Source organism: Neovison vison, chromosome 10 (assembly GCF_020171115.1).
Source record: "Neovison vison isolate M4711 chromosome 10, ASM_NN_V1, whole genome shotgun sequence".
Taxonomy (NCBI): Eukaryota; Metazoa; Chordata; class Mammalia; order Carnivora; family Mustelidae; genus Neogale; species Neogale vison.
In genome coordinates this window covers 71868469-71940143 of record NC_058100.1, presented here as the reverse complement: position 1 = coordinate 71940143, position 71675 = coordinate 71868469, and the positions used below count along the sequence as shown (strand labels likewise).

The 71675-nt window shown below is 42.6% G+C and overlaps 3 protein-coding genes across 6 annotated transcripts in view; 2 read left to right on the top strand and 1 right to left on the bottom strand.

The window, feature by feature from the left end:
• The window catches only part of TMEM183A (transmembrane protein 183A), a 14314-nt gene extending 3652 nt beyond the window's left edge, over positions 1-10662 (bottom strand). The window contains exons 1-7 of one of the 4 annotated variants that reach the window (XR_006386683.1): positions 10467-10662; positions 10181-10270; positions 9151-9318; positions 4278-4437; positions 3145-3325; positions 1272-1432; positions 630-710 (exon numbers count right to left, since the gene is read on the bottom strand). Coding sequence is in view for 3 of the 4 variants with exons in the window: in XM_044267632.1 (XP_044123567.1) it covers positions 630-710; positions 3145-3325; positions 4278-4437; positions 9151-9318; positions 10181-10270; positions 10467-10575 (789 nt within the window). In the remaining variant the exon portion in view is untranslated. Of the gene's footprint in view, positions 1-629; positions 711-1271; positions 1433-3144; positions 3326-4277; positions 4438-9150; positions 9319-9516; positions 9557-10180; positions 10271-10466 lie in introns of those variants that run through there. The other 3 variants (XM_044267632.1, XM_044267633.1, XM_044267634.1) reach the window with 3 other exon arrangements.
• A 14847-nt stretch (positions 10663-25509) lies between these two features.
• Positions 25510-31430, top strand: LOC122918184 (alpha-1,6-mannosyl-glycoprotein 4-beta-N-acetylglucosaminyltransferase-like). The gene is made up of 3 exons (XM_044266336.1): positions 25510-25686; positions 27068-27224; positions 30295-31430. The coding sequence occupies exons 1-3, from the start codon at positions 25579-25581 to the stop codon at positions 31428-31430; spliced, it is 1401 nt and encodes a 466-aa protein (XP_044122271.1). The 5' UTR covers positions 25510-25578.
• Positions 31431-66214: 34784 nt separating this feature from the next.
• On the top strand, positions 66215-71364 carry LOC122918805 (NADH-cytochrome b5 reductase 1). Its single transcript, XM_044267631.1, has 9 exons — positions 66215-66270; positions 66581-66730; positions 66853-66925; positions 67384-67490; positions 67731-67860; positions 68565-68648; positions 69562-69647; positions 70104-70203; positions 70544-71364. Exons 1-9 carry the CDS (start codon positions 66256-66258, stop codon positions 70714-70716), a joined length of 918 nt encoding a protein of 305 aa, XP_044123566.1. The 5' UTR covers positions 66215-66255; the 3' UTR covers positions 70717-71364.
• The last annotated feature ends 311 nt before the right edge of the window (positions 71365-71675 follow it).

The window sequence follows — 71675 nt, the reverse complement described above, 5'->3', positions numbered from 1 at the left end:
ATCAATTTTTGTTGTTTGCAAATACATTTGTTTTGAAAAACAAAAAAATTATAAGCAAATAACCTCACTACATTGCTATAACAAGTTTTCCCCTTTTCCCACCTTTAGAAAGTCTTCAACTATACAGAAAGTTAATAAAATAGTAAATAAATTCCTGTATAGCCCCTACCATTAGATATTTTGCCAAATTTGCTTCCTCTCCTCCCACCTTTCATTGTATGTAGAAAACGGTGGAGGGGGGCAAAGTCATCTGAAAGGAGCACTGACGCTCCACCTCTATTCAGCAGGAATAAGGAATAAAGACACATATATAACCACAGTATCGGTATCACACCTAAGGAATTAACAATAATTTCATGTCATCTAACATTTACAGAATACTTAAATCTCTTGAATTGTCCCAAGTATCTTTTATAGCCCTTTGTTCCCTGATCCAGTCCCCACTCATTCAGCTTTTACACTGCTGTGTCTCTTTCATACAGAACAATTCCTTTTACCCTTTCTTTTCCTGGTACTTTTTGTAAATGTCGATGTGTCCTATTGGATTTTAATGAGGCAATGTTATGCCTAATGAAATTTATCAGAATAATATATTACCTGAAAAACAAAGAGAACATATGACTACATACCTGTTTTTTGAACTTAAAGTTGAACTCCCACATTGGTTCCTGTCTGTTCCCAACAATCTTTCTGCACCAGAAAAGTAAGCACTGTAAGAAAATAAAAATAAAATAAGCCAAAGATAAATAAATAAAAGACAGAAAAACTCAAAATAAGGTAATAAAAAATAATCAGTAAAAACCTGTCTGACAGCTCCAAGGCCAGCCACAGCCCCAATGCTGAGATTTCACTTTGGCACAGATAGAGAACCCCCCCAATTTGACACTGGTGCAACATGAAAAGAGACAGTCCCAGGGCTATTCCGTAAAGAGAAGAGGGACCGACATAAGTCAACCTCAGATGCTATTGAGGGCAACCCCCACTGTTCTCATCGTTAAAAAGACAGAATCATGGTCTCTAGAGACTGGGACATTCAGCAAGCCACTCCTCTATATGAAAATATAAGGGCAGCCAGCTGCCACCAGGCAAGATGATAACAAAGCCATAAGGCAGGCAGAGATGGCCGTTCCTGGAACAGGAGCAAGCCACTCAGGACCTTCTGGGAGCAGAGAGCCGGTGTGAAAACAACAGAGCTGGACTGAATTCGGTCTAGAGTAAGCCCCTCCATGAAAGTCAGGCTACAGCTAGGGTTAACACAAGAAGTTAAGTACCTCCCAGGGGATAAGGGGTGGGTCGTCCGCCGTGCCAGCTGTCCTGCCCTTCAGACATGCCCTGTACGTCCTGCTGTTCCATCAAAAATAATGGGCTTGGCTTTAAGGGGCAAATACTTCTGCTGCCATCACAGCGGCTCCAGTGTCCCATACAAGCTATGCTATTGAAAAGAGAGAGAGGGAGAATCAAATACGAAAAGCTGGAGTCCAGGAACCTGGGACAACTTCCTTTAGGCATGCTGCCAACTCCCTGAATGCCATGCGATCGTGGTTATACAAGTGGCAAGGCCATGCATGGGACACCTGTCACTGCAGGTCCCATATCCTCTTCAGAGATCTCTAACAACAAGGCACAAAAGCAGCAACCAGGTGGCCTGGGCTTACTGTCTGGATTACGACCTTAGTTGTTACCACCTTGGCTTTTTATAATCTACTTTAAAAAAAAATTCATATACAGTGACACGAATATGAAGACACAGCTAATTCCGATTTAGGCGGTAGCACTTGCATTGTGCACTGGAGCCGCTAGGATGTGTCAAGCATGAGGAGTTTGCCCAAAGCTGCTCTACTCCCAGCAACTGATTCATACCTGGCATGGTTAGCTTTGGGATGATCCCCACTTCATCATAGTTGGTCTGATACTATCAAATGTTTCTGAGGGAGGGAAACTGCAAATGTGAGATGATACACTGTCCACTCATATTACTAGCAGAAGCAGCTGCTGGGTGAAATTCTACTCGCCCTGCATTCTACTCCTGCCCTAAAGCCACCAGCTAGTGTGATATTAAACTGAGCTCAGCCCATGGCCCTGACCCTCTCAGTTTGCAACCTCTGAAGGAACCCTGATATTATCTTGAGACCAATAGGATCCTACCAATCAATATGTATCAGGTAGAGTATTACCACACTGGAGCCAAACTAGGGGAGAAGAATCATTACAGAACATCCAAAACACAAAAACAAAATAGAAACAAAATACAAGAGCAAAGAAAATGCTATAAAACACCAGATTTGGGGTAGGAACAGAGTAATAAAAATTACTCATTAACTCAAAAGATAGAAAATTCAGACAATGGTATTAGTTGAAGGAGAAACAGGCTGAGACATCAACTTGCCTAAGTAATCGTATCTGTTGTATGGTCTAGCTTGGCAAAGGTGGGTTCATTGGATATTTCATTATGGAGAAAAGGAGAAAGGGCCAAAGGTTAACAGACCGATTTACAATCAAAAGAATGCCAAACACTTGAATACAATGTATGAATACAAACTACTGGGGAAATCCCAAGATATAAGATATAGCCTAAGACACAGGAAGAATTTTAGAGTTAAAGTCTGTGAGTGGGAATACCTTACAGTGTCCAAAATGACTTAGCCCAGAGCTTAGCAATAGTGGGCACTTAGCGTATGCTGAAGTCCATACCACAATCTTTTAAAGAGGTCAACAAGAAAGAAGAATCTCAGATATCAAGTCATAGTAGAAAAAGAAAATTACTAAAGTATTCATACTGCATCTTTGCCTCATGATTTATAGCACCCTGAAAAATTAAGAGTTTACATCTACCATGTGAGTTGTGTTCTTCCTAACCCAGACCATCAAAATCATCTAAAGTACATCCAATGTACAATGCATGAGAATAAATTAAAGAGAATAAAGAATATGCTAAAAGCACAAGAAAGCTTTAAGGTAAAGAGAAGAGAAGCCAGCCCAGCAAAGCAGGAATGTCTTAGAGAAGTGAAACCCTGAAGTTTACATTAGCCCCCTGGCAGCCTGGGACCAACAGCCCTAGCCCTCCCCATCAAGGAAGCCAGAGATAAGCTGTATTAACAGGCCCACCACATCATTAGTTAGGCCCCAACAATAATTCACACTTACTTTGGAATTCTTTAATGTGCTGGGAGTACTTTCTGGAATGGCTGGATTCTTGGAGATTCGAGCAGCAAACGGCTCGTACATATGGTATAGAGATCGGATCACACACGCCCGGAGACAGCGCAGCTTCTCCATTGACTCTGGTCGCAGGCGCAAAGGCAGAGAGGCATCCAGCGTGTAGTGCCTGAAACATGACACATTACTCCTACCAATATGTGACCTGTCTCCCCTGCTCTAGCTCAGTCTCCCAGGACTCCTGGTCTCTGTATGAACTTAATTACAGTATTCTACTGGCCAATAGTTAGCTTGGCCCCAGAGTTCTCTCACACATACACACACACACACACACACAATCACCACCTCCTTCTTTCTCAGCTACTTTTGCTTCTTTGCTATGCAAAACCCAATTCACATACACCTTTTAATCCTTCCCTCCATCCACGTTAAAATTTTAAATCCTATTATACTCTAAAAAATGACAAGTCGCAGACCTGACACCAGTACAATATACTTCAGTTGCTCAAAAGGAATGTGTACTAAGAACCACCAGGTTCTCCACCACAGGTCTTGCCAAGTTCTCTACACATTCCACTTCCACATCCCTTCCTACAACATCCTGACTGACAGTTTATAATCTTCATTACACTTCTACACCCGGTATCAAAAGCTAGCTGTCTGAGTAACCCTATCATTCGCTCCCTCCTCACCACTACGACTATACATTCAGCAGCGTAAGTACAAAAACTCTATGATACTTCAAGATAACTACCCAATAAGAAATAACTACTCTAGTTAGAAAGATAAGTAGATAGGCATCTGCAGCTTTTGGAAATTCTAGCTAAGATAAACTTCTGAAAACAAGTCAAACACAGCTTTTTAAGATTTGAAGCAAGACTTTTTGCTCAAAGTGGATATTGGGTGCGGGAAGGGGACAACCACAGGGAAGACAATTACCTGGACGAATTAATAATATCAAACTTAAATTAGATAAGGGCTCAAGGAGTCCAAAACTAGGCTCGTGCCCAGGCATGGAATAAAGAAAATGAAAAGAGGTCACCATCCAGGGAGCAGCTCCAAATCACAAACAGCAATGAAATCAGCTACACAGATAACAGAGTGAGTCTCTGTGGTCGCACCTTCGGTACAACCTGGTCCAAAAGGCAGCAGTGCAAGTGACAGTCCAGGCATTCTTACAAATCAGGGAAAAATTCACAATGTCCTCAGGACGGATATAGGAGGCCAGCAATAGCCAAATATCCATGGGATACTCTTCTCCTCCAGCCCCGTCCAGGTCTTCTGAAACAGAAAAAAAACAATTATACATTTGACCTTCAATTATGTACACACTAAGGACCCCAATCATCTCAACTCTCCCAGGGCTTGCACAGTTAAGAAAACAGTTTTAAATAGGTCCAACAAAGCCTCTCGGTCTCATGATTTCCTGCATCTTCTAACTGCTGGAAACTTTTGTTTCCTATTGTCCAAGTGACTGGGTCTCATTCTTCAGGCCTTTCTTCAACAATTATTCATACACTATTTTGAAGATTTCAAAGTTTTTCAAAATTTTGCACACATTACTATCATTCCATTCTAACAATTCTTCAACAGAAATAAGGAAAATATTCCTGTGCCCTTTTCACTAGTAAGAATATATAACCTCACCACTAGTTAAGGTAAAAAAAACCCAGGGTTTCTACTCTAAATTCCAGCTTTGCACCATAAACTCTGCCCCGATCTCCCTCCTGGTCCCCTTCCACCAAACACTTTCTTCAGTTCAGTCATTTAACACAACAACTGATTTTAAGATGGTATGAGGAAATGTCAAAGTATAAGCTCAGTAAAACATCCGGTATGTTACGGTATATTTTCATTACTCAATAAATGCCTGTAGACGTTTCTTTCCTTCTAGTTCCTCATTCCATGCCAGTTTGAGCTATGACTCCAGCCACAGGGGTTCAATAATCACAGATGCCCTGTAACATGTATCCCCACCTCCTCCTCTTTCAGACTTTGTTAGGGTTCATTCTCTGGACTCTGAGGTCCACTGGGTGTCTCAGGTTCAAGTTAAAATCTCAAACTCCATAAATACACTTGCATCTGGGCAAATCCTACTTCTAACCTGTAATTCAGACCTAGTTCACAGAACTATCCAAAAACCAGCTTTCTTCTTTCTGTTTCCTGGGCAAAAAGACACTACACTACCTCCCCAAAGCTGCCTCCAGTTTTCAAGCTAATGGCAGCAGTATCACTCAGTCAGGTTATTGCACTGGGTTCTTCATAGTCTAAAACGACATCCTCTTTTCTGGTTCCTAATCTTCCCTGTAATCTCCAGTGACCACTGAAGGCTTGGTCCTACCAGGTTTGAGCCCCATCTTCTCCCACATTAAGTCTCTCTCTGAAAGAGAAGGTAAATGACTATCAGTCTTTCTCCCACTGAGATCCTTCAGGACTTTTACATAGCAGAGTGCTATTAAAAAATGTTCCATCTTTAGTGACATAACTCAATAATTACTGATGAGGAATAATTGTCAGTGTTTTAAGCAACATTATTAAGAAATTTCAAAATTGAGATGCCTGGGCGGCTAAGTCAGTTAAGCGTCTGCCTTTGGCTCAGGTCATGATCCCAGGGTCCTGGGATCGAGTCCCACACTGGGCTCCCCGCTTAGCCGGGAGCCTGCTGCTCTCCCTGCTTGTGCATGCACGCTCTCTCTCTCTCTGACACATAAATAAATAAAATACTTTTTTTAAAAAAAGGAAAAGGAAAGAAATAAATTTCAAAATATAGGAAATGGAATCAGTAAAACTCCACAGAGATAAACCATGAAGGACAGAAAGAACTTTTTGATAGGTACAGGTTAAGAGCAAGAGTATTCCAATTGAAATAAACAGCTAACAGGAAGCCCAGATACTTAGAAAAACAAAATACATGGGATAGCAATAAAGAGACAAGCTTAACAGGATTTTGATGCTATCAAGAAATTACCGTAAACTTTTTTAGACATGACTGACTTTTTTTTTTGTTGCTAAAGAGTATCTGTCTTTTGCAGGGATCTACCAAAACATTTAGAGATAATAATAGAATACCTGGAAACTATTTCAGAATAATATACAGTGGGTGTGTTGGAGTTGGGGAATAGTGTCTGAAACAAAAATGGCCATGAGTCAGCAAGTGTTAATTCTGGGTAAGAGCTAGATGGGACTTCTACTGTATTTGTTTCATTAAAAAGAAGCTAAAAGATGGGGGAAAAAACAACCAGTCTGACTAGAATAAAGGAACCTAATGGGAGTAAAGCAGAGCAAACAACTAATAAATGAATTATAGTTAAAAGTCTGTAAGCCAAAAATCATATATCTGATAAGCAACTAGTATCATGAATATACAAAGAATTCCCACAATTCAGTAACTGAAAGATAACCTGAGTTTTTTTTTTTTTTAAAGATTTTATTTATTTATTTGACAGACAGGGATTACAAAGAGGCAGAGAGGCAGGCAGAGAGAGAGAGGAGGAAGCAGGCTCCCTGCTGAGCAGAGAGCCCTATGTGGGGCTCGATCCCAGGACGCTGGGATCATGACCTGAGCCGAAGGCAGAGGCTTTAACCCACTGAGCCACCCAGGCGCCCCAATAACCTGAGTTTTAAATGGGCAAAGGAGGGCACCTAGGTGGCTCAGTAGGTTAAGCACCTGCCTTCCGCTGAGGTCATGATCTCAGAGTCCTGGGATCGAGTCCCATGTCAGGCTCCCTGGTCGGCAAGGAGTCGGCTTTTCCTTCCCCTCTTCTCCCCCCGCTTGTAACCCCCTCTCTTATAACCAATCTCTCTCTCAAATAAATAAAATCTTTTTTTTAAGATTTTATTTATCCATTTGAGAGAAAGAGAGCACAAGAATGGGGAGAGGCAGAGAGAGAGGAAAAAGCAGACTCTCCACTGAGTGGGGAGCCCGACCTGGGACTCGATCCCAGGACCCGAGATCGTAACCTGAGCTGAAGGCAGACACCTAACCATCTGAGCCACCCAGTCATCCCTCAAATAAATAAAATCTTAAAAAAAAAAAAAATGGGCAAAAGATTTGAATAGACATTTCTTTTTCTCTTAAGAAGACAGACAAATGAGCAACAAGCACACATGAAAAGATGCTCAACATCACTAGCCATCAAAGAAATGCAAATCAAAACCAAGAGATACCACAAAATATCCACTAAAATGGCTATGATTTAAAAAGTCAGACAATAACAAGTGTTGGTGAGAATGTAAAGAAACTTTAACTCTGAGCACATTGCTGGTGGAACGTAAAATGGACACCTCAAAAAACACACCAGCAGGGTGCCTCGGTGACTTAGTCAGTTAGTTAAATGTCTGCCTTTAGCTCAGATCATGACTGCAGGGTCCTGGGATTGACCCCCATGTTGGGCTCCCTGCTCAGCAGGGAGTCTGCTTCTCCCTCTTCCTCTGCCCCTCCCACTGGCTCATGCTCTCTCATGCTCTCTCAAATAAATAAATAAAATCTTTAAAAACACATACACACTGACAATTATTCAAGAAGTTAAACTAGAGTTAACAAGTGATTCAGCAATTTTACCCCAACCCAACAGAAATGAAAATATATATCCACGCAAAAACTTGGCAAGAGTGTTCAAAGCAGCATTATTCAAAATAGCCAACTGAAAAGAAACACTGAAGGACTGATATATCCTACAAAATGAAAGAACTTGAAAACACGCTAAGTGAAAAAAGCTAGACACAAAAGGCCACATATTATGTGATTCTATTTATATGAAATATCCAAGAGACAAATCTATAGAGACAGAAAGTAAATCAGTGGTCAGGGGCATGAGTGAGGGGGAGTGGGAGGGTTGAGAGAGAATAAAGAATAATGCTAATTATATAATTATCTAGAGTAACAGGAATGTTCTAAACTTAAATCACGTTGACAGCTGAACAACCATGTGAACACACTAAAACCACTGAATTGTACACTTCAAAAAAATGAATTTTATATCAATGAAGATGTTTTAAAAGTCTGGCAACTGTTCTATGGAGTGTGCCCAAAACCAAAACAGAGCGAGAAAGTCTCTAATAGCATGTTGATGATGAGTAGGGATTTCAAGCAGGAAATTAAAAAACAAAGAAGTGTGAGGAATGTCAGTATTAATTTTGGCCTTCTGGAAAACAATGGTTTCACTGAAAATAGCTGGCATAATTGCAAAGTGATGACAGTTCATTAATTATCAATTATTTCAATATATTTCAGTAAATACAAATGTCTGTTATCTGACTCTCAAGTACAGGTAAAAATTCTGGTAGATCTGAGACCAAAAATACATACATCACTTACTATATCAGCTTCCCCTAACTCTAGCTGATCACTGGAACCAGATTAGCTTTAAAAATAGCTATTCTGGGTACTAACCCAAGAAAGTCTGATTCATTAAGTCTAGAGCAAACCACTGCATGAAGGTTTGGTACATTATATACTATTAGTTTATTTTTGTTTCCTTTGTGTGAGTTTTATTGCCCTTAGGTATAAAATCACATATTTTTCTATTTCCCACAGTATCTATTAGACATAAAGCAGACACTAATAATTGCAGAGCACTTAAAAGTCCATAGTAATATCTAACTCCAGCTGAAATGAAATGGGTTATATGCAATCCACATACTTGGGAAAACTTTTTTTTTTTTTCACATTTTTTATTTCTTACCTGTTCAGAAATCCAGAAATGTAAAGATTTTTTTGTTTTCATGTTACCATATGGGTTTTCACCCAATAATGACATGTTCTCAAAGAATGGCTATTATATTCGAGTTTAGAGCTCCAGAAATCTGACTCTGACCAACCTCCTTTCTTCTTAAATGTAGACAAAACAGAAAGCCCTGGTATATTAAACCTGTCCCACTACTTAGATCCAAACCCTGGTTCTCCGTTGGTATCACCTCTTAATGCTACTGAAGTGAACAGCTTCAAGCTATCACCACAGACAGGACTAATTCAAAAGCAAACAAGCTCTATACCTTTGTGCCTCTTGCTTTTCTTTTTTCTGGAGACGGTTCTCTCACGGATGCTCTCCTCCTGGGCATCCATCTCATCACTGCTGTCAATGATGTCACAGGGCTCACCAACCCCAGAAAGAGCTTCCACTGCAGGAACCTGGGAGGCTTCCAAGCCACAAAGAGATTTTACTAGAAGAAAATAAGGGGAGAATGAGATGGCAGAGTCCCATCCAGAAATACAAATGACTTAAGACAGGATGAGGACAAGGAAAAAGAGTGGGGGGAAGCAATAGTGTGAGTGAGTCTGCTGTAGTAAGGTTGAGAACTAAAAAGAAAGACATTTTAACATTTAAATACTAAAAACTGGAAAGCAATAAACAAACTGACCCCAAAGTTGCAGAGATTGACTCCTTAAAAGTGTCAACTTCAGACCTGAAGAAAAAGGGAGTGCATTATTCTCCCACTATAAGCCCTGCAGGATAAAAACAAAAAGTGAACACTATTCTCATTTGTGTAAGTTCTGAGGAGCAATGTTTGAGAGAAAATGAAGCCTATCTGGCCCTGTTCCTAAGCTGGAGACTAGATGTCATAAAAGCACAAGTCTCAGGGATCTGTGAGTAAAAGGCTTGAAACTTAAGAGAAACGTTGAGAAAAGGAAAAGCATACCTCAGGGTTATTTCACAAAGAAAGCAAATTGCAGAAGAAGTGGAGAATATATGTGAATGAATCATAGGAAAAAGATGAATAGCCAAGAAAAAAGCAGTTGAAACTACAGAAGAGAACGCAAAGGTTTTTCTTTTTCTTTCTTTTTTTTTTTTTTCCAGGCAAAGACAGAAATGAAGTATTTCTGCTACAGAAACTGCTACTGCTCTTGGCTAATCCTCCCGTTCCCCTCCTCCGAATACACGACAGGCCACTGAAGACTGCAAACACGTTCACGGGAGGATGCCCAAAGGATTTTGCAAGAAAAACACTGAGGCGGAGTTCCAGGAAATAAAACACCTAGTTCTGCCTTCCCGGCCCGAGTCCGAAAGACTCGTCGGCAGCCTACCTTCCTGCTGCACAGCATTGGCGACGGCTTTCTTGACCCGTCCAGACCTCACGACCGCCGGATCCGAGTTGGCATAATCCGCCACGGTCACTGAAATACAGCAACAACCCTCAAAGGAGGAGGCCTTCGCTCCGTCAGCGTCCTCTCCGCCAAGACCTCCGGCTCCTGCAGGTCCCCAGCCCCAGCGCCCTCCCGTTACAGGCAAGCGAGCGCACGCCTCGCCGCTGTCCAACCCCCTCCCTGCCGCCAGCACCCAGCCTTTCAACGCCCCCGCCCCCTCACCCACCTCGTCCAGAGCAGGCGTCGTGGGCCCGGAACTTGAGTCGCTTCCCTCTCTTGGGCATGGCGACCGTGTCGGGGCGAGGCCGGCCTAGCAGGCCGGGACCCCGGGCCATGTCTTGGGCCGGAGAGCCGGCTCCGGGAGCCGCGCGCCAGCTCCGCCCGGCTCAGCGGCCATCCCGCACCGGAGTCCGCGGCTCTCGCGAGGACTTAGGCCCGGGCCCAGTGTAGCGTTGGCAGTCCACGCCCCATTCGGAAACCAATCACCGCCTGGCCTGCGGAGTACGTCATCATCCCGCGCCTACGGATTACCTGCCGTGGGGTTCGGTACGGAATCGACCTGTGTGTGGATTGCGGTTCTTCTGGGTAGTGTGGGCTTTCGCCGCACGTCTTGTGAGGTGATTGGTGTCTCAGACCTGGATCCCACGCCCGGGCTGACTAAAACTGAGTTTACACCCTGGTCCCCAGGATTTTTCAGCTACTGCCTCTGTCCACACACCGGGTTCGCTATAGCACCAAGGTCCGTACGTTGTCGCCTTGGTGTTTGCTATTCCAACATGAGTCTGTAAAGAGCCCTCACTCTTATTTCTTATACAAAAGCCATAAAGTTCTGAGTTCTCAAAATGGAGGGAGGGGTTCTTAAAAGTTTTTCGATGGACCACCGTCCTCCAAACAAAATTCTAGAAGGATCGATGGGAAAAGAAAATTGTCATTCCTTTGTGTTGAGAGAGGAAAAAGTCACAGTGTAGGTTACGGAACTGCAAGGGAGCAGGATCCTGGACGGGTAGCGCTAGTACGAATAAGAAGCTATTTCTTGTTCTGAGTTATGTTCTTTGTCCTTCTCACTTCCTTGCAGTTCTCAAAAGGTGCTGGTCCAGGTCTTGAGAAGCCAGACATCCAACCTGCTGGATCCACCCTAAGATATTTAGGAAACTCGGGTTTTTTTTGTTTTTGTTTTTTAAGATTTTTATTTATTTATTTATTTGACGGAGAGAGAGAGCACAGGTAGGCACAGTGGCAGGCAGTGGGAGAGGGAGAAGCAGGCTCTCCGTAGAGCAGGGAGGCGGTTGTGGGACTCAGTCCCAGGACCCTGGGATCATGACCTGAGCCGATGGCAGACACTTAACCAACTGAGCCACCCAGGCGCCCTAGGAAACTCTTGTTTTTAATGTGATTGCATAATACATAAGAGTTCATTAGGAACAAACCACTATCCTAACATTGTCCTAATAGGCTTGAATTAATTAGGAATTATAATTGGAACTGAATATAATTGATTATAATTGTGAACTATTCAAATTTAATTTACCTAAAGGCATAACATAAAACAAGGATCCAATAGACTGTTAACTAAAAATTGTTGCAAATAATTTTCCATGTATACATAATTCATGTTTGTTGTCAAGTTCAAAATGCAGCTGATAAGCACTGAGAGTCCTCATTTCACAACGTTATCAATAAAAAATTAATAAGGCCAACGTTCATGTAGATTTCTGCTGATGTGGCACTTTGCTGAAAACACTCAGGGATCAGGACTCCGGAGGAAATCAAAGGTGCAAAAGATTTTAAAAAGTCCTATTAAAATGCTGTCACTGTTGCAGACTTAAAGGGTTTAACTGAAATGTTCCCATTTTCAGCGGTGTGCACTACTACTTTAATGCATTGGAATGAAAGAAGTGCTAATCCCAAAACTGTTTATTTCACCTTTCAAATTTTCAAGAATGAGAAATAAGGCCCCTCAGATCGTTAAGTCCTTTGGCCACTTTAGTGGAACAAAATACCTATAGGTCTTTTATTCCACTTTTTATTAAAAAGCAATAACTTTTAATTAGTACCACTGTTAGCTTCCAGATCCAAAACACAGGTTCTTTTTAGAAAGACAAGTTGTAAACATTACTAAAAGAGCTGTTGTATCTAAATGCAGGTAGCATGTAGCTATTAACCTAGTATTAAGAAGGAAGGAGAATGTTCTAAAGTCTTTGACCTCAATAAAGTGGAAAAATTAAGGACAATACATGAATACAGAGAGCATTAGGATGCTATCTTTCTAAGTTATATCCATCCTACTTTGGGGGTATGAAGTCATCCTTTATTTTGGGCTAATAGTGAATGACAGTGGTGGTGGTTAGTTTTTTGAGGTCCTTTCTTGTCAAAACTTAAAAGTGGCAAATCTATGCTATTTATCAGAATCTTCTTTTAAATTTTAATAGCCTATGAAGTCCTAAGCCTAGGAACATTGTTTTGGAGAGACTAGAAGATTATTCCTTCTGATTTGAAGAAATACATAATAGTAGCATTTCCTGTTGGAAGCAGTATAAAGCAATATAAAAAAGTAATAAAGAGTGTGCATTCTGAAGCCAGACTTACTTGGGTTCAGAAAATGTCTCTGCCTTATCCATGTGACCTTGGAAAAGTTATTTAATCTTCCTGGGCCTCAGTTTCCTGTCTATAAACTAAAGATAATGATAACTCCTGCTTCATAGGGTTTTTGGAATAATTGAGTTAATCCATGGAAAGTACTTAAAATAACACATAGTAGTCTCTCAATAAATGTCAGCTGTTGTGGTGGTGATAGTTAAAATTGTAGTGGTGTTTCTATTTAAAGGCACCTTAGATGACGAAGGTCCTTTTTGCTTCTGTATGAAGAGAGAAATTGAAGCAAGACATGCATTCTAGTTGATTAAAATGCTAGAAGACTAGCTGATACTTATTGAGTACTTACCATGCAGTAAGACAGTACAGAATTCAAACTCAGATTATCTGGTTTCAAAGTTCATATGTAAAATCATTGCACCATATTACCACTAAAATGAAGGGAGTCATATGGAAGCTTTGCCTTTAAATGATATTAATAGCCTAAACAGATGTGGAGTCAAACAGTCGCTGACAGGGGGGAAAATATATAGGACAGAAAACAAATGAAAGGGTACTTAATGAATTTCTATGGTGTGCCAAAGTCGTGGACAAGGTACGTGAACAATCTGATTCAAAAAATAAGATTCAGTGCCACTAGAAAAAGTATATTAACTTAAATTTAGAGAAGAGTACTTAGGACTAACTTTTTATATACTTTATTTAAAATATAGTGTGTGGTAAAATAGTTTAAGATGCAGGGTTTTTTTTTTCAGTTAAAAATAATAATAAATAGAGTAGTCTAGTAATGGGGAGCTCAGTTTCTAGAAGCAGATGTCTAGGTTTAAATCCCTGTTCCTCCTCTTAAAAGATAATGACCTTGTAGGTGAGGAAAAAACTTTTCTTCTACCCTCTTAGGTTCTGTTACTGGAGTCTTGCAAATTAAACTGACAAAAGACAGATTAATGGGAGGAAAAGATCAGTTTATTTACATGTGCAACATGCACACACATGAGAGACTCTAGTGATGAGTAACTCAAAGAGATTATTAGGATTTGAGGTTTATATACCATCTTAATAGGTGGTGAGAGGGAGGAGGAGCAAAGCACTTAGAAGAAAACAAATGACTTTTTGGAAGGATAAATGGATTTTCAGAACAAACAGGAAATAAGTTTGTGAAAATGGTTTTCTATCTTGGTGCAAGTGGTCTTTTTGTCTCCTTCAGGACCATAAAACTTCCCTAAATAAAGGATTTAAGGTAGGTTTTATTCTCATTCTTTTTCATTCTCGTTTTCATTCTATTTCATCCTTATCCTTCTTTCTGGGAGTAGATCTGCCCTCAAGAAGAATTTACGGTAGTTTTATTTCCCAGAAGTGGTTTCTTTTAGTCAGGTAAGGGAAGTCTAAAAGGCCTCTTCTTCTGTAGCTGTTGAATCTCAAATACCCTTACCACAAAGAGGCATATTTGGGGGTGGCATATTCTGTACCCTTAACCTTGAACAAATTACTTAATCTCACTAACATTCACTTTTCTTATCTATAAAATGGGCATAATAATGACACCCAGTTAATAGAGTTGTTATGAGGATTAAATAAGATATGGAAAGCTCTTAGCTCAGCACCTGGAATACAATAACAGCTTGATGAAATTAGTTATTATTTGCTACACTTCAACTAGAAATTTACTGGTTTGAATCAGTAATTCTCAACCTTGATTGCACAACAGACTCCCTGGTGGGATTCACGAAGTACCCCTAGCCCCACAACCAAAGTTTCTTTTTCAATAAGTCTAGGGCCTGGGCACCCACTTAAAAAAAAATATCCCCAGATAACTTTAATGTTCAGCCCAAATATTGAGGTTTAGATCAAGAGTGAACAAACTGGGGCACCTGGGTGGCTCAGTGAGTTAAACTTCTGCCTTTGGCTCAGGTCATAATCTCAGGGTCCTGGGATCGAGTCCTGCATCAGGCTCTCTGCTTGGCAGGGAGCCTGCTTCCTCCTCTCTCTCTCTGCCTACCTCTCTGCCTACTTGTGATCTCCCTCTGTCAAATAAATAAATAAAATCTTAAAAAAAAAAAAAAAGAGTGAGCAAGCTAGTGGCTACCAGACAAATCTGTCCCATAATGATTTTTGAAAATAAAGTTTTAGTGGAACATGGTCCCACCTATTTGTTCATGTGTATCTGTGGCTACTTTTACTCAAATCTAAGATATTTACTGCTTACAGCAAGTTTGTCAATTCCTAGTTTAGAATGAAGTTGCTGGGCAGCCTATACCACACGGGGGCAATACAACCTCATTACAGGATCAAGATTTTAGGGACCATTAAACTTGAAAATTGACTGCTAAACTAAACACATCAGGAATTATAAAAATGAGTATATTTTTCGGGGCACCTGGGTGGCTCAGTGGGTTAAAGCTGCTGCCTTCGGCTCAGCTTTAAAATAGGTATACTTTTCCTATCTATAAATTCTTTTCTCTAGTTTCCAATCATGCATAAGTCTATTCTGTATTGAAAACATCTATGCCAGAGGTACCTGGCTGGCTGTCTTTACAGCATATGATTCTTAATTTCTGGGTTGTGACTTCGAGCCTTGTGTTGGGTTTGGAGATAACTTAAAAATAAAATCGTAAAAAAAAAAAAAACTGTGCTAGATACTGACCCCTCCTCTCTCTACCATTTATGCCTAGTAAAAAGAGGTTTTACCCATGGCCTTTCTTTAGCACCTAGTCATTTCTGGTGTCTTTGAACTCTGGCTTCAAAGCTCATTTGTTCATTGAAGGTTATTCTCCAGGATCACCAATGAACTCCTAATTGTATTTTCTGAGTTCTCTTTCTTGTATTTCTATGGAGATGCCATCCTTCTTCAAACTCTCTACTCCATGGCATTTCACATTCTCAGTTCTCTTGCTATCTGGCCACACTCACAGCTAAGAAGCCCTTTGTTCTTCTCCTTTAACCTGTTTTCTCTTAATACACTCAGTTTAGGATGGGTATCAGTCCAAGTAGGTGCACTACTTTGTTTTTGTAAGTTGTTATTATCCCTACAAACTTTGAGAATTGGGTTGCTAACTTGCTAAACCATGGTTTAGTACAAAATGGGACAAAATAAGAATAAATTGATACTAGTTGAAGAGGTTTGATCAGTCATCATGCCCAAACGGCAGACCACATTAGGGGGTGGACACAACCTTCCTTAGCTTCATAAGCCCACACTTAGTGACTCAGTCAACTTTGAGGGCTAGACTCAAGTCTAACCTCAGAGACCTTTATACCATTTCCTCCCTTAGGGAACATCTGCTCTGCTCCTTTCTTCTGAGTAACATAGGAGCCCGGTGAGATGCCAAAAAAAAAGAACAAATGAACTGCATTGCTACCTGTAAACACTGTACTTGCAACTTACTATAATTAGTTCCAAGCTCTGAGGATTACACTCAAAAATTCCGAAGGCCACCTCACCCTATAGCTACTGCCTAACTACTGTTACCATACCAGAAAATATTACTACCAGGCTCCCACTCAGTAATTCTTTCTTTCCACATACTTCTATAGATGGAACACTGTTCCCTGGATACAAAAGTATGAATATGTCATATTTTTGTTATGTTTTATACGTGGCAGGATAAGTAGAGCCAAATAACCGGACCGGTCTTTGTATTTGGTGGCCTCACCCATACAAAAGGCTAACAATGTCATCCACAGATTGGGGACAAAGTAGGGATGGTGGTTATTTATTAAGCCAACTAATTGTTTCTTCCTTCAAATGATAAAATAGAATGGGCCCCTTTTCAGGAACGCTTGTACTAGAGCTAAGACAAATCTATTAAGAACCATGGGTTTAGATTGGGGCTCAGCATGGGTAGATGGGAAATAGAGGTTATAACCACACAGAGCTAAAAACAGCAAGCTGTACCACTCAGTGAATGCTAAGAATAAACAGAACTACCGGGAAGGGCCTTGAGGAACAAGTCTTAGCCATATGGGGAGAGTTGACAGCTCCAACTGTACATGTGGGAGAATGTTGAAATGCCCGCCACATTTCCCCTGGACCTTCAGACTTTGGCTCAAACCGACAACCACATTATTACCTAAAATACCTAACCCTTCTACTTAACCTCACCCCATCAGCTTACATCCTCTGCAAATCAAAAACAACCTCCCCCTATCCTGCCTTGTTATCAGAAGCCTAGATAAATAAATCACATACCAGGGGAGAATGACGTGGAGGGGGAACTCTACCATTAGTTCCTGCTCTACCCATGGCAGAGAAGCCAAAGGCTTTACATCCCTGGGTTCATCTACCTCCCATAACCTGAGCTCATTGAGATTGCCTGGCCTAGGCTCAAAGGCTTGACATATATGCTTTTTAGTAAATAATATTATACCAAACATTTTATTAAACCAAAGCCAAATAAATAGGTAACTAGTAAAGCTGTTTGCTACCTCCTCTTACTCATGTTGAACTAGACTATAGAACAACATGATGGGCAGCACCTGGGTGGCTCAGTGGGTTAAGCCTCGGCCTGCAGCTCAGGTTATGACCTCAGGTTCCTGGGATCAAGCCCCAAATCCCCACATACAGCTCTCTGCTCAGCAGGGAGCCCGCTTCCCCTCCCCTCTCTGACTGCCTCTCCACCTACTTGTGATCTCTCTCTCTATATATATATCAAACAAATAAATAAAATATTTTAAAAAAGAGAGAGAACAACATGATGGTAGAAGAGATTTTGACAGGAGGAGGACTTAGTTGGAATTTTCTAATCTCCTAGCTTGCAGTCAGTAGCCTTTTTGCCAAACTTACTCCCACACCAACAGAAAAGCTAATGAACTGATTTATACAGAAAGGATTTTAAGCAAACCTGCACAAAGACACTGAACATGCCATAAGAAAAGAACACCTTGCTTAATTTGCTTCCAGCACACAGTATACATTCATGGGCGCCCAAGAAACTAGGAACTCCAAAACATAAAGGGTTTTTGCCTTCTCAGCACTAAGAATGAGAAACCACACGATATATAGTATTTTATCCTTAAATAGGTGATCATTCAAAAATCCCAAGATTAAATCCACTAGGTTAGCCTAAATATTAATGTATTAAAAATATTTTTCCGGGCACCTGGGTGGTTCAGTGGGTTAAAGCCTCTGCCTTTGCCTCAGGTCATGATCCCAGGATCCTGGGCTCAAGCCCTGCATCGGGCTCTCTGCTCAGTGAGAGGCTGCTTCCCCCTCTCTCTCTCTCTGCCTGCCTCTCTGCCTACTTGTGATCTCTGTCTGTCAAATAAATAAATAATATTTTAAAATTTTTTTTTCAAAAATAATGCTTTTTTAAGAAGTTTCTCCTAGAAACAGTAGAACTACATCAGAATCAGGAAAAAATATAGTCCTTTTAGCAAAAAGGACTGCAGGGGTTATGGACATTGGAGAGGGTATGTGCTATGGTGAGTGCTGTGAAGTGTGTAAACCTGGCGATTCACAGACCTGTACCACTGGGGCTAAAAACACATGATAGGTTTATTAAATTTTTTTTTTAAAAAAGGACTGCAAACATAAGCCTAGGGGCTGGGCGCCTGGGTGGCTCAGTGGGTTAAGCCGCTGCCTTCGGCTCAGGTCATGATCTCAGGGTCCTGGGATCGAGTCCCGCATCGGGCTCTCTGCTCAGCAGGGGGCCTGCTTCCCTTCCCCTCTCTCTGCCTGCCTCTCTGCCTACTGTGATCTCTCTGTCAAATAAATAAATAAAATCTTTTAAAAAAAAAAAATAAGCCTAGGGGCTGATTTTTACATCTATCTTTCAGGTAAAGCACATCACTTTCAATTGATTCCCACCACCAAAACTATGATTTTCCTAGAATGGTGGGCAGAAAATAGGATCTTCAGAAAACTTAAGAAGGGGCAGCTAGTTTGAGTAACATCTTAGATAAACACTCCCAAACACTCAAAACTACCGCACAGTTGAGCTTCCAGCGCTTGAAAAATTGAAACGCTTGCCCATGGGAAAGAGCTGTGAACACACAAAAGATTCATACAAATCCTGTCTCTGGCATTTGGGAGTGGGGGTTCAGCATGTGTGCTGGGGAAAGGGGCTCCCGGGTAGAATATTCAACCTCAGCTCATTCTGAAGTAGCCTGATTCAGAAGCACCTGGGACAGTTCTCTACTCTGAGAGGTGTTCTAGAATTACAAATACAAGAAGCTAGTTTAGAGGAAACAGCAATCCCTGAAGTCAGGTTTCAGGCCATTAAAAGAAAAACAAAACAAAAGTTGTTTTGTTTTGTTTTTAATTGAGGTATAATTCACACACCATAGAAATCGTCCTTTTAAAGTGTACAGTTGGGTAGGTTGTTTTTTTTTTATCATATTCACAAAGTTGTGCAACCGTCACCAGCATCTAATTCAGAACATTTTAATCACCCCCAAAAGACACAGTTTTAGTTATCAATTTTCTCTATTCTCCCTCTCCCAAATCCCTAGCAACCATTGATATACTTTCTGTCTCTATAGATCTGCTATTCTGGACATTTCATATAAATGAAATCATACAATACGTGGCCTTTTGATTCTGTCTGCTTTCACTTAGCATGACGTTTTTAAGGTTCATGCATGTTGTAACATGTATAAACAAGCACTCCATTCCTTTTTATGGCTGAATAATATTCCATTGCATGAACTATCTTACTTTGTCTGTTATCAATTGATGGACATTTGGATTGCTTCCACTTTAGGCTATTTTGAATAGTGCTGCTTTGAACATTGATGTACAAATTTTTGTGTGGACATATATTTCCATTTCTCTTTGGTATATACATGAAAGTGGAATCACTGTGTCATTTGGTAATTTTTAAAAATATTTTATTTATTTACTTGGCGGGGTGGGGGGCACAAGCAGGGAGAGTGGCAGGCAGAGAGAGAAGCAGACTTCCCACTGAGCAGGGAGCCTGATCATGACCTGAGCTGAAGGCAGATGCTTAACCAACTGAGCCACCCAGCCCATTTGGTAATTTTAACTTTTTGATGCACTGTCACACTGTTTTCCTAAACAATTGTACCAGTTTACATTCCCAGAAGCAGTGTGTGAGGATCCCACCTTCTCCACATCCTCACCAACACTTGTTATTGTCTATCTTTTTTTACTATGGCCATTCTCGTGGGTATGTCATTGTGGTTTTGATTTGCATTCCCCTATTGACTAATGATATTGAGCATATTTCCATGGCTAATAAGCCACTTGTACATCTTCTTTGGTGAAATGTCAATGAGAGTACTCCATTCACGGGCACCTGGGTGGCTCAGTGGGTTAAGCCACTGCCTTCGGCTCAGGTCATGATCCCAGAGTCCTGGGATCGAGTCCCGCATCGGGCTCTCTGCTCAGCAGGGAATCTGCTTCCCCCTCTCTCTGCCTGCCTCTGCCTGCTTGTGATTTCTCTCTCTGTCAAATAAATAAATAAAATCTTTAAAAAAAAAAAAGAATACTCCATTCATAAATGGGTTGTCATTTTATTGCAACAGTTCTTTACATATCAGTTTGGGGAGTATTGTTATGTTAATAACATTAAATCTGGGGTGCCTGGGTGGCTCAGTGGGTTAAGCCGCTGCCTTTGGCTCAGGTCATGATCTCAGGGTCCTGGGATCGAGTCCCACATCGGGCTCTCTGCTCAGCGGGGAGCCTGCTTCCTCCTCTCTCTCTCTCTCTGCCTGCCTCTCTGCCTACTTGTGATCTCTCTCTGTCAAATAAATAAATAAAATCTTTTAAAAAATAACATTAAATCTGCTATTTTCTTTTTGACTCATCAATACTTAACATTAATGAACAGGTACAAATTCATATCTTCCAAGATCTATTTTTCTGTCATTGTTAGCCTAATCCTCTCCCAGCCTACTGAGCTGTAGATGTCCAAAGCAATCCCATTGGCTGGAGGTAAAAGCCAGTGTTGCCGTGCTCTGGATGACAGAAAGATGATTTGCACGAATAGCCACTAAACCATTGGTTATTTCCTGTACCTGACCTCCCTTTCCTGCTCTGTAGTCCAGAAACATTTCTTTGAAAGACAGAAAATCCATAAATGGAAGCATCCTGTCAAATATGCCACCCACCATTTCATCCTTATGGGGTTGTAATGTGAAAGTCACCAGGTTAAATCCAGGAAGCCTCCAGCAGCTGTTCGTTCATATGCTTCTCTACCTAGTAAATATATTTGTTAAAAGTAAGCTATATGGGTCACCTGGGTGGCTCCTGCCATTGGGATTTTGGGTAATTTTTATTCTCTTTTTTTTGTAATTAATCCAAAGTTTTACATTGAACATGCATTGTATTTAAACTTGGGGAAAACACCAATAAAACTATTTTTTTTTTTTTGGAGAAAAATGTGGCCCAGTCCACAGTCCTGGATCTAGGTCAGAATCCCAGGAAGCTGGTATCAGAACTTCCTCACCACTTCCCCAGGACCTTCACCAAGGAGCTGGTGTTTGGTGTGAAGTTGGAGGGTAAACAGGCCCCTTTGAGGAAGAACAATGGTTGTCAGGTGGAGTGTCACCTGAAAGCAGTGACCAACTTTATCTTACCTCAGAGGGTGCAAATTCTGGCCCCAACCCAGCTCCCCTAAACATGGTACTTTCTTCTTCTTGACTTTGGAGAAAGTCCGGAACTCGGAAGAGTTGTGAAGCTGAGTTCCTCTGCACTTCCCAAAAGAAGTCTCAGAACTACAGCTCCAATAAAGGTGAGGACTTTTTCATGTGTTGTGGCTGAAACTTTTATATATATGAATATAGAAATACAAATTAATGTGTGTGTGTGTGTATATATATATATATATATATATATATATATTTAGTAGACCTATAAAGGAGCAGTTTCTATGTTATTGAAGTTAAGTCAGTAGAAATTCAAATTAAAAAGTTGTAAGTTTAGGATGCTAAATGTAATCCCCATGGCAACCACAGAGAAAATAGCTATAAAATACACACAAAAGGAAATGAGAAGATGATTAAAACATTTCGCTACCAAAAAAAAATCAACTAAACACAAAAGTATATGGTAATGCAGGAAATAAGGGACAAAAATACCGTAAGGCGTTTAGAGAACATGTAGTGAAATGTCAGAAGTCACTCTCAGGAGTAATTACTTTAAATTGACTAAACTGTCTAATCAAGACAGATGTTGGCAGAATTGACTTAAAAAACTTATCTGGCACCTGGGTGGCCCCATCAGTTGAGCATCTGACTCTTGATTTTGGCTCAGGTCCTGCTCTCAGAGTACTGGGATTGGGCCATGATCAGACTCCACACTTAAGGCAGCCTGCTGGTCCCTCTCCCCTGCTCCATCCCCTCTCGCTGCTTGTCTCTCTCTTTCTCTGTTTTTCTCTCTGTGTTAAAATAAATAAACAAATAAATAAAATCTTTTAAAATAATCTGATCCAACTGTGCTATGTGAGACTCAGTTTTGTTTTGTTTTTTTATTTTATTTATTTGACAGAGAGAGATCACAAGTAGGCAGAGAGGCAGGCAGAGAGAGAGAGGAGGAAGCAGGCTTCCCGCTGAGCAGAGAGCCCTATGCGGGACTCGATCCCAGGACCCTGAGATCATGACCTGAGCCAAAGGCAGCGGCTTAACCACTGAGCCACCCAGGTGCCCCAAGAGACTCAGTTTTTTTTAAATTTTTTCAAAATTTTAAGTAATCTCTACACCCACTCACAAGGCCAAGATCAAGAGTCACATGCTCCATTGATTAATCCAGCCAGACACCCTGAGAGACTTGCTTTAGACCCAAAGACAAACAGGTTGCAAGTGAAAAGATGGAAAAAAATATTCCATGCATATACTAAGCAAAAGAGAAAGGTGGCTGAATACCAGACAAAACAGACATTAAATAGACATTATAGCAAAAAAGTTTATAAGAGGGCGCCTGGGTGGCTCAGTGGATTAAGCCACTGCCTTCAGCTCAGGTCATGATCTCAGGGTCCTGGGATCGAGTCCCACATCGGGCTCTCTGCTCAGCAGGGAGCCTGCTTCCTCCTCTCTCTCTCTCTCTGCCTGCCTCTCTGCCTACTTGTGATCTCTCGCTGTCAAATAAATAAATAAAATCTTTAAAAAAAAAGTTTATAAGAGACAAAGAAGGGCATTTTAAGAGTTCATTAAAGTGTTCAACACAGCAAGAAGATATAATTATGAACATTTACATACCTAATAACAGGTCGTCAAAATATAAGCAGCAAAAACTGATGGAATTGAAGGGAGATATAGACAGTTATACAGTAATAGTTGAAGAATTCAATATCCCACTGTCAATAATGAACAGAACTAGACATAGAATAAGTAAGGAAATAGAGGACTTAACTGCACAGTAAACTGACTAGATTTAGCAGGTATTTCAGAGCACTTTACCCACCAACCACAGAATATACATTCTTCTCAAGTGCACTGGAACATTTTACAGGATAGATAAGTCAGGCCACAGGTTTAGTCTCAATCCATTTAAAAAGATAGATATCATACAAAGTATCTACTCTTGACAAAATGGGATGAAGTTAGCAATCACTAACAAAAGGAAAACTGGAAATTTCACAAAATTGTGGAAATTAGCACACTTTTAAACAACCAGTAAGTCGCAGAAGAAATCACAAAAAAATTAGAAAATATTTAAACTAATTAAATTAAAAATAAAACGTGCCGAAATTTATGGGACATAGTGAAAGTGGTTCTAAAGGGAAAGTTTATAGCTATAAATGCTTACACAAAAAAAAATAAGAAAAATCTCAAACCAATAACCTAACTTTACAATTCAAGGATCTAAATCTAGCAGAACAAACTAATCCAAAGAAAATGGAAGGAAGTAATAAAGATGAATGCAAAGATCAATGAAATATAGGAGAGAAATCAATGAAACCAAAAGCTGGCTCTTCTAAAAGAGCAACAAAAAAGAGAACACTAAAATTACTAAAATCAGAAATGAAAGTGGGGACTTTACTACCAATTCTACAAAAACAAAAAAGTGTAAGAGAGTACTATGCTGGGCACCTGGGTGGCTCAGTAGGTTAAGTGCTTTTAGCTCAGGTCACAAACCTGGGACCTGGGATTGAGTCCCACATCGGACTCCCTGCTCAGTGGGGAGTTTGCTTCTCCCTCTGCCCCTCCGCCCTGCTCATGCTTGCTCACACTCTCTCTCTGTCAAATAATAATAAGTAAAATATTTTTTAAAAATGAACAAAGACCTTAATAGACATCTAGCTAAAAGAGATATACAAATGACAGATAAGCATATGAAAAGATGTTCCACAACATATGCCATCAAGGAAATGAAAATTAAAACAATAATGAGGGGTGCCTGGGTGGCTCAGTGGGTTGGGCCTCTGCCTTTGGCTCGGGTCATGATCTCAGAGTCCTGGGATCAGGCCCTGCTTCGGGCTCTCTGCTCAGTGAGGAGTCTGCTTTCCCCTCTCTCTCTGCCTGCATGTGATGTCTCTCTCTCTCTCTATCAAATAAATAAAATCTTTAAAAAATTAAAAAAAAAAAAACAATGAGAAATACTATCACTAACCTATTAGAATGGTCAAAATCTAGGACACCCAACAGCACCAAATACTGGTGAGGATGTGCATCAACAGGAACTCTGATATATCATAATGGGGATGTAAAATGGTACAGCAACTTTGGAAGACATTTTGGTGGTTTTCTTTACAAAACTAAACCTACTTTTTTTTTAAGGTTTTACTTATTTATTGGTGAGAGAAAGAGAGAGAACGCAAGCACAAGCAGCGGGAGCTGCACTCCCTGCTGAGCAGGGAGTCCGACACTGGCCTGGATTCTAGGACCCTGGGATCATAACCTGAGCCAAAGGCAGACACTAAACCATCTGAGCCAACCAGGTGTCCCAAAACTAAACCTACTCTTAACATACAATTCAGAAACTGAGTTCCTTAGTATTTACCCAAAGGAGGTGAAAACATGTCTGCACAAAAACCTGCACGGGGATATTTCTAGCAGCTTTTTTCATAATTGCTCAAACTTGGAAGCAACCAAGATGCCCTTTGGTAGGGGAATGGTTAGATAAGTAAACCGTGGTACATCCAGACAACAGAATATTATTCAGTGCTAAAAAGGAATAAGCTATAAAGTCATGAAGAGACATGGAAATACCTTAAACGCATCTTACTAAGTGAAAGAAGGCAGTATGAAAAGGCTACTCCCTATGCGATTCCAAATATAGGATGTTCTGGCAAAGACAAAACCATGGAAAAAGTAAAAAAGATCAGTGGTTTCCAGGGATTAGGAGAGAGGGAGGGATGAATGGGCAGAGCACTGAGGGTTTGTAGGGCAGTGAAAATACCCTGCAAGATACCATAATAATGGGTACCTGTCATTTATACATTTGTCCAAATCCATCAAATACACCATTAAGACTGAACCATTATGTAAACTATGGGCTTCGGGGAACAAAGCTGTGCTAATGTAGGTTCATCAGTTGAACAACACACACTGATGAGTGATGTTGATCACAGGGGAGGCTATGCCTGTGTAGGAGTGGGAGGTATGTGGAAAATCTCTATATCATCTTCTCAATGTAGCTGTGAACCTGAAACTGCTCTTTTAAAAAGTCTTTTTTTTTTAAGAATGCTACTTACATAAGTAAACTGTATACTATAAACTTCCTTGATTCATGAAAAAAAATACTGTCAAATGAAAACTTTTCTTGATACTCTATAAATTGCAGACATCCGAATATACATCCAAGAGTCACAGACTGAAAAACAGCTCTACAAGCTCCCAGCCCCAACACCATGAAAGATTTTCTATGGCTATTCATTGTTATTGCAACAGTAATGGTGTTCCCAATCTGCTTTTTCATTAGAGAAAATCCCTTTGATACTACAAGTTTCCTATCTTTGGTGAGTACCAGAAACTATGGAGGGGCAAAGTTAAAATCCCTTGACTTAAAAAAAAAAAAAAAACAGGGCGCCTGGGTGGCTCAGTGCGTTAAAGCCTCTGCCTTTGGCTCAGGTCATGATCCCAGGGTCCTGGGATCGAGGCCCACATTGGGCTCCCTGCTCAGCTGGGAGCCTGCTTCCTCCTCTCTCTCTCTGCCTGCTTCTCTGCCTACTTGTGATCTCTGTCTGTTAAATAAATAAATAAAAATCTTTTAAAAAATTAAAATTAAAATTAAAAAAACAGATTATCTAATTATCTATTTGTATGAAATTGTCACTAACACTGTAGACACTCAAAGAAGAAAAAAGATAATGAATTTGAGGACTCAGCATATCATTTTTCTTTGATGGAGAAAATAAGGGATGTGGCACTCCAGAACAGAGAATTTAGGGCTGAGGAAAAAATAACGCTTATTTAATACTTCGGCAAAGTTGGCTCTTTTTAAATAGCAATTGATGAGACATAAGATACTCTGACAATTACCACATGATCTCTCTGATATGAGGAATTTGAGAGGCAGGGTGGAAGGTCGTGAGGGGGAGGAAAAAAAATGAAGCAAGATGGGATGGGGAGGGAGATAAACGATAAGAGACTCTTAATCTCAGGAAACAAACCGAGGGCTGCTGGGCAGGGGTGGGGGGAGGGATGGAGTGGCTGGGGGGTGGACAATGGAGAGGGTATGTGCTATGGTGAGTGCCATGAATTGTGTGAGACTGATGATTCACAGTGGTAACCCTGAAGCAAATAATAGATTATATGTTAATTTTTAAAAATATTCTCTTTGTTTAGTAAGTTTCCCATTTTAGAAAATTTCCTTCAGTTTTAAAGTTACATATCTCCTCCGGCCCACTTTATATAGTAGGATGCCGAATTTCAGAAAAGTTAAGTCATTTATCGAAGCCACCCAAATCTCAAGAGTTGAGAAAATTGCTCTAGAAACCAGAAATGACAGGAAAAGGGAGAGTAGTAAATGAATTTGCAAGAGTGAAGTGCCACCTAGAGGAAAGAGTTTAGATTGGGACATTGGGATGGAATTACCTTCTCTCCTGTATCTCTCACACTTAATAGATGTTTTGCCCTTCACGGAACCCATATCAAGCTGTAGTCATAGGGAACCCAGGAAAGCTAGCGAAATTCCAGTTCCCTTCATCCCAAGACCCACAGTTTATAAAGAGCCCCTCGTGTAGAACTTCTTTAGAGAATAAGGAAAAAATTGAAGTCAGCCCTGAGCAACCTGCCCTGTATCCTAGAGATACTTCATTGTGTCATACAAAGAGAATCCACTCAACTATTATTCCCAAAGGGCTTGAATAATAGAGCTGAAACTTACTTTTTTCTCAGGAAGAAAAAGAGATGGTAGCTTGGCAGAAAGCCCAGATGCAGATCAACCCTGGTAGAACAAACCATTTGGAAACCTTCAAAAATATGCAGAAAAAGTTAGAACTGTTCAAAAACATAAACGCCCAAATCTTGATTGGAGCTCCTCCTTTGAAAAAAAGTGAGTGTATGCACAAGGGGTATGGAACATGCTGGGACAGGTCAGACAAGAGTAGAGACAGAAGGCAGTAGGAAGGAAATGGACCTATGACGGCATTTGATACAGTGGATCACTCTTCTTTTAACATTCTTCAATTGCTTACAGAATTCCAAACTCTTCTGGTTTTCTTCCAGCTTCACTAGTAGATCCTCAGTCTCTTTTGCTGGCTTATCTACTCTCTCCATTGCCTAAATGCTGATGTATCCTAGTTCTTGTCTAGACTCACTGTCTTGGTGACCTCATCTAGTCTCACAGCCTTAACTACCATCTGTGTGCTGTATAGCTCCAGTCTAGATCTGACTGCGGTCCTCACCGACTTCTGCAGTAATGGTACCCCTTTTTCCCCTATCGCTGGTAACCGTGCTAGCATCCATTATGAAGTCTATGGCTAGAGACTATGTGGCTTTTATCTGTCAGCTCAACCAGGACTTTGTGATTCTCTTCACTAAACAAGCTTCATTCTGGCATTGTGTACCCTTCTGAGGTCCAGCTATGGCATTCATTTGATCCCCATATGTTGTGATGGTATCTGATAAGAAAAAATAAACCTTGTGACAGAATATCCATGAACTGACTCAGATACTTTAAGAATTCAAAGGACAACACAAAGTTATTTATTGTCAATAAAATAAGATTAAGTTCAAGAGGGCTTAAGCTTGTTGGTCTTAAAAATACAAAGAACTCTCAGCAAGGAAAAACTACATTTTTCTTTAAGTTTAAATGCCTTTTTGAATTGAATGCATTTTGAAATATCTCTCTGAACCCATGATGTGTTTTATCTTATTCTAAAAAAAAATAATTTTAGGGGGCGCCTGGGTGGCTCAGTGGGTTAAGCCTCTGCCTTTGGCTCAGGTCATGATCTCAGGGTTCTGGTATCGAGCCCCGCATCGGGCTCTCTGCTTGGCGGGGAGCCTGCTTCCTCCTCCCTTTCTCTCTGCCTGCCTCTCTGCCTACTTGTGATCTCTGTCTGTCAAATAAAATAAATAAAATCTTTTAAAAAAATTTTTTAATAAATAAGAAAATAAAAAGAAAAATTGGGGCACCTGGGTGGCTCAGTGGGTTAAGCCTCTGCCTTTGGCTTGGGTCATGATCTCAGGGTCCTGGGATCAAGCCCCGCATTGGGCTCTCTGCTCAGCAGGGAGCCTGCTTCCCCCTCTCTCTGCCTGCCTCTCTGCCTACTTGGTGATTTCTCTCTCTGTCAAATAAATAAATAAAATCTTTTAAGAAAAGAAAAATTACTAAACTTGTATTAAATGGGCTCAGGACCCAACTTCAAGAGACTACTTGCCTAAGATAGGACAATTTAAACATCTATAAAATTTCTGTGGTTTGAATCATAAAATTCATGAGTTCATATGGATACCAAAACAAACAAACAAACAAAAAACCAACCAAACAATTTTGTCACAATAGGAAAATACTAGGCAACCAATCATTATTTTGAAAGCTGGTGAGTAAAAGGAAAGAATCAAATACTTATCTCATTTACCTATACGAGCTATACCACTGGGTAACCAAAGAGGAGATTAGGGGAATTTTCACTTTATAGAAACATTCCAGATATGAATGCAGGAGGAATGTTTGACTTAAAATATCAACATATTACAACCCTTAGAGTATTAATGGTTCAGATTAATGGATCTCTGAACATCAAAGGCTGCTAAGATCCTAAAAACAGAAACAGTTTGCCATTGTGTGCCTTCTGATGGAAGAACATATCAGATAAACCTAAGCTGAACTCGATCAAGTCACCATATCCATATTTTCTACAAACTTCTTTTCATACGAGCCTGTCCTTTTACCAAAAAGTATGATTTCTTCTTCAATCTTTCTGAGGACTGATGGTAATATATTTGAAATGTTCTTCACTCAGGATTCCCTCTATTACATTTTTGCAGTTTTCTTTCTGCTCAAGTCGTTGTTTTTCTTCCATTATGTTGGTGATTCTTGTTTCATATTTATATTAACATGTTCTTTGATTCTTGTTTCAGATTTATATTCCAGGATCTAGAATGAACAGTGTAATTCTCTATAGATAACCACTCCTTTTTGCCTCTCTGTAGAGGTGTATTGTGATTATAGAAGCCTGCCTCATTAGATTATGGGGGAGCAGTAACACATAGAGGAAGGAAGGAATGTGAATAACAGATCTTCTGGGAGAAGTGTCCTGCTAATTCTCCTAGTAGAACCCTAAGTCATGTGGGGAATTTCCCCCATTTACTTGTTTAGACACTCTGGCAGGCTCTACATTTCTGAATGTCTACTTGAGGGAGTGTAAAGGTAAATGCCATAGTCAGCTATGCTCTCTCTTTTCCCCCTTCTTCTGTTGCCTGGAGTTCTTGCCTGCATTTCTGATGTTCTTTCCATCCCCAAGATTCACACCCTGGGTCTTTGCCTGGCAAAACTTCCACTTTATTTAGACAGAAATCTTTATGACTTTAGCCTGGGCATGTATGTTGCTACCACCAGCCTCTTGGTGATCACTGGTCTAATGGTTCTGGAAACAGTTCTATAATTATCCAGGTGACCATTCCAGAGTCCATACCTCTTCTATCTAGTGGCTCAAACTGAGAACTTTTCTGAAGTTCTGATACAGATGTATCTGTGCAGCTTTCTCTGTGTGTCTTTGGGGCTATAAATTCTACTTAGATTTCTCCACCAATCCTGTTCCAAATTCTATATTCCAGGAATTCTTCAAATATTATTATCTTTTCATGGCAACCTGGTTTCTCAGTGGGACTTTGGGTGGGAGGAGACGTAGATGCAATGATTTTAGTTTATCTTCTTTATCTATTTCTCCCACAATAGTTTTTCAAAGATAATCCTTTTAACTCACAGCTTATGACCAGATATTTTTAACTCCTAATTTGGTCCATACCCAGGCCTGGGGGCGAGAAAATGTAAAATAACCAGAAGGACAAATGAATTTAGCATATGGAAAGGCCTAAGAAAGATTTATAACCTCACTCATAGCAACTACTTTCCTCACTTCTCTAAGTTGTTAAAGATCCTCTTTTCTCCTCAATCCTAGAACTGCTGACCATAGGGATTGCCTCAGTTCAACATTCCAGTGGGAGCTACCTCTTGGACACCCTGCAATCTCTCTTCATTGCTTCCTCCTCATCTGAGCAGAAACACTTCACTGTCTTGGTACACCTGGCAGATCCTGACCCCAAGTGGCTTGGTCAAACGATCTCCAACATCTCAACCCTGTTTAAACCATATATCCAAGCCAGACAGCTAGTAGTGATCAATACACCTCTTAAAAACTATCTTCTTTTAAAGGACCTCGAGAAAAACTTTCATGACACCCCAGCTTATGTAGCCTTCCACTTCAAGCAGAACATGGATTTTGCCTTCCTCATAAACTTTGCAACCAACCTCTCGGACTATTTTCTGATGATCGAAGATGATGTGACATGTGCTCCAGGATTTGTCACCCAGATAGCTACTGCAGTGTCTGCCTGGAGAAACAAACCTTGGCTGACTCTAAACTTCTCTCAGCTGGACTACACTGGAAAACTCTTTCGTACTAGAGACCTTCCTTGCTTGGTTCACTTCCTTTTCCTCTTCTACCAAAAAATGCCCTGGGACTACCTCCTCACTCATTTTCATGACCTTCTCATGGAACCAGCACCCATCCAATTCTTCCCTTCCCTTTTCCAGCACATGGGTAATTACTCCTTCTTTGACAGCAAATTCAATAGCCTCAAAGATAAAGAGATTGAGAAAAATGACCCGGGTTTTCCCAGCAACCCTGCTGCTTCCATCTACACCAGCTTGAAGGTTGCCAATGACTCTGTTCTCATGAATGCCTACAGCTTGGATAAGAGTTTCTTTTATACCAAATCAGCGGAGGCTGGCAATCATCTGACTGTGGTTTTGGATGTACCTGCCAAAGTGTTCCAAGTTCAAGTGCTGACTGGCTCTTACCTAAAAGGCAGGAATCGGCTGGAAAAGGGGCAAGTAGAACTGGGCTATGATGCTACTAATAGGGTCAATGACTGTGATGACTATATTCTACTGGGGCTACTAGAAAATGGTACCCTGAATAAGCAGGTATTATCTGATGAGTCTGGGAAGAAGGTAAAATGTGTGAGATTGCTTGTGACAGCCACTCCACCCTCTGGAATAATAGTCAGACACATCAACCTATGGATTAAGTGAAGTTTAATAATATTGAAGAAGTCACTGGAAGTTCTGGGAGGGATTGAGTTGGAGTTTAGAATGTATAGAGATTTTAAAAAATTAAAGTCTTGAAAATTGGTCAAGGACATCTCACTCTTAAGTTCTTTCAGGATATTTTTTTAAAGATTTTATTTATTTATTTGAGAGAGAGCAAGATATCACAAGTAGGCAGAGAAAGAGGGGGAAGCAGGCTCCCCGCTGAGCAGAGAGCCCTGTGTGGGGCTCGATCCCAGGACCCTGAGATCATGACCTGAGCTGAAGGCAGAGGCTTAACCCACTGAGCCACCCAGGTGCCCCTCTTTTCAGGATTCTTAACACAGAAGACACAGCATGTTGAAAGGCAGAGTGAAGGTAACATCCTCTTGGTCCCAGAGAGCCACTGGTGGAAGAGGCAGGATTTTTAACCCTTCCCTGTTTTTTTTTTTCTTCCCTGTTTTTCTATGCAAAGAATCTACCATCCAAAATTCTTCCCTTGGAGCAAGAAGAGCAGACTTCTAGAAGCAACAGGAACATATGGGTAGGACTGACTGGATGCTCATATCCCAAGTCTCTAGCAGTGGATGAGAGAAGACAGAGAATCTTTCCAAGAGCCAAGAAATAGAGTCATTAAAGGCTGCACTTCCTATGTGACCAAAAAAAGAAAAAAAGTTGGTCAGGAGAGGAACATGACTATTTTCTCTGTGATCTCATTATCCCATTACAAGGCAGTCATTCATTTGATAAATATTTATTGTGTAACCTTTATATTAGGCACAGATTTTCTCCTACCTGATCCCCTAATATGTCAGGGTATTCCTTTTTAAATAGCATCAAAATTATTAAAAATAATTTTCTCTGGTTTTTGGCTGCTCTTGTCTCCAGCATAGTCTTATCTCTGGGACTATAAGGCATCTGAGATGTTTCTGATAGGAAAAACTGGATATTTTGCTAACGTTTTTTCAGTTCAGTTTTGCTATGAGCTCTTTATTCCAGGAAGAATCTGAGCTCTGAGCCCTGAACTCAATGAATGTGCATTGTCTGTTTTTCACTAGCTTGAGAACTATAATCCATGAAGGTGCAGATTAAGGAAAAAGAAAGGACCACTTGAAGAGGGATATTTGGGAAGAAATGGAATAAAAAAACAGGCAGTATGTCCAAATGAGTTTTAACAAAAATGGATAGAAAGAGCTCGGGGATTCAGAAACAGGATAATGGTATGGAATCAAGGAGAGGGATGTGGGGGGAGCCAAACAAGGATGCGAGGCAGAAGCTTTGGGAGCATCAAATGCAGCGAAATGGTGCGAGTGTATATGGCTGGCATAAAAATGTATTGTTGAAATCGGCTACAGGCATCACGACTAACTGACAACTCCACTGCTGTTCTCTGGATTCACCACAGTGTTGGTGCCAAGGCCATACTTCCCACAGAATGCTCCCAGCCAGTAAGTGACTATAGCAGAGGTGCTAGCAAGGCCCATCCTGGGAAGATGGGGGACTCCTCCAACAGGTGACATTGGCTCAAGAACTCTCCATCAGCCTGTTTTAAATTTAAATTATTTAACCAGGGGTGCCTGGGTGGCTCAGTGGGTTAAGCCTCTGCCTTCGGCTCAGGTCATGATCCCGGGGTCCTGGGATTGAGCCCCGCATCGGGCTCTCTGCTCAGTGGAAAGCCTGCTTCCTCCTCTCTCTGCCTGCCTCTCTGCCTACTGTGACCTTTGTCTGTCAAATAAATAAATAAAATCTTAAATAAATAAATAAATAATTTAACCAACATATAGTACATCAGTAGAACTTTTTAAAAATATTTTATTTATTTATTTGACAGAGAGAAATCACAAGTAGATGGAGAGGCAGGCAGAGAGAGAGAGGGAAGCAGGCTCCCCGCCGAGCAGAGAACCCGATGCAGGACTTGATCCCAGGACCCTGAGATCATGACCTGAGCCGAAGGCAGCGGCCCAACCCACTGAGCCGCCCAGGCGCCCCCATCAGTAGATTTTTTTAAAGATTTTATTTATTTGATAGAGAGAGAGATCACAAGTGGGCAGAGAGGCAGGCAGAGAGAGAGGAGAAAGCAGGCTCCCCGCAGAGCGGAAAGCCCGAAGAGGGGCTCCATCCCAAGACCCGGGGATCATGGATCATGACCTGAGCCGAAGGCAGAGGCTTAACCCACTGAGCCACCCAGGTGCCCCTCCATCAATCAGCCTGTTTGAAGCTGTCTTGGAACCATGCTGCAATCCTAGACTACCCTTATCAAATTCTTCTTCTCTGCCACCTTCCACAGCTGTTACACCTTCACTACACTCTGAAGTCTCTTTGTGCCTTCTCCTTCTCCCTCCACTAATCTCTTGGATACCTAACCCCATTTTCATGTCAGCTTCTTGGCAGGCATGAACTAATACAAGGGGTACTAAGAGTATTCTGAGGAAGTGGATAGTAAGGTGAGGATCTGCAGCCAGTTATGCAGGACCCTCAGGAAGTTGTAGAAATAGAGGTTAAAATAGGTTAATAGAACATGTCATCACTGTGGACAAAACAGGAAGATAAGAAGACTGCTACTTGATATCTACAAGCAAGAAAAGGCAAAAATGGAGGAACAGGAGGTTGAGGGCCCTCTCCCCAGTGAAAAGTCACAAACTCTGGCTTAGTTCCTAGACTCAAGCCAATTTTAAGGCCTATATACATGGACAGAAGAAGTGGCCAAGTCCCCAGAAAGAAGACCCTGTAACAATATCTCCTGTAAGTATTCCCCAATTTCCCCCCCAAAAGGGACCTATAGCCATTTACTTGGATAATTGTACAACTGGAGAAGGGGAATATCTAGACATTTTCACAACTATTGCATACAAGTTCTGGGCTGATATTGATATCCAGAATCAAAGCATAATCGTGGCCTCCTGTTAGAGTGGGAACTTAAGGGGAGCACATTATAAATGGTGTCCTCGACAAAGTCATGCTTACAGTGTGACCACTATGTCTACAGACCCACTCAGTGGCCATCCTTCCAGTCCCTAAGTGTCTAATTGGAATTCATGTATATGGCGGTTGGAGTAACCCCACATTGGATCCTTGGTCTATGGGCTAAGAGCTATCATAAAGGGGAAGGGCAAGTGGAAAACGCTGAAACTGCCCCCTATTCCTGGCCAAGATAGTAAATCAAAAACAGAATGCCAGGTGGGGAAGGGAAGGATGGCAGAGATTAATGTTACTAGTAGACATCTAAAGTATAAATTGTGGAGGTCCCTAAAATATCTATTTAATTCACTAGTCTAGCCCTGAAGAACCCAGACAGCTCCTAAAAAATGACCATAGACTACCACAAGCTCATCCATTTGGTAGCCATGATTGCAGCTGCTGTGTCAAATATGCTGTGATTGTTAATGTAGATTAATAAGCCCTTGAGCTCATACTATGCAGCCATTGACTTAGAAAATGCATTCTTAAAACAAGTTGGGATTGGAAGGGAGACAAGCCATAAGATGGCTTGTCTTAATGTCATAAAACAAACAGAGAGGCCGGGGGAAAAGGGGTAGGGAGAGGATGGTGGGGTTATGGACATTGGGGAGGGTATGTGTTACGGTGAGTACTGTGAAGTATGTAAACCTGGCAATTCACAGACCTGTACCCCTGGGGCTAATAATACATTGTATGTTTATTTTAAAAATTTCTTTAAAAGAAACTGCATTCTTTTCTATTCTGATTAGAAAAGAAAATCAGAAAGACTTCACATTCACATGAGTTGACAATATTCATTCACATTTTTTCCCCACAATTATGTAAACCAAAAGGGGTGCCTGGGTGGCTCAGTTAATTAAGCATCTGCCTTCAGTTCAGGTCATGATCCCAGGGTCCTGGTATCAAGCCACACATTGGGCTCTCCGCTCAGCAAGGAGCCTGCTTCTCCCCATCCCTCTGCCTGCTGCTCCCCACTGCTTGTTCTCTCTCTCAATCTTTCTCTGTGTCAAATAAATAAATAAAATCTAAAAAAAAAAAGCAAAAAGAACTATATAAGCTCTCCTGCCCTCTGTCATAATATAGTCCAAAGAGATTTGGACTGCCTAGATATCCCACAGAACATCATACTGATTAGACAGGATACGTAAGTGGCTAGATCCTGGAGGTCTTGATAAGAGGCTAAAATTTAGGAATTTGCTACTCAAGTGAAGTATTTTGGAGTCCAGTGGTCAAGAGAGTACCAAAACATTCCCTCCAAACTAAAGAAGAAATTACTGCATTTGCATCCTCTACTACAAAAAAGGAAGCATGGTGCCTGGTAGGGTTCTGAGAGCAACAGTTTCCAAATCTAGGAATGCTACCCTGGCTCATTTACTGGGTGATACTGAAAGCTGCCAGCTTAGAATGGGCCTTGGAGCAAGAAAGAGCTTTGCAGCTGGACCAGGTTGAAAGACAAGAAGTTTTGCCACCAAGATCATACAATACACCAGACCTGATGATTTCAGAGGTTATTCTGATGGAAAAGATATAGTGTAAGGTTGGGTCGCCTGGGTGGCTCAGTTGGTTAAGCAGCTGCCTTCAGCTCAGGTCATGATCCAAGCATCCTGGGATCGAGTCCCACATCGGGCTCCTTACTCAGCAGGGAGCCTGCTTATCCCTCTGCCTCTGCCTGCCATTCTGTCTGCCTGTGCTCCCTTTCTCTCTCTGACAAATAAATAAAATCTTTAAAAAAAAAAAAAGATATACTGTAAGGTTTATGAAAAGCCCCGATGGGAGAATCACAATGCAGTCCCCTAGGACACTGGAGCAAGTTCGAGCCATTTGTAAGAGAAAATTACACACCTTTTGAAGAACAGCTCTTGGCATGTAATTGAATCCTGATAGATACAAAATGCTTGAGCATGGAGCACCTGGTGACCATGTGTCCATAACTTCCCTTTATGAGCTAAATTCAGTTATACCCACCAACTCATAAAGTCAGGCAGACCTAGCAGCAGTCCATCAAAAGAAAATGGTGTATCTGGGATCAAGTGGGCCCAGAAGGCAGAAATAAGCTGCATTAGTAGATAATTCATACCATTCAAAACAAGTACACCATACCTTTCCCAAGCTCATACCTATAGTCATATGGAGGGTTCCATATTACTAGCTGAAGGAAAGGGAAAAGGCCCAAGCTTGATTTACATACATATAGGTATGCTTTACATATAGTATAAGCTGAAAACAGATGTTGGTTGCATTATGGACATATTTAGGGGTGACTTTGAAAGAAAGTAGAGGAAAATCTTCCCAACGGGCAGAACTCTAAACGGGTATCTGGTCTCTAAACAGGTGTCATGATTTCTGGACAGTAACCAAAGTTCTGTCTTATAAGATTCCTGGAAGGGAAAGGAGATACCAAGGACTGATAGAGGAATGTGAAAGGACATATGGGTATGGGCACAAAGTGTGAAGAATTTTGTATCACATGTTAATAACCACCAGGAAGCATCCCCGTGGAAGAAACCCTTTACAGCCAAGTAGACAAATGATTCAACCAATTAACATTAGGCAACATGGAAGTGGCACCATGGCCACATGAATAAAGTGGCCATGGTCAAAGATATGGAGACTACAGCCATCAAAAGAAATGAAATCTTGCCATTTGCGACAACATGGATGGAACTAGAGCGTATCATGCTTAGCGAAATAAGTCAAGCGGAGAAAGACAACTATCATATGATCTCCCTGATATGAGGGAGTGGTGATGCAACATAGGGGCTTAAGTGGGTAGGAGAAGAATCCATGAAACAAGATGGGATAGGGAGGGAGACAAACCATAAGTGACTCTTAATCTCACGAAACAAACTGTGGGTTGCTGGGGGAGGGGGGTTGGGAGAAGGGGGGTAGGGTTATGGACATTGGGGAGGGTATGTGCTTTTGGGTAAATTGGAAGGGGAGATGAACCATGAGAGACTATGGACTCTGAAAAACAATCTGAGGGGTTTGAAGTGGCGGGGGGGTGGGAGGTTGGGGTACCAGGTGGTGGGTATTATAGAGGGCACAGCTTGCATGGAGCACTGGGTGTGGTGAAAAAATAATGAATACTGTTTTTCTGAAAATAAATAAATTGGAAAAAAAATTGGAACAAATTCTACAAAGCATTAGGAAATTACAAGTAAAAAAAAAAACCTCATATTAAAGCAAAAAAAAAAAAAAAAAGATATGGAGACTACATATGGGCTCAAGAGCATACACTCCCAGTGACCAAGACTGACCTAGCTATTGCTACCATTGAATACCTAACCTGCCAACAAAAGAGGCACCTGGATGGCTCAGTGGGTTGGAGCCTCTGCCTTCAGTTCAGGTCGTGGTCCCAGGGTCCTGGGATAGAGCCCCACATCAGGCTCTCTGCTCAGCGAGGAGCCTGCTTCCTCCGCTCTCTCTCTCTCTGCCTGCCTCTTTGCCTACTTGTGATCTCTCTCTGTCAAATAAATAAATAAAATCTTAAAAAAAAAAAAAGAGGCCAATGTAAGTCCCCATTATGGTCTTATTCCTTGAGAAGACCAGCCAGCTTGCTTGGAAAGCTCCATCTTGGAAGACCCAGCAGTTTATCTTCATAGGATTAGGGATCTACTCTGGGCATGGGTTGTTCTTTCCTGCCCAGAGAGTCCAGACAGGACCACTGTCTAGGAGCTTATGAAATGCCTGATCCACACCCATGGACTCACACACAACATAGCATCCAATTGGGGCACACATGTCACAACAAAGGAGGTACAGAAGTGGGTCCCTGACCTTGGGATCCACTGGTCATGTCATATGGTACACCATCCAGAAGTGGCTGACCTCATAGAGTACTGGAATGCGTTTCTAAAGGTACAGCTGAAATACTAGCTCAGAAATACTCACAGTATGGGATGGCATCCTTCAGATGCAATATACAGATGAAATCAAAGGGTCTAAATCATCCTCAAAAGAAAGAATATATGGGTCTGGTAACCTAAAGGTGAAAGCAGGAGGGGACTCCACTTTATCATCAGTCCCTATGACCCACCAAGGGATTTTGTGCTTCCCATATTTGCAACTCTGGACTCTCCAGGGCTGAAAGTGCTGATTCCACAGAGGTTGCCCCCTTGCCAAAGGACACAGCAAGGGCCCTGTTGAACTACAAATTATAGCTGCCATCAGAGCACTTTGGACTCCATATCCAGAGACCAGAAGACAAGTAGTCCCCATTGTGCGAAGAGTAAATGTCCTTGATCAGCAAGAGGAGGTAGGGTTACTTTTACACAGTGAGAACAGAGAAAATACATATGGAATCCAGGTGACCCACTTGGGCATATGCAGGTACTCCCCCGCCCCAGTGTAACTGTGAATAGACATTTGCAGCAACCCTAGTACAAGAAGCTTTGTGATTGACAGGAACTCAGACCTCTTAGGAAAGTGGGTTTGGGTCATACCACCAGGGTCGGAAAGCCACCAAGATCTGCCAAAATAATAATTGAGGGTGAGAGGAATTTAGAATAGGTGGGAGAAGAGAATGAAGATGAGTAGGAGTCATGGTCCTGGTGCCAGCTACAGCAGTGAGTGCTATAGCTCGCTCTTTGAGGTTCCCCCTCAGGAAGAGAGACCAATGGGAACAAGGGAGAAGCCGCTCCCCAACCTTGGCTGAGAAGTAGATCTGTGTGGTACAAGGGGTGGACTATAGCAGCCATGAAAATGTGCTCCTTGGCTCTCCTGCTGTGAAGAGCATAATTCACTGAAAGACTGAGCACACTTCCTACAGACTGTTCCTCACCAGTTGAAGGAGCACATCAGGGTTACTAAAACAGGCCAATTCCAACAAGAAACCTGAGGTTTCTTGAGCCTGCATCCTGATGCACAGGGTGCTTTCTACCCAATCTTCCTTCCCTCCCCTGATGTCAAACTTCCATTGCATTCTTGAAGGCTATAAATCCCAGTAAATCACTCACATGAATCCCACCTTGAACAGAGTGGGTTCAACCTAGTCTATACTACTCTTTTGCACAAATTAGAAAAAAAGCACTCCTCCTAAGGTGGCTGTCTCCCAGTTGGAAAATCCAAACCAGGGTTTATAGTGGTGGATTTTAGTTCACTACCATTCCCCTCAAGCAAACACAGTCTGTACAACCACACAGATGTGAAAGCACTGACTTCAGACGTCAGTTCATAAATGGGTGCATTTCTGATCCAAAACTGGATCATCTCAGGGGCACCTGGGTGGCTCAGTCAGTTAAGCATCAGACTCTTGAGTTTGGCTCAGGTCATGATCTCAGGGTTAAGAGATAGAGCCTTGCAACAGACTCTGTGCTGGGTGCGGGGATTTAAGATTCTCTCTCTCCCTCTTCCTCCGCCCTTCACACTGCTCACTGGCTCTCTCTCTCTTTCTCTTTCTCTTTCTCTCTCTCATCATCTTTTCAGTAACTACTGTTTTTTTGTTTTTCTCTTACTGTATTGTCCCCATCCATCTTGTATGAATCTCTATATCAGGCTGTCTTTTATTGACCTTCTGCCCATTTTAAAATCAATTTGTTGTGTGCTGATGGGAAAACACAGCTGCTTACTTGTGATCAAAATTAAGTTGGGATATCTTAAGACAACTGAGCAAAGTCTCCCAAGAGTTAGAGTCTAGAAATGCAAATACCAAGACCCAAGGCCAAAGGCTGGGGCAAGGCAGAATCTATAAATAATAGACTCTTAATAAATATTTCTTCTCCTTATTTAACCACATTTCATCATATGTAGAGACAATATTATATGCATTCAATGGCATTTATGAGAACTCAATAAGAGCACATTAGCAAATAACTTCCCGTTCCATCACTACCATGTCTGCCACAAAAGTTGCTCGGTAAAAACTTTCTCTTAGATCTTTTTCTTTGCATTATATCCAGAGGTGGTATTAAAAATTTAAAAACTAGGTGGAGGGGCTCCTGGGTGGCACAGTCGTTAAGTGTCTGCCCTCGGCTCAGGTCATGATCCCAGGGTCCTGGGATCAAGCCCCACATCGGACTCCTGCTCAGCAGGGAATCTGCTTCTCCCTCTCCCACCCCCCCTGCTCGTGTTCCCTCTCTTGCTGTGTCTCTCTCTGTCAAATAATAAATAAAATCTTTTTAAAAATAAATAAAATAAAATAAAATAAAAACTAGGTGGAACAAGAACATTTCAATTAAAACAGGCACTGGCCCCAGCACCAGGACAGGGTCCTAGAAGTCTCCTGAAGTGCCAGTTCTTAACTGTTGTAGCTAAGTCAGGCTGAAGGCTTGGGGGGTAATAGGGAAGAGAAAGAGATGCCTCCTGGGACACTGGACCACACCCAAGGCCAGGTGTTTACTAATTGGTTAGTAACTGGGTTGAACATCAACCCTGTATTACTCATAAGAGGCTCACAATCTGGATCAAACTTCTCAGACTCGTGTTTTTCTACCTCCTGCAGCCAAAACTCAGATCAACTAATACACCCTTTCCCTTAGATCCACCTGGAAAATTCCCAATCCACTCTCAAATTCTAGCTCAAATGTAAATTCCTCTGGAGAGTCTTTCCTGATCACCCAGAGATAGAGTTAACACCTTTCTGGTATTTTTCATAATATATTATGTTGGACTCTACTATAGCACTTTGTTCAATCAAGAAATTATACTGAGTCCCTTCCATGTCATAAGAATTGGGCTAATAAATGCCCTACAGGTATTATAACTTTCTGTCTGTCTTCTACATTCAACTGTATCTCCAAAAGTCACTAGGCAAAGTCTTGGTGTTCTTTTCATCTCCTATAAGACTAGTGCAGCACCTGGCAACCAATAGAAACTCAACATGTATTGCTGAATAGGTGAATTATTTTCATTCAGGCAGTCTGAACTTGACCCATTCTGTCAACATTGATTGAGTGCCCTCTATGTTCTAAGCATTATGCTAAGCACTGGGAATTCAAAGATTGCTGATATAGTCCCTGGCCTCAAGATGTTTACAGACTAGTGGCGAGACTAATAACATTCTAGAATATCCCATCATCATGTAATGGGAAATTCTAGTTAGAGATAAGCACAGAGTAAGGACAGCAGAGAGGAATGCCCCCACCCACACTTCTTCAAAGCATGGATGGTGTGTTCCAAGAGATTCCTCGGGATCCTAAATTCTAGGCTGTCAGATACAGAAGTCTATGAGTAGGGGACTTTGGTGAAAAGATACCCTATAATGATGAGTTCTTAACCTGGATCTAACCTCAACTGCAATACGAAAGTGTGTGTGAGATGTGTGTGTGGTTTTCATAAGGAGGTATCTGTATGGGTACTTATGGGTATGGATGGAGTACACCGGTGTGTGGGTAGGTGAGTGGGTAAATGTGTTAGTGAGAAGAGTGTATTATGTATATAAGCGGATATATTATGTCGGTGTGTGGAGTTGGTGTGTGGAAGGCTGATGTGTGGCCATGTGAGAGTGAATACAAGTGTGGGTGTGTAGGGGTGTTAACAGGTATATGTGTGGGTGAGTTGTGGAGTTGTGTTCTTTGTACAAGTAGGTTTTGGGGAGAGTGTGAGGGGCTGGGTATGTTTACATTTTGCTGAGGAGATCCAAAGAGGCCTATGTCTAAAACATGATTAAGAAAATCCCCTGGATCTTCTTCCCTTTCCCTCTGAAGAACATCTGAGCTTGTCAGTCTGGAGCGTCCCCAGATAGGACCATCCCTGAGTATAGTACAGGCCTCATGAACTAGATATCACCCAGCTGTTCTGCAGGGACACAAAACGACTCCTAAGGAAAAGAGGGCACCTGTTACTGCACATTTATTGCCTTTATTCTATTTCTGGGCCTTCCTTGCATCAGAAGGGCAAAACGGAGGAGGTGGGTTGGTGAGCTCCAGCTTCAGAAGTAAAAGGAGCTGGGGTTCCAGTGCCCATAATGGACCTACAAGATGGCCCTGAGCCTCCCCTTGAGTGCCTGCTGAACTACTTGGCTTCCAGACAGGTCCTGGGCTGGTCAACCCCTGAGATGTGCAAGGCACCCCAGGATATCCAGGCATGACCCTGCTTGCCGTATTGATACACCCACCCTGACTGCATCAGTTCCCCAATCTACACAGATGCCTGCCCTGGGCTAGGCAAAGCAAGTGACAACATGTGGCCAGTGACGTTCAAAACCTGACAAAGCATCTGGCAGCTCTGCTGGGCTCTCCAGTTCGGTAAACCAGCCCAGCCCTGATAATATCATCCCTGAAAGCTTTTCTTGAAATTACATTTTTAAAAACCAGCACCACTCCTTTTATGATGAAGGCTCGTAGCAGTGAAGCAATTCAAGTATCCTCAGATGAAGTTTCATGAAGGGCAGCCAGGAATGCAGCCATGTTCTTCCTGGGCTACTCGCTGGATGGCTGACTATCTGGGATAATCCATCTTTTCAAATCCCTGTTAAGGGACTCAGGGAAAATACCACTTTTTCAGCATACCCACAAAATGCACAGGTATAGGTCTGGAAATCTGACCAGGGCTGCATCATGGAAGTGAGAGGTTGTCTATAGACTCATGGAATCGTACCCAAAACATTAGTAGAACAAGAGCAAGGTTGGTTATGTCCATGAGCATGGGAAATATACTCCCATGTCATTGTTGGCATTGGCCTCTAGGGCCGCTACCCTTTCTGATCTGAACATCTTCACCAGATTGACTAGGTGAAACAAAATTTAGCCACCTATGTTTCCTTAATCCCATTGAGATTCCTTGCACATTGTAGGTATATGAAAAAATTGGCTATTTCCTGCCCAGGGTTCCAGGACCAAGAGGGCCAATCAGGACCAGGCCTCAGGCCAGGTCCTGATCTTAATGCGCCCTGCCAGAAATGCAGGAAGCCAGGAGATGATAAATGGTGCCAAAGAGAAGACTGACAAGACAAGCCAGAGAAGCCAGATCTGCTTCAGGTTCAAACAGTTATCTGGTCAGAGACTGAAAGGTGAAGCCAAAAAGTCGGGATAGGAGTAAGGTGGGAAATCAAAAGCAAGGTCAGAGGAGAAGATTTTGCCAAATATTTGGCGACAGCATAACAATGACGGTGTATTAGAGGGCTACCCTGGTCTCAAGGATTATAATCAGACAAAATATGCTCTCAAACCAAAAAGGAATAAAAATAGAAACTAAGAACAAGGGGCGCCTGGGTGGCTCAGGGGGTTGAAGCCTCTGCCTTCAGCTTGGGTCATGATCCCAGGGTCCTGGGATGGAGCCCCACATCCCTGCTCAGCAGGGAGCCTGCTTCCCCCTCTCTCTCTCTGCCAGTCTCTCTGCCTACTTGTGATCTCTGTCAAATAAATAAATAAAATCTTTTAAAAAAGAAAAGAAACTAAGAGCAATTACATACCTAGAAAATCTCCAAAGATATATAATATTAAACAACATTTCTAAACAGCTCATGGGTCAAAAAAGAAATTGCACATGAAATTAGAAACTATTTTGAACTGAATAATAATGAATACACAACCCCTAAATTTATGGGTTACAATTAAAACAGTCCTGAGAATAAAGTACAAAGTTTTAAAAACTTCTTTTAAGGCAGAAAATGATCAACATCATTAACCATTAGGAAAATGCAAATCGAAAACACAATGAGATACCACCATATACCTATTCAAAGGGATAAAATGCTTTTAAAATAACCTAACAATCCAGGTATTGGATGGTGAGGGGGGATGTTAAAAATGATCCACTACTTCAGTAAAAAAATTAGCAGTTTCTTTTGAAGTAAGCACACACTTAGCTTATGACTCAGCAATTGCTATCCTGGGTATTTATCTGAGAGAAATGAAAATGTGTGTTACACAAAAACCTGGTAGGGAACATTTTTAGCATTTTTATTTGTAATTACCAAAACCTGGAAACAACCCAAATGTCTATCAGATGAATGAATAAAGAGGCTGTGGTCCGTTCATAAAGTAGACTACCACTCAGGAGTAAAAAGGAATGAGCTACTAATAGACACAAAAATATGGATGAGTCGCAAAGGCTGCATGCTGAGAAGAGCCAGACTCCGAAAACTATGTACTACATGATTCCGCTGGGGTATGACATTCTGGAAAAAGCAAAACTATGGAGACAGAAAGCAAGTGAATAGTTGCCAGGCTGGAGGTGAGGGAAAGGACTGACTACAAAAGGGTATGAGGACATTTGGGAAGGTGATGATGGTGTTCTCTATCTTGAATATGTGGCAACTACATGACAGTGTATGCATGCCAAAACTCACAGAGATCTATTCTTTAAAAAGGTGATTTTACCCCATAAAAATTAAATCTTAGTTTACAAAAGAAAAACAAACACAATGAAGTACCAGTATATACCTATGAGAAGCAGACAGGACAATGGTGGTTGCCAGGGCTGGGGAAGGCGAAAATGGGGAGATCTTCGTCAAAGTGTACAAAGTTTCAATTATGCAACATTACTAAGCTCTGGGGATCTCAGGTACAGCAATATACGGACAGTTAATTGATAGTTATTGAATACTTGTAATTTGCTAAGAGGGTAGATATTAAGGGCTTTCATCAAAAGAGAAGAGGGGAAAGAAAGGAAAGAAAAAGGAAAAGAAAGAAAATAGTCACTATGTGGGGTGACGGATATGTTATTGAGCTTGATTGCGGTGATTATTTCACAATGTAAACGTGTATCAATACATCAAGTTGTATACCTCAAATACATTTAATTTTTATTTGTCAATTACCACATACCTCAATAAAGCTGGGGAGAAAATTAACACTACAAAGCTTCTAGAAGAAATGTAAGAGACTAAATCTGCAACCTTGTAGTGTGTGATATTTCTTAAACAGGAAAAAAAAATCACTGACCATTAAAGAAAAAAATAATAATAAATTGAACACAAAATTATACACAATTTTTAATGCAAAAAAAACTGTCCTAGATTTTCTCTAATCATCTTAACTTCAATGTAATCGTTTTTTTCTTTACTTGTTTGTTGGTTTGTTTTTTGGTTTCTAGAGGAGAAAGGAGAGGAGAGGAAAAATTGGAAGAAGAGGATTCAAAGAGGGGAGGAGAGGGGTAGGGAAAAGGGTTTTGGTTCAAGGTAGTTATGCTGTGGTAGAAGACAATATTTTTTAAATACATGGACTTCTCAAAACAGCATTATGATGGAGAAAGAAAATTCTGCGTAATACTCTTAAACCATCAAAACGAGGAAAATCAGGGGTACCTGGATGGCTCTGTCCATTGAGCATCTGCCTTCAGCTTGGGTCGTGATCCCAGAGTCCTGGGATCCAGTCCCATATAAGGCTTCCTGCTCAGCAGGGAGTCTGCTTCTCTTTTTGCCCTTTACCCTACTTGTGGTCTCTCTCTCTCTCTCTCTCTCTCTCCCTCTCTCAAATAAGTAAATAAAATCTTTATTTAAAAAAAAGGAGGAAGGGGTGCTTGGGTGGCTCAGTGGGTTAAAGCCTCTGCCTTCGGCTCAGGTCATGGTCAGGGATTGAGCCTTACGTAGGCTCTCTCTGCTCGGCAGGAAGCCTGCTTCCTCCTCTCTTAATCCCTCTGCTTGTGTTCCCTCTCTTGCTGTGTGTGTGTCTCTCTCTTTCAAATAAATAAATAAAGTCTTTTAAAAGATAAATAAATAAAAAATAAAATAAAAAGCTGAACTGATAAGAGACGATGTCATTGGGTTCTGTTCTTTCCTTGGTAAAAGGCCAAATCTATGTTTTGCCTAATGCCAAGTCAAACATGGAGGGGAGGGGTGGGAAGAACAAGGAAGAACTGGAAATGTGATCTTGGTAATGAGACAGAGCAGAAAAAGAGAAGAAAAGGAACCTTCAGAGGCCCACTGGGAAATTCTGGGAAGTGGGAGGCCCACGTCAGAGCTACAGATTTGAGGACCAATTTGCAGTGACTGCCACATCCCCCAGGCAGCACAGTGTCACAGAGCCTGAGTTGCCAGGGGCAGAATGGGAGCAATAAGTCCTCCAGGAACCATCTGTGGCAGCCCTCTAAGAGGGGAAAGGGACATTTGTATCTGCTTTTGTTAATTAGATTCAAACCGACATTTATTTCCTCACTTCTGGGTTTGAGATAAAAGACTGGAAAGCCAGCTTTAAAACTTTAGCCACACCTTATCCAGAAACAGGTGCTTGATGTGAGGCTAGAGTGGTAACCAGCCCCTCATTTAGGCTGGACAATGGTTGTCAAGCAGGGTCTCCTGGGAGGGGTGACTAGTTTCTGCTACCTTAGCAGAGCCACTCTGGGACCCCATCTTGCATGCATAAAAATACCCAAGTGTTTTCCCCTTGATTTCAGAGAAATTCGAGCCCTCCAATAAAACCTCAAACCACATCTTCTGTTAGAGAAAAAGACTCCATGGATATAGCACTCCAAACATGGTAAAGACTTACATGTGATTAGAAATTTCTGGTCACTTTTAGGCTTCCATCCTACTTACCAGTTCAGGATGGGGAGTGATATACAAGATATATCAAGAGTTTCCCTTGGTCCCTCTGACTTGATTCCAAACGTCATAATTTGCCTATCATAATCCTGGGAAGAAGGATCAGATACAAAAGTAAATGGGGGAACTAACAGACAAGACCCAATTTATTGATCAACGACATCAAAGTAGAGACTTTGACTTGAATTTAGAGTTTAGGGAATAATATGATTAATGCCTAACACTTGATTTCCTTTTCTCAGCAACACAACCTCTCTGGTTGGGTGTTTACTCCACGAGTGGATAAACAAGAGAACCTACTTCAATTTCACCTGGAAATCCAGACAGGAGGTGAAGAAGGCAGAAGTGGAATGGAATCAGACTTCTTGGCCTTTGTCTCTCCTTAGCTGGCTACAAGCAGGAAGGAGGGTTGAAGTGGGTGGGGAAAAGACAACTGAAAAAATTTGGCAATGGTATCCAGGAGGAGGGAAGAGGGGAAAGGAAGTGGGAGATTTCCAGGCAAGAGGAGACCATCCCCATGATTTTCGGAGCTGGAGGCCCTCAGATTTTGTATCCTACTCACATTTCTTTGCAGAGCTCCTCCAAGCTCCAGCACCATGCATCACTACCTATGGGAATATATCATATTGGCTGTGTCCTTAACCTTCCTGAGTCTCCTCCTTCAAGAGAATAATGAAGAGCATCTTACATACAAATTACCATTGGTAAGTACCAGAGACAGATTGGACTGCTTGTCAATCCTTCGGTAAGGGGGAGTTTTTTCCAGTCATGCAAACACTCTAGTTATCATCACAGAAGTTCCAAGAAGAGGACACTTGAAGAATCAAGAGAGTGTCAGAGAAAAGATAAATTCTGAACCAGCCTTGAAAGATATATAATATTTGAATAAATTTAGTTTAAGTAGTTTAAGTGTGGAGAAAGCAATGCACAGACACTAGAAAACCATGCTAACTGTCAGGACCTGCATGTGATGAGGCCTGCCTGAGTGTGGCCACTTCCCTCACCAGAGCCTGGCATGAGAGATGTCATTCGTCCCATTTCTCATACAAAGCAATTGAGACACAGAACCCTAAATTAACTTCTCCCATATGACACCTACAAATAGAGAAAACCAAATCCGATATGGGTCATGCTCAGGTTTGGGGAGTCTGTATTTCCTTAATGTCTTCCCTTAATGCCAGCTACAGCAAAACGTAGGTGGATGTGGGGAAGTGGTTGAGAAACGTACACATAGTTGGAGTGGAGTAAAAGAAAGGGCTTTAGAATTGAGGCACTGTGGGCAACTTCCACCAGGACAGGACCAGGCACCAGAATTCAGTACTTGCCACAGAAGCCAGTAGTCTAAGCCAAGTTAGATGACTTTGGCCAAACTGATAATGGTAGGAGAAATTAGGTGTGAGGCATGGTGGGACAAGCATGCTCTATTCTACAGAAGCCTAGGAACCTCCTACAGGTATTCCTACTTTCTACGTGATTCCAGGGCCCACCACCCCTTCTGGAAAGTCCTGTGTGTTCTCATGGTGAGGTGTGGGACAGCAGTCAGCTAAGTCCTGACACCTGGGCTCTCTGGTGACTGGATCCTGAGGCTTGTCCCACCTGTCTTAAAAGGGGTATCTGCCCCTTACTTGTCTCCAGGGGCCTCAGGATGAACATCAGGGCTAATGTTCATCTTATCCTCAGCAGGAGGAAAAGAAGAAAATACTGTGGCAGCTCAGTAAGGAGCAAATCAGCTCTGAAAGCAAGAACCATCTGGTGACATTCAAGGACATGCAGAATCCCTCCCCTTTACCCCAAGATGCCAACTACAAATTCCTGGCTGGATCTCCTCCCCAGGAAAAGAGTGAGTATAGGGGAGGAAGAGGTCAGACTGGGACATCAGACAAAGTGTTCCTACAAGAAAAATGAGGATGGGTAAAAAGGGAACATGAGCTGGTGTCTGGAGAGGAAAGCGGGGTGCTCTGAGGGAGGACCCTGCTATGAAATTTGGTACAGTTTATAATGCTGAATGGACTTTCTTCACACTGGTCTCCCCCTTGAATGACTAACAAGTTGAGAAGTCCACAGTGACTGTTAAGTGACCTGTTAAGGAGCCATCCCATAGTGAAGTTCATTCATGCCCTGCCCCCTTGGAGGAGGTAGGGGTAAGACAGGATGGAAGAGCAGGAGAGGAGAGAAGAAGAGAGGGGAGGGGAGAGGAGGAGAGGGGAAGAGAGCTATGGGAAAATGCACTGGGTAGAGGAAGAAAAGGTTGGGTAGGTACTGATGAGCTGTACCCTAGATTGCCAGAACCCATGGGTTTATGCAGGTCCCTGGAGATCCTCTAATCCAGGTCTGTTTGATCCACAGTAGCTGAGATAAGTCCAAAGTCCTTCTGATTTTTCTGATTTCTGATTTTTCTAGATTACTCAAGATAGGTAACACAGCCTAATGAGGAACACAGACAAGACAATGTCCTCTGGATTCCAAGGCCAGAAAGAGGGAAGGAGTCACCATGAACTGCCTGGGTTCTCATCAACAAACAAGTATAACATCCCAAGATCTCCCATGATGGAGTTATTGCCCTACCTAGAGTTATGGCAGTCTTTATAGCAGTGGAATTATGATCATGGTGGAACTGACTTTGGATCAGATCTATACACCTGTCCTGGTCTGTTTGGGCTGCTATAACAGATTTCCATAGATTGAGTGCCTTATAAACAACAGGAATTTATTTCTCACAGTTTTGGAAGCTGGGAAGTCCAAAGTCAAGATGCTGGCAGATTGGGCACCTGGGTGGCTCAGTGGGTTAAGCCGCTGCCTTCGGCTCAGGTCATGATCTCAGGGTCCTGGGATCGAGGCCCGCATCGGGCTCTCTGCTCAGCAGGGAGCCTGCTTCCTCCTCTCTCTCTGCCTGCCTCTCTGCCTGCTTGTGCTCTCTCTCTGTCAAATAAATAAATAAAATCTTTAAAAAAAAAAAAAGATGCTGGCAGATTTACTGTCTGGTGAGGGTCTGCTTCCTGGTTCATAGATGACTGGATGCATCTTTGGGCAAAGAAACTCTCAGGTTTCTTTTATAAGGGCATTGATCCCATTCATAAAGGCTCCACCCCTAAGGCCTAATCACCTCCCACAAGCTCCATCTCCCAGTACTATCACCTTGGGGGTTAGGATTTCAACATATGAATTTCAGGGGACATATTCAGGCCATAGCAAGACCAAAATCTCCAGTGTGCCAAGGTTGAGACCTTGCTGAGGCAAAGTTTGCTTAGTTGGGATTCAGCAATGGACATTTAAAACATCTATGAATAAAACAAAATACCCTGAATCCCCTAGAACTATATGTAAAATTTGGTAGGAATTCATATGTGCATTTTTCCTAGAAGAAAATACTTTCATCACAGCATTAAAATACCATATCTACCTTTATATATTTATTTGAGAGTGAAAGAGATAGCAAGAGAGAGCAGGAACTGGGAGAAGAGGGAGAAGCAGGCTCCCCGCTGAGCAGAGAGCCCAATGTGGGGCTCAATCCCAAGACCCTGGGATCATGATCTGAGCTGAAGGCAGACTCTTACCCAATTGAACGACCAAGGTGCCCTGAAATTATTCCTGAATTTAAAAGGAAAAAAATACTTGAGTCTACCGGTTGCCTCTCACTAGAATATTTATTCCCTCACTTCTTTTTCTAAAGATTTTATTTATTTCTTTGAGAGAAGAGAGAGCATGAGTGAGGGGAGAGGCAGAGGGGATGGGAGAGAGATAATCCCAAGCAGACCCTCCAGTGAACACAGAGCCCAACAAGGGGCTCAGTCTCACAACCCTGATATCATGACCTGAGCCAAAACCAAGAGTCAGACACTTAAATGACTGAGCCACCCAGATACCCCAATTCTCCCATTTCATTAGAAACAATAACATCAGGGGCGCCTGGGTGGCTCAGTGGGTTAAGCCGCTGCCTTCGGCTCAGGTCATGATCTCAGGGTCCTGGGATCGAGTCCCGCATCGGGCTCTCTGCTCTGCAGGGAGCCTGCTTCCTCCTCTCCCTCTCTCTGCCTGCTTGTGATCTCTGTCTGTCAAATAAATAAATAAAATCTTAAAAAAAAATATATATATATATATAGAAACAATAACATCACAGAAAAACCATAAACACATCTGAAAAAAAATAAAATTCCCATGTTCCTTGCAATTTGGTTGACCAATAAAATGAAAGCAAAACTTTGGGGGAGATTTCCATTAAAAAATTCCAACAGAGGTTTAGTCAGCCGGCAGAAACCTTTTTTGCATTAAACTAATAATTCTTTATCTTGTTACTTTGCTTTGCTCTCAATCAGACGCTATTTATATTTTGTTCCAACTTTTCTAGCTGTCTTGCATAAGAAGGTTCAAATTACCTAAATTTCTATTATAAAAAAACTTTATGTATAACTTGAGAGCGCCGAATCCTAACCACTAGACCACCAGGGAGGCTTTTATGTATAACTTGAAAAGATCGTCAAGACACCCCATTAAATGAAAAATCCCCAGCTTCAATATAATATATACAAAATTATTCATGTGAAAAAATTCTATGCATTTTCATTCAGCATAATTATAAAAAGAAACTACAGAAGACTCTATTACTGGCAATTTGTCTATGAATCCTATAAAAACTCTCCTGATTAAAACAACTAAATATACTACACATACTACATAAAATTTGTTTTTAAATGTATCAAAGAAATGAAAAAAATATAAGAAATACTGAAAGACCAAAAAGTTAAACAAAAATAAGAATCCAGATAAGTTAAATAAGGACTTAAGCTGAATTTTGCCCTGAGGAAGTTAACCAAACATCAGTAACACTGACTGACCTCCATTTTTTAAATTTATTTTTTAATTTAAATTCAATTAATTAACATATAGTGTACTATTAGTTTCAGAGGTAGAGTTCAGTGATTCATCAGCCTTACTTAACACCCAGCACTCATTAAATCCAGTACCCTTCATAATGTCCATCACCCATTTGCTCCCATTCCCCCACTCTTCACCCCTCCAGCAACCCTCAATCTGTTTCCTATGAGTTCCATTTTTGACAGCTGTGTGGAGTGCATGAGCCTAAAGAAAAGGTCAGGGATACTTAAGATTTTGTGGATAATGGGAGACCGCCATGTAAATCTACTATACCAAACAACTACATCTCATCATAGAGAGCTGGATAGAGACAACTCCTCAGAAGGGAACAGAAATAAAATCACCTGTCTCAGTCTGCACCATTAGATGGGAAAAAATTTTTCCCTGATATTCCTAAACACAAGTTGTCCTTTATGGATTTGCTGTGACCCAAATTAACATAACCAAGTGCTCCCAAAAATCTCTGGCCAAGATTATATTTTTAAGGGCACCTGGGTGGCTTGGTTAAGTTGGTTAAGCGGCTGCCTTTGGCTCAGGTCATGATCCCAGGGTCCTGGGATCGAGCCCCACATCGGGATCTCTGTATGGCAGGGAGACTGCTTCCTCCTCTCTCTCTGCCTGCTTCTCTGTCTACTTGTAATCTCTGTCAAATAAATAAATAAAATCTTTAGAAAATAAATAAAAACATAAAATCTTTTTAAAAAAAGATTATATTTTTAAATTGGTCACAGTTCAAGTTGGTAGTACCTCCCAAGATTCTGGGAAAAGGCAAATGTAAATCTTTTGGAGGAATTTAGGACTCAGAGAATCCTCACAAAGTTCTAAAAAACAGGATCCTGGTAAAAATTCATAAAACCCACAAGGCACTATGATGCTATAATGAGAACGAGGGGGGGAAAAAAGCATAACAGAATCAGAGCTGAGAAGACTTCAAATATTGCAAATATCAGATACAGAATAAAAAATAACTTTTAGTATATTCTTTAAATTGAAGTTAGAATTGAAAATATGAGTAAAGAATAAATGACTAGATTAAGGACTGAGAATATTTGAAATACAGAACTTTTTTTAAAAAAACTTACTTATTGGGGCACCTGGATGGCTCAGTCATTAAGCCTCTGTCTTCAGCTCAGGTCATGATCCCAGAGTTCTGGGATGGAGCCCCACATCAGGCTCCCTGCTCCATGGGATGCCTGCTTCTCCCTCTCCCGCTCCCACTGCTTGTGTTCCCTCTCTTGCTGTGTCTGTCAAATAAATAAATAAAATCTTAAAAAAAAAAAAGAAATTAAAGGGGCGCCTGGGTGGCTCAGTGGGTTAAGCCACTGCCTTCAGCTCAGGTCATGATCCCAGGGTCCTGGGATCAAGTCCCGCATCGGGCTCTCTGCTCAGCAGGGAGCCTGCTTCCTCCTCTCTCTCTCTGCCTGCCTCTCTGCCTACTTGTGATCTCTCTCTGTCAAATAAATAAATAAATTCTTTAAAAAAAAATTAAAAAGAGATTCTCTCTCTTCCTCTGGGCTCCCACCACCACCACTCCCCATGTGTGCACATGTACACACACACACACACACACACACGCTTGCTCTCTCTCTCAAAAGAAAAGAAATAAAGGAAGAAAGAAAGAAAATACTTGTCAGCTTCTGATGTGGAGAAATGAGGACACTTGTGCTGCTAGCGGTGGTGTAAACCAACACAACCACTTTGGACAACGGGCAGTTTCTACTTCTACTATCTACAAACACCTGTGTACCTTCTATATACACAACAGAAATACAAGTACACATGCTACACGAATGTATATGGGAGCACTATTTGTAATAGCCACAGATTAGAAACAACCGAAATGTACATCAATGCATAAATAAGAATGCATTAGAATGCATAAATAAGTTTGATTTTGCCACACATTGGAATACTGCTCAGCAATGAAAACGAACAAACTGTGACTATCCTAACAACATGGAAAAATCCCCAACACATTGCAAAAGAAGCTAGTATGAAAGAATACGTACTGTATTATCCCTTTTATATAAGTTCCTAAAATAGGCAAAACTAAAGTTGCATCTGAGTAGTAGTTACCTCTGTGAATGGGAGTGAGTATGGAGGCTTCTGAGTTGCAAGTGACATTCTACTTCTTGATCTGCGTGAGTATGTTCACTTGGTGAAAAGTCATGGATATCTGTCTGGTTGCACGTCAGGGGTGAAGATCTGATTCCATTGAACTTGAGAGGAGTGGGAGAGGGGAAATTGGACACAGGAAAACTAGGAACAGCTCTTTGAAGGAGTTTTGCTGCAAAGGAAGACAAAAAAAAAATCAGGAGATAGTTGGCAGAGCAAATGGAGACAAGAGAAGTTTTCTTTCTTTTTTAAGAATGCTGATGATAATAACCCAGCAGAGTGAAAATTTAATGATACAGATGACAGAAAGAAGAATTGCTAGAGCCATGTCTTCTTCTTCTTCTTCTTCTTTTTTTTAAGAGTTCATTTATTTATTTGTCAGAGAGAGAGAGAGCCACAAGCAGGGGGAGCAGGAGAGACAGAAGCAGGGAGCCCAAAGGGAAACTTGATCCCAGGATCCTGGGACCATGACATGAGCCAAAAGCAGCTGCTTAACCTACAGTGCCACGCAGGTGCCTGAGAGCTTTCATTTTTTTTTTTTTTAAGATTTTATTTATTTATTTATTTGTCAGCAAGAGAGCTCAAGCAGGGGGAGCAGCAGGAAGCAGAGAAGCAGGCTCCACTGAGCAGGGAGCCGGATGTGGGACTTGATCCCAGGACCCGGGATCATGACCTGAGACCAAGACAAACGCTTGCTTAATGGACTAAACCACCCAGATGCCCCAAGAGCCTTCATTTTTTATTGCACCTCATTAATAGCCTTTTAGATTTGAAATTTGAAATTGGTTAGATTTTAGTTCTTTTATTTCTCCAGAAAGAGAATCTCTAATATCTTCTGTGTTTTTTTTTTAAGCCCAGCTAGTATCCTTATAATCATCATTCTGAACTCTAGTTCCAACATCCTACTAATGTCTGTACTGATTAGGTCCCTGGCAGTTAGGACTACTTCTTGCTCTTTTCTTTTTCTTTTTCTTTTTCTTTCTTTCTTTTTTTTTTTTTTTTTTTGAGGTGAGTTTTTCCATTTTGTCATTTTGTCCGGAGAAGAATAGGTGAATAAGAGAACAAAATGCTACAAGAGTAACAACAATCCCAGAAAAATATACACAAAACAAATCAGAACAGACACAAAACCAGAGGGAAAAGAAAGGGGAAAAAAAAGAATATGATCAGGCTGGAAAATAGAACAGAGCCACACCCTAGATTTGGGGTGTCTTTAGGTCTGTTAAAAGAAACTGCCTCCCAAAATTTTAAAGAAAGAAAAACGTATCTACACAAAAAATAAGGTTAAATACAATGAAGGGATAAAATATGACAGTAAAAATGAAAATTTTAAAAAGATTTTTAAAAAGGATAAGATGTTGATTGAAAAAGGAAATAAGAAAAATTCAAAAAGAAAAAGAGAGAAAAAGAAAAATAATGAAAATTGAAAGAAAAAAAAAACTCTGAAAGACTAAAGAATCATGAGGGGAAAACCATGAATTCTATGTGTTGTATTGCCCTAGCATTGGAGTTTCACAGTTCTCATTGATCCATGGACTTGGTCTTGGCTGGATGTTCTTGCTGTTCTTCTGGGGGAGGGGCCTGTTGCAGTAATTCTCAAATGTCTTTGCCCGAGGCGGAATTGCACCACCTTGCCAGGGGCCAGGCTAAGTAATCTGCTGGAGCTCACTCTCAGGAGCTTTTGCTCCCTGAACACTTTCCGTAGAGCTCTGGAGGACAGGAATGAAAATGGCGGCCTCCCAGTCTCCAGCCCTGAGGAGCGGAGAGATCAGGCCCCACTCCTCAGTGCACCCTCAGAGAAAAACACTCAATCACTCCCGTCTCCCTGTCTCAGGCCATGCTCCGAGCTCACCCGGCCTGGGAGCACTTCTGTCTCTGGTGCACAGCCCCCTCTGGAGTCTCCAAACCCAGCAGATTCCTGCCCTGTGCTCCCAAGCCACTCCTCCTAGAGGAGGAAGTTGTGGGGGGAGGTCTCCCCAGATCTGCTGCTTGTTGGGTCCCTGCCTGAAAAGCAGTGGCCCGACTACGCCTCGGATCACAGTTTAAGGTAACCCCTGAGCTGAGAGCCCCCGCCTCGGCTCCGTCTCTGCAGCCGGCTGCCCCACTCTGATCCCTGGGAGCTCTGCCACACTCAGATATCCCAGGTCTTTCTGTGACCCTGTAGGTCCTGGTACCACACTGTCCCCTTGAGGGCTCCAATCCTCACTTAGCCATTAGAGTGACGTCCCTCATGGGAGCAGACTTCTAAAAGTTCTGATTTTGTACTCCACTGCTCTCTCACTTGCCCCAAGCCGGGCCCTCCCTCTGAAGTCTATCTTCCTGTGTGTCACCTTGGATTCACTTCTCCATGTTGGGCTGGCAGGAAGGGCTTACTAAAGATGGCAAAAGTTCCCGCCACAAGACCTGAACTTGGACAGGAGAACAAAGGCCCAAGCAGGAATCTGAGACCCCCCACCCCGCCCCGGGCTCCTGTGGACCAATGGGATCCCGATGAGCAGGCGGGATATCCAAATAAGGGAAACTTGCCAAAAGACCCCTGAGCTTCCTCCGAGACACTTTAAAAGCCCCCTCCTCCCTGCCTTGGGCGCGACTTCCGCCACTCTGCTTTCCAGAGTCGTGGAACCTCGCCCGAGGGTGCCCACCTCCTCCCGGTGCAACTTTCTCGGCTCCCCTTCACCTGGGCCCTGAAACTTCGCTGGAGAGCGTTTTTAATAAATCTTGCACCCACTTTGCCTGGTGTTGTATTTATCTCACCGGAAAAAACTTTACACTCCATACGTCCTACCTTCCAGAAAGTGGTCACTTTTCTGTTCATAGAGTTGCTGCTACTCTTTTCTTCCATCTCCTGCGGAGTTTGCAGGTGTTCAGAATGGTTTGATCACCATCTAGCTGAATTCCTGGGACCAGACTGAAATTTAGGTTTCCTTCTCCTGTGCCATCTTGCTCCTCCCCCATCTGATTTTAGTAGTATTATTTAAAGGAAACCCCTAATTCTTTTGCAAAAATACAATATAACCACTACCTGTATCTGTCAGCTCACTCACCACTTCTCCCTCTACCAGCCATCCTGCACTGTACTCACTCCCCAAAATACCATTTCTGCTTTATTCTTTGATGAACTACCATGTTCAAAGGGGCATGAAGAACTCAGACTTGTTTCATACGATTGTCCTTAGCAAAGACAGATCTAGGCACAGTATCGCCCACAATAAGGAGGTGGTAGGCAGAAAAACAAAGCGTACAGAAATAATAGTGGGGAAAAAAGAAAGAATTGATCTGTCATTTCCAGAGTGCTTTCTGTGCCCATGGAAAACGTTGATTCTCTGTGAATATTGGCTTCTTACCCCCAATCTGTTTCTGCCCAAGAAAGATACACTGTAAGTCTAGGAGATACGGAAACACTGGCATAGCATTCCTGGAGGACTGGGGGCTGTTTTAAATAACAAAAAGTGACAAAGACCAGAACTAAGGTAAAGATAAAATGAGGTTGTAAGGGCCTGGTTAGCCAGAGGGAACCATTTCCTTGTGAACTTGGATTGACCCTGCCCCTCCCAGAGGAACTTAACTGGCAAACCCCAGATACAGGGGTGGGCCATGCCAGATGGAGACATCAAATCAGTGGGGCACGCATATATTTACTATGGTAAATTGAAATTCAATTGGTCACCCATATTGCCCACTTAGCATGACTGTGCAGTTTTCCCTGTGTATTGCAATCTCATTGGCCACCTGTGTGTGGGCCAGGCTCAACCCCACCTCAATAAAAGTTAGTCTGTGAGGCTGGGAAGCGTGGTCGTTGGGAGCAGTGTGGTCATCGTGGTCGCCGGGGAGTGGACTCACTGGGGAGCAGCGCGGCCAGAAGGGTCGTCGTTGTCATCATCGTCATCATTGGGTAGGGTCATCGTCGGGTAGAGTCATCATCGGGAGCGTTGTCGTGGGGTAGAGTTGTCGTCAGGTAGCGTTGTTGTTGGGTAGCGGAGTCGGGAGCAGCAGCGTCGCCTCTTGTAAGAGAGGCCAGTCGGTTGATTTTCGATGCTTGGCCAGAAATAAAGCTTTGCTTGACTTTTGCTTTGTGTCAGTCTCATTCCTTTGATCACGGACCCTAAAAGAGGTAACAAACAAATGTTCGGTTTTCTTTCTCAGTCCCATTCTACCCTCACTGTAGAGGTACCTTCTTCCCAGCCTCCCTGCATTCCATGGTTCTCTGACCCTCTCTTCAACAGTGATTCTCAACCAGGAGTGATTTTTGCCCCCTTCCCCACCAGGGGAGCTTTGGCAACGTCTGGAAATATTTCTAGTTGTCACAACTGGGGGATGCTACTGAAATCTAATGCAAAGAGGCCAGGAGTACTCCGAAACAAACCACAGCAGATGGAACAGCCTTGACAACAAAGAAAGATCCCACCCAACATGTCAACAGTCCCACATTGAGAAGCCAGTTTTCCAATGAATCAGACGCAGCATACCTGACTAGTGACCCCACTTTTATTTATCTTTTTTTTTTTTTAAAGATTTTATTTATTTATTTGACAGAGAGAGATACAAGTAGGCAGAGAGGCAAGCAGAGAGAGAGAGAGGAGGAAGCAGGCTCCCTGCTGAGCAGAGAGCCCGATGTGGGACTCGATCCCAGGACCCTGAGATCATGACCTGAGCCAAAGGCAGCGGTTAACCCGCTGAGCCACTCAGGCGCCCTTATTTATCTTTTAAAAATACTTATTTATTTTAGAAAGAGAGAGGGAGTGAGAGCACAGGAGGGAGGAGCAAGGGGAGAGGGAGAAAGAATCTGAAGCAGACTCCTTGCTGAGCATGGATCCCAATGCAGGGTTGATCTCACCTGAGACCACGACCCTGAGATCACAACCTGAGCTGAACCCAAGAGTTAGAAGCTTAACCAACTGCATCACCCAGGTGCCCCAAAATGACACTACTTTTAAACAATTTTTCAGAAGCAGAAGGTGTCAAAAGTATGTAAGGAGAAATGGAATTATCACATAGCAGACATTATTTTAAAATTATTTTAGCCACAAAAGGCAAAAACCACTAGCTCAGTGAGTAAATCATGGAATGCACAAAATGTATCTTTAAAAAATGTCTATAAAGAACAGAATTTATGAGTGTGAAGTTTTAAGGAATTTCTACTAGGATTTCTTCTAACTTCATGATTCTTTACATTTGAATTATGGTGTTTTGTCAAATATAAGGTTTTGCTTAGGATTTGTAATACAAAGATGATCTGAATCCTTGAAGGGACTGTGTCTATACTTTAATTTTTTTTAAAGAATTTATTTATTTATTTGACAGAGAGAGAGCACAAGTAGGCAGGGAGGCAGGCAGAGAGAGAGAGGAGGAAGCAGGCTCCCTGCTGAGCAGAGAGCCCGATGCGGGACTCAATCCCAGGACCCTGGGATCATGACCTGAGCTGAAGGCAGTGGCTTAACTCACTGAGCCACCCAGGCGCCCCATACTTTAATTTTTTTTATTTTTTTTTATTTTATTAAATTTATGGTTCATTTTAGCATACTTTAAAAATCTATGAATTTTTCAAACCCTCTCCACTCAGGATTCTGCCCCTACCACTCTACAAAAAAGCTCTTGTCAAGATTCTAATGACCTCCTGGTTGCAAATTTTGAAATTTGTCAGCATGTAAAACCATGAGGTTTTCAAGGACTGAGCCCTGGATCATTTCAATATGAAGAGGCTGAGTAGATGAACGGGAGCCAGCAAAGGTGAGCAAGAAAGAGCAGACATAGGGATCGGAAGGAAAGCAAGTGAGTGTGACCTGACAGAATTACTTTCAGCCCTTTTAACTGTTTCTTCTGATGTTTCTTTGTATCCATATTTCCGAATACTATACATACACTACCATTGTTTGATTAGCTTTATATACAATTCCATGCCGTGACAGCTAAGGTGTTAACCCTTTCATGCTACTCCGCAAATAGACACCTATCCTTTCATTCTTCCAATGTAGTTTTCTCCACGATCACATTCTGATGCTTAGGTGAAGTGTTCTCTGCTGAACAAATCATTGGCAGGCAGTCCTCCAAAGCATTTCTATATAACTTGGGCTCTCTTTTCTTTTCTAGATTTTATTTATTTGTTTGACAGACAGAGATCACAAGTAGGCAGAGAGGCAGGCAGGGGTGGGAGGCGGGGAGAAGCAGGCTCCCTGCTGAGCAGAGAGGGATCTCAGGACCCTGGGATCATGACCTGAGCCAAAAGCAAAGGCTTTAACCCACTGAGCCACCCAGGTGCCCCTTCAGCTTTCTTTACAAGGATATTTGTACAGCAAATAGACTTAGAAGTTAGAGCTAGTGTCTTCTGCCACAACAGAGGGCAGATTTGTTTTAAAAGACAGTAACTCTCTCTGGAGAGATTTAGAGACATAGTACTCCAGAGACACTGCAGAATAATAAGGTCTCCTTTCCCTCCTCAGAGATGTTTCCTAAACCTGGATAATACAGATAATGTCTCCCAGAAGGGCAAAGGTTGGGTTCGCTAGCAGTCCCTTCATAAGACTGAGAACTTCTACAGTTTAGTGTTTCTCAGCTGTGACATAAATCTGCTGTTTTTCCCAGGAAGAACTTGAGGCAGGGAGCAAAGGGAATTATTGCATCATGAAGTCCAGGCTACCTACTGTGTCATGGGAAATAATAGTTTCTTTGTTTCCTTAGCAACTGCATTATGGCAATGTGGCAAGGCAACCTAGCAGCTACGCTGTGCTTAGGGATTGCCTGATTGTTTGATTTCACAGTAGAAATCTGTGATTATATTTTCTTTTTTTTTTTAAGATTTTATTTATTTATTTGACAGAGAGAGAGATCACAAGCAGGCGGAGAGTCAGGCAGAGAGAGAGAGAGAGAAGCAGGCTCCCGCCAAGCAAAGAGCCTGATGCAGGGCTCGATCCCAGGACACTGAGATCATGACCTGAGCCGAAGGCAGCGGCCTAATCCACTGAGCCACCCAGGCCCCCCTGTGATTATATTTTCTTTCACGTATAATTTTTCCTTGGAGCTAGTGGTTATCTCTTTTATTATTTGCACTATTGTAGGCACTCAGGATGCATCAGTAAGCAGACCGAGATGGCTACCCTTGTGGAGCACATATACTAAAGAGAGAGAGGCAGTGAGCAGAATAAGTAAGTGTGAGGCAGGGAGATCACAGGGGTTTGAGTAAAGGGGTGACATGATCTGACTGAAGTTATGAAAGGATTACTCTGGCTGCGGTGTCACAAGGACATTATAGAGAAATAAGGACGGAAACAGGGTTAATTGGGATGCTTCCATAGGCATTCAAGCAAAAGAAGACCATTTAGACTAGAGTGGTGGCAGTGGAGGTGATGAGAAGTGGCCAGATTTTTTTAATACATTTTGAAAATCAACCTAAGAGAATTTCCTGAATGACTGGTTGTAGGGTTTGAGGAAACAGAATAACTCCACAAAGTTTTTGACCAAATCACTAGAAAGATGGAGCTGTTTTCCACTGAAATAGGAAAGAAGTTTTTATATGTCTTTTAAGGGAATTTGGTAATTTTCTCATCAGGGCCTTGCCCCTTTTCGTTATATTTATTCCTACATAGTTTCTATTTTCTGTTGATATTAATATATTAAACTGTTACTATAATATTTATACTTCATAGTTATCAATTATAACATAATGGACTTTTGAAAGATTTATTTATTTGAGAGAGACAGCATAAGCAGGGGGTGGGCAGAGGGAGAAGGAGAGAGACAAGCAGACTCCCCGCTGAGCTTGGAGACCCATATGGGGCTCAGTCTCGTGACCCATGACGCCATGGCCCATGGGATCATGACCTGAGTAGAAATCAAGAGTCCAGTGATTAACCAATTGAGACACCCAGATGTCCCTTGACTTTTTAGTATTTTAGTTTAATCTTGTATCTAAAAATCATCTTAAATTTTCTTGTTATTAATAATAGCTCATTGATTCTCTTGAATTCTCTATGCAGAGGAACACTCTATGCCTATAATGACTGTTTTGTCAAGGTTGGTTCTTCTTTCTCATTTATTTTTCTTGTTGCATTGGCTAGAACAGAGATTGGCAAACTATGGGCTTCATGTGAAATATTTCCTACTACCTGTTTTTGTAAATAAAGTTTAAGGGGAACACAGTCACTTTCATTCATTCGTGTGTTACCTGTGACTGCTTTTATGCTATAACAGCACAGCAGAATAATTGCAACACAATTAATTGCAAAAATAATTGCAACTATATGTCCTAAAATATTTACTATTCAACCCAAACAGAAAAAGTTTGCCAGGGTTTGGGCTAGGATTTCCAATACCATATTAAATAATAGCATTGATTGCAGATACTCTAGCTTTGTTTCTGATTAATGGAAATGTATCTAAAATATGATATTTGCAATACAGTATTGATGTATGATCTTTACCAAGTTAAGGAAGTTCTCATCTATTCCTAGATTCCTAAGAATTATAGGGTTGAATTTTTTTTAAAAGATTTTATTTATTTATTTGACAGAAATCACTAGTAGACAGAGAGGCAGGCAGAGAGAGAGGGGGAAGCAGGCTCCCGGCTGAGCAGAGAGTCCAAAGCAGGGCTCAATCCCAGGACCCTGGGATCATGACCTGAGCTGAAGGCAGAGGCTTAACTTACTGAGCCACCCAGGTGCCCCAGGGTCAAATTTTATTAAATGTTTTTTCAGCAACTAATGAGATGATCATGTGATCATTCTCCATGAATCTGTTAATGCAGAGAATTTTATATAGATATTTCCTTTCTTAAAATTCCTGAGATAAATCCAACATGATTATAGTTTATTGTTTTTGGGTTTTTTTTAAATAATTGTTGGGGCTTGGGTGGTTCAGTTGGTTAAGGGTCTGACTTCTGCTCAGGTCATGATTTCAGGGTCCTGGGATCAGGCCCCATGTTGGGCTTCCTGCTCAATGGGGAGTCTGCTGTCCCCTTCTCCTGCCTCTCTCTCAGCTTGTGATCTCTTTTTTTTTTCTCTTGAATAAATAAATAAATCTTTAAAAAATAACAATAACAATTGTTGGAGGGCTGCCTCGGTGGCCCAGTCAGTTAAGTGTTTGCCTCTTGGTTTCAGCTCAGGTCATGATCTCAGGGTGGTGAGATCAGGCTCTGTGCTCAGCATGGAGTCTGGATGAGATTCTCTCTCCCTCTCCCTCTGCCCCTCCTACTCATGCTCGCTCTCTCTCTCTCTCTCAAATAAATGAATAAATCTTTAAAATTAAAAAAAATTGTAACTGTTGGATAGGGTTGCCTGGGTGTCTCAGGCTGAGTCCATTGAGCATCCAACTCTTGGTTTTGGCTCAGGTCATGATCTCAGGGTTGTGGGATCGAGCCCTGCATCAGCTCCCCACATCAGGTTCTACACTTGGTGCTGAGTCTGCTTGAGATTCTCTCCCTCTGCCCCCCCACTCTCTCTCTCTTACCCCATCTCTCGCAAATAAATGAATAAATAAACAAATAAATGTTGGGTATAATTTGCTAATATTTTATTTATTAATTTTACACTTATGTTCATAGAGATTGAACAAAAATTTTCCTGGACTAGAGGTTTTTACCCAGACAGAGCTCCCTATCTGAGAAGGAGTAACAGAGCTCCCTGATAACAACTATTCACCTTCTTGCTGATCAGTAGGACCCCCTGTGACTTATTATGATTCACCCAGGAATATCTATAGACTTAGACATCACTGTGCTTTTTAGATACTGGACCTCAAATACCTTCTACAAGTAAGTTATTATAGTGTTAGGAGTATAGCCTTGTTTTGTCAGTAAATAAATTTGTAAGGGGGTAAAAAAGGCAAGAGAGAGAGAGAGATGGAGGAGAAATCTATGCCTTTAAAAATACCTAAGAGATGTAAACATATCTCAATGTGAAGACCTTATTTGGATTCTGATTCAAACAACACATTTTAAAAATGTAAACCAGAGACAGTACAGGAAGTAAAAAACTACAAAGCACTATCTCTAATGAATATGGTTTAAAAATTATCAACAAAATATTAATCAAATACAATAATACATAAAAAGAACAGTGCACCAGAACCAAGAGGGGCTTATCCTTGGAAAACAACACTGGTTCAATATTAACAACAAAAAACCCAACATAATCCACTATATTATAATGTAAAGATGATCATATCAATTGATATAGAATAAAACATTTGGCAAGGTTCAGCATCTATGCAAAATAAAAACTCTTAGAAAACTAGGAGTAGAAGAGAGCTTCCTCAGCCTCATAAAGGGCAGCTACAAAACAAACACCTACACCTACCTACCACCACAATTAATGGTGATGGAGTACTTTCTCCCTAAGATCGGGAACAAGGCAGTACTAGGAAGTACTAGTCTGTTCGATAAGGCAAGGAAAAGAAAAGGCATATAGACTGAAAGGAAGAAACAAAACTATCTCTATTCACAGATGACATGATTGTATAGAAAATTTCAAGAAATCTACCAAAAACAAAACAAAACAAAACCCTTAGAACTAGTGAATGAGTTTAGCAAGATCACAGGATACAAGGTCAACACATAGAAATCGATCTATTTCTATCTAATAATGTACAATTAGAAATCAAAATTTTAAGAAGCAATGACATTTAAAATAGCACCCTTCTATTATGGCCTGAATTGTGTCACCAGCCCCCTCAAAATTCATATATTGAAGTCCTAGCCTCTAGCCTCAGAATGTAATTGTATTCAAAGATAGTCTTTTTTGGGACGCCTCGGTGGCTCAGTTGGTTGGACGACTGCCTTCGGCTCAGGTCATGATCCCGGAGTCCCGGGATCGAGTCCCGCATCAGGCTCCCAGCTCCATGGGGAGTCTGCTTCGCTCTCTGACCTTCTCCTCGCTCATGCTCTCTCTCACTGTCTCTCTCTCAAATAAATAAAATCTTTTTTAAAAAAAGATAGTCTTTTTTTTTTCCTTATTATTAACATATAATGTATTATTTGTTTCAGGGTACAGGTCTGTGATTGATCAGTCTTACACAATACACAGTGCTCACGGTAACCCTCCCCAATATCCATCACCTAACCACCCCTCCCCTCACAACCCCTCCTCTCCAGCAACCCTCAGTTTATCTCCTGAGACTAAGAGTCTCTTATGGAGATAGAGACTTTAAAGGGGTCAGTAGGGTGGGACCTAATCCAATACAACTAGTGGCACTATAAGGAGAGGAGATTAGGAAACAAACACACAGAGATAAGACCTTGAGTAAATACCGGAAGATGTGTATCTACCAGCCCACGTCAGAGACCTCAGAAGAAACCAAGGGCAAATGTCAGTCTTGTTGGGAAACTGTATATGAGAAAGAATGGCCATCTTGGCATCCGGGGGCTCTCAGCGTCTATTTCTGACTCCTCTTGTCCCATTTTGCTGCCAACAGAACTCAGTTCTAAAACCCTATCAGGGGCGCCTGGGTGGCTCAGGTCAGGATCTCAGGGTCCTGGGATAGAGTCCCGCATCGGGTTCTCTGCTCAGCAGGGAGCCTGCTTCCTCCTCTCTCTCTCTGCCTGCCTCTCTGCCTACTCGTGATCTCTCTCTGTCGGGTAAATACATAAAATCTTAAAAAAAGAAAAAAAAACCCTATCAGTGCTATCTTCTGAGCCATGATAGCAGCTGACATCTGTCAAGTATTTTGCTCTAACAGGTAGTACACTAGGCACATACCTCATTCAAGCCTCACAACAACCTTATGGACTAGACAGATGGTAGTATACATCCATTTATAGACGAGGAATCCCAGAGAAGTTAAATAAGGTCACAGAGCCCGGACGTGCAACAGGCGAGATTCTTATCCAATACAGTCAGCCTCCAAATTCCAAAACTTTGACCCTGAGGGTAGGAGAACCCCGATCAGGACAAGCTGGATTTGGACCCAAAGGAAGCTACTGAGCAGCGCAGATGGCCTGGCGCTTATAAGCATAACCAGTCAAGGGGGACCGGAAAATGAAGTTGCAATGCCACACGGTTCATTCCTGAAAGAACCCCCACCAGACTGTGCAATTCTGTTGCAATTCATTCTGTTGGAAAACTAAGGTAATTAATTTCAGCCTTTCCTTCTCGACTGTGGGCCCATCTCTGGCTCAATGCCAGACAGCTTTCTGTTTAGTTTCCGCAGACTCAGTTTTTCCAATCCTCCCCACCCTTGGTGTGGTTCTACATTTGACGGGTCTCCCATCTTGTTCGGGAAGAGTAGATCGAAATAGCAGGGACGGAAGGCTAGGGAGGGGAAGGAGGAATGGAGCTGCGGTCTTAAAAAATTCTTGGATTAATCCATGCCCCGCGGCCCCGAGTCTGGGAGCGGAGTGGTAGAGCGCAGAGCCACTCCGCCGTCCGAACGCCCCGCCCCCACCGGGCCCCGCCCTCACCGGGCCCCGCCTCCTGCCCGCCCCGCGGCGCATTGTGGGATCTGTCCACCGGCCTGGCTGTGGAGGACGCGGTCTCGGAAATGGGCGTCCAGCCGGTGAGACCCTTGCTCGCAGCCCTGCACCAGGGGGCTCCGGCCCCATCTGGTTGTGGGAACTCCGCTCCGGACCAGGGGCTCTCGCCGCCAACCCCACCCTATAGGGCGCTGCACCTACCCAGGATGCCGGGGTCCCGGTACCGCACAGTCGAGCTCGGGACCCTGCTAAGGTTACCCTTCTGGCCCTGACAGGCTCCCGCGCTGGAGCTCGGGATCTCTATCCCTGGGGCGGCTGGTCGTACGGGGCAGTCATCACCCACTCCCCGGCTCTTCCCCAGCATGATGGTCACGCTGCCTCCTCTACCCACAGAGCCCAGTCCTACTGGCCTCCATGGGGGTGGGGCTGCTGACTCTGCTGGGCCTGGCTCTGGGCTCCTACTTGGTTCGGAGGTCCCGCCGGCCAAAGATCACTCTCTTGGATCCCAATGAGAAGTACCTGCTGCGACTTCTAGACAAGACGGTAAGTTGTGAAGGAAGGAGCCTGGGTAGGGGGGGGACTATTCACTGTGGTTGGGATGCCCCGGGGGACTTCGCAGCACCAGACCTGCCTGGTGAAACTTGTGTGTCATGCATCCCCTCCAGACTGTGAGCCACAACACCAAGAGATTCCGCTTTGCCCTGCCCACCGCCCACCACATTCTGGGGCTGCCTGTGGGTAAGGAAAGTGTGGAGTGGGCTCCTTTCCCTGGTATCCTAACAGGGTAATTCCCGTTCCCCACCCAGTTCTGCATCCATCAGGTACCACTGACCCTTGGACCACTCCAGGGTGTGGCTTCTGTGCCCCCAGACATCCTTCACACACCAGTTCTTCCAACTCCCTGCAGGATTTGTTTATCCCTCCTCCCCCTGAGCAAACACTAATTTTTTTCTCACTGCCCAGACCCTCAGTTCACCGGCCCTTCCTGGCAGTAATTGATGAGTTTCTCTAATGGGGGGCTTATGAGGGATACAACTGGTGGCCCAAAGGGTCACCTCATGCCTGGTAGCTCATTGGAACCATGCTAGGAAGCAAGACATCCTTATTCTCTCAAAACTCCTTAAGTATTTTGAAAGATAACAGGAATGCCACTCATCTATAAGCAGCCTTTATGTAGCTCCCCACGTGGTCCCCAGGCAAACATGTCTACCTCTCTGCGCGGATCGATGGCAGCCTGGTCATCAGGCCATACACTCCTGTCACCAGTGACGAGGACCAAGGCTACGTGGATCTTGTCATCAAGGTAAGGGGGTGGGAAGGAGCCCCGGGAGCTCCTTATCCTTCTCTCTCTGGCATTTGTAAACTTTCAGGAGTTGTTTGATAGCAGGAGACATGTGTCCTTTGGGCATATGATGAAAAGTATGTGGACTGGGGAAGATAACACGTGCGTAATTCCTGCCCCAGCTTCAGGGAGGATCCCCCAGCAGGCAGCTCAGAAGTCAGTGATATTCCAAATAAAATATGTTCCATCCTGTTTTACCAGGTCTACATGAAGGGCGTGCACCCCAAATTTCCTGAGGGAGGGAAGATGTCTCAATACCTGAATAGCCTGAAGATTGGGGATGTGGTGGAATTTCGAGGGCCAAGCGGGTTGCTCACTTACAATGGAAAAGGTAATGGCCACTCTCCTCCCTAAGCCTGTCTCCCACTTCTCCAGTGCCTGTAGTCGTCTTGGCACTGTGTGGCCATGCGCATGCGTGTATGTACGCCCATGGGGAAGGCCCAGAGCCACCCTTCCTTTAAACACAGCACTGATATGATAGGCATATTTCTCAGCTCCATTTGCCCCAGTGATTGGTTCCCTAGCTACTGGAATTCACCAGCCATGACTGCTGTGGAGATGCCTAAAGCAAACCCATGTCTCTGTTTCCCCCCCCTCAGGAGATTCACTTCTTGGGCTGAGCAGTTCAGATAGTTGGAGATAGCTTTTTTCATCCCTGCCCATGGGAACAGCTTCATGCATTAGCAAGCCTCCAGAGCTGCTCTGTGCCACTTGGGAAAACAGATTCCCACCTGGCCCCATGCCTGTCGCGCTCACCAGGGAGTGACCCTCTGCCAGAAGCAGCTAATGACTCGCTGGGTGGCCCTAAACTGACTGGGACTTAATAATATGGGACAGATAGTCCTGACCCCATTGTCCCTCAAGTATATTATTGTCAGGGCTGCTCAGATCAAACCTCCACACACCCAAGCTGTGGGATCCAATTTCGTAGCAGCTGCTGAACTGGCCTGGGACATGTTTTCAGTTCTGTGTTTGTTTTCTTATTTTCCGGTATTGCCTTTTTTTCTTCCACCCTCTCTTCACTTGACTTTTCAGGGAGTTTTAGCATTCAGCCAAACAAAAAGTCTCCACCAGAACCCCAAGTGGTGAAGAAACTGGGGATGATTGCCGGCGGAACAGGTGACTGTCACTTGAGGGGCTGTTCTCTCCCACCATTGTTAATTGTTGCCATAACACCCAGGTGACTCTTAGAAGGTTTGGTAATCATAGCCAAGATGTTAATCAGGGGGTTCCTGGCAATGCCTGGAACTCCCCAGTATCAGAAAAACAAAATCATAATCAGGTAGAAAGCAAATAATAATAATAATAATAATTAACAAATAGAATGAGAAATAAATCATCTGGGCTCTCCCAAGACCTCCAGTTGAATGAATCTAATAATCTTTAGGTGAGAATGGAGAAGCAGCTAGAAATAGGGTAGTCAAGAAGGAAGAAAATGAACAAACATTGGACATTTCTCATTAGACATGATGCCAGTCACCTTATATGTGTATCTATGAAGTAAGTACCAGTCTTCCCCGCTTACAGATGAGAACAGTGGAGGTTCAGAGAGATCGAATGGTCTCCACAGGGCTAAATAATAATGGGCAAGGGCAGGATTAGTATCTAGCTCTGTCCAGTTCCAAAGCAAATGCTCTCTACCCACAAGCCTGGTGTTCCCGAAACTTCATCATTGAATCAGTAGGTACTCATAGTTATCTGTGACATTGGAGTCCTAGCCTCTAATAGATTTTCAGAGGAAGAGTCTGAGATAGGTTCCTTAGTAGGATTTTAACAGTATAATCTCATGTGAATAGCAAGCATGACCTCAGTTCACCTACCGGGTACAAAGTTGAGTGTGGGGTCAAGGGCATGTCTGCCCCGGAATGTCAGTGCTGCAGGACACATAGCAAGACAGAGGATTCAGGTACTAAAGGAAGACGGAGCAGAGCGGTGAAGGAGTAGAATGAAAATGAAAGGTTGATCAGCTAAGGCATGGGGACAGGGGAGGGGCTGCGGCCATCTCATCTCATTGTGGGCTGTCTGTCGGCAGGAATCACTCCCATGCTACAGCTGATCCGGGCCATCCTGAAAGACCCTGATGATCCAACCCAATGCTGTCTGCTTTTTGCCAATCAGGTTGGTTTACTTTTGTCAGGCCTCAGTCTTCTAAGTTGTGGTAGAGGCTGAGAGGTGTGACCCGGGCAGGCACAGCCGGTCCAGTGTCAATTGTGGCCTCTGCCCAAGGACCGCCCCCCCTTCAAGGGAGAGGACCCTCTCCTGCCACAAGGAGGACAAAGCACTGAGCCAAACTCCTTCCCTGGCCACCAAGGGAAAATGAAAAGAAAACGTACAAAGAACCTAGTTCTAAGTGTAGAAAGCTGCTTCTTGAATTTCCTTTGTTAAATATTCCATTTTTATTCCTGTGTGAGAGCTACTCCCCTCTCCTTCCCCACATGCTACCTCTCTAAATGCCTTGCTTCTTCCTTATAACTTAAGCTTTTTGTTTTCATCCTGGTTGGAAAGTTGTTATAGCAAAGAACTTCTTTCACATACACCTAAGGAGGTTCCTAAAGTCTTGGCTTCCCCTTTCAGACTGAAAAGGACATAATCTTGCGGGAGGACCTGGAGGAGCTGCAGGCCCGATATCCCAAACGCTTTAAGCTGTGGTTTACCCTGGATCACCCCCCAGAAGGTACCTGCCCCATTTCTGGACATCCTCCAAATCAGGGCCTTCTCCCCCTGGGGATTTCAGTTAAACCAACCCTGCCTGACATCACCAAACTCCCAAGTGTGAGGGAACAGACTTCGTGCCTCTGCTGAGCTCTTTCCTTCTGGTTCCTGTTTCTGGGGGGTAGTGGCAGGGATGGCTGTGAACCTGAAGCAGACTCGGTATACCCACCTAGCTACTGCTACAACTTGATCCTTTCTCAAGAGGCTTTACCCAGGACTCACCCCTCCCCACCCTATGGTCCCCGACCCCCTTGCCAGCCTGAGTCTGTAGTGTCTGCCCTCTTCTTGCCTTTGTATTTCAGGTTGGGCCTACAGCAAGGGCTTTGTGACGGCGGACATGATCCAGGAGCATCTGCCGGCCCCAAGTGATGACGTGCTACTGCTGCTCTGTGGGCCCCCCCCGATGGTGCAGCTGGCCTGCCATCCCAACCTGGACAAACTGGGCTACTCCCAGAAGATGCGATTCACCTACTGAGCATCCTGCTCTCCATGGTGCTGTTTACCTGGTCCTGTTCCCTGCAGTTGTCCTCAGTCAGTACTCAAATGCTCTAAGTCCCAGGTTACTTTCTTGACAGTATCAGCCTTCTTGTCTTACTCTGCAGTAGAAATATGGATGCTACCTGCAGGGACCACATCTTTGTAGCCATGGAGGAAGGCCAGGGCTGAGTAGTTCCCTGGAAGGACCCGCAGATCTCCCTGTAATAGAAGGTCCAGGTCAGGCCCACAGAGCAGTTTCTTCCACGGGTCAGAAAGAAGGAAGCATGTGCATTCGTTCCAAAACTAGCTAGTTCCTTGATAGCATCACACTGGGTGTCTGTGATGAAAGGAACAATCTGAGTCATGGGTTTTACTTAATATTTGGTGCTGAACCCAAGCAGATTCTGCATGTGTGAGTGCAAATTGAGTGGCCTTACATAGTCTCATAGCAATTGCAGGAAAGGAGGAAATGATTTCTTTAGGCCTCAGAAAAGGGAATCTGAAATAATGTATGTGTGTGTCTGTCTCTCCCTGCCCCTGCCCAGGCTGGAAGGAGATGACTACCCACAGTCTAAGGCAGCCGCTTATGGCAGAAACCTCTGGCTATGCAAATAAATGGGGCTCAGGCCCCTGTGTTATACCTAAAGGGTTGTTGTGTTTGGGGTCCTTGTTTCTAAGGCTTTTCACACCTGGGAATCCTGGGAGGAAGCCTTTCCCAGCACAGAATTTCTCCCAGGCCTTCCAGAGAACCTTTGAGCAGTAGAGCCATGTGCTGAAATCTGACCAGCCACCAACTCGGGGATCACTTAACAAACAGCTGCCTCAGCAGAGCCAGAAGATTGGCTTCTCCCTGGAGGCTTTTATGGGTGGGGGAGGAGAACACAAGTTAGAGGGGATGCTTTTTGAACCCAGGTATGATCACAGTGGTCCCTTGGTTTGGCCACTCTTTCCCTGCCT

Coding starts and splice junctions, on each gene's coding strand:
- LOC122918184 (XM_044266336.1), top strand. CDS start 25,579: ATGAAAGATTTTCTATGGCTATTCATTGTTATTGCAACAGTAATGGTG. Junction 25,687..27,067: donor CTACAAGTTTCCTATCTTTG/GTGAGTACCAGA, acceptor CTTTTTTCTCAG/GAAGAAAAAGAGATGGTAGC. Junction 27,225..30,294: donor AGCTCCTCCTTTGAAAAAAA/GTGAGTGTATGC, acceptor CCTCAATCCTAG/AACTGCTGACCATAGGGATT.
- LOC122918805 (XM_044267631.1), top strand. Junction 67,491..67,730: donor ACGTGGATCTTGTCATCAAG/GTAAGGGGGTGG, acceptor CTGTTTTACCAG/GTCTACATGAAGGGCGTGCA. Junction 70,204..70,543: donor CCTGGATCACCCCCCAGAAG/GTACCTGCCCCA, acceptor TTTGTATTTCAG/GTTGGGCCTACAGCAAGGGC.